Genomic DNA, 72,089 nt, shown 5'->3' on the forward strand with positions numbered 1-72,089 from the left:
TCTGCATAACCGGCACTGATAGCTAGTCAAAACAGAGTCAATAAAATCGAGATTATATCAAAGCTGCAGGATTCATACCGAGCTTTTTATTGTCATTTTTAGGTCAGCTCCATGTTTTAAATTCCATTTACCTGTGTCCCCTGCATTTCTGGCTGATTTAAAAGCAGCAGCATTTAAAACTACAACAAAGTGCTGGGCACCTTCAGAAGTGTGTAATCTTAATTATTTTCATGTATTAATAAGCTCCTGGATTTCCTTTCATATTTATATTTGCTAGTGTTTGCTGACAAAGACATAGAAATTAATATGATTGGAATATTGATGACAGATATTAAAACTAGAAGGCAAACTCACTAGGTTTCATGAAATAATAGAAGGTGCTGGAAGCAGCAAGACAAGCAGCATCTAGCATCTTGATGACAAGTCTATGCCTGAACTACTGAGGGGGATTTTAACCTCTGGAAGTGGGTGGGTTTGGGTCAGCTAGCCTATGAAAATTTTAAACCTCAAATCTAACTTATGCCCACCCACTTCTTGTTTTAACAAGAAGGGCGGGGTGGGAGAGTGCAGGCAGCCAACCCGCTCACAGGAGGTAGGTTGGTCATTTAAACATAAGAAGGCTGCATGCATCATTTTTTTTTTGTTGTCCAGGTTTAACCCTGGCCAGCCAGGTTCCCCTGGCTTCAGGAATCTCGGCAGCTAAAGGGAGACAAAGGCTGCTGCATGGAAGGGGTAAGTGCCTTTCCAGGATTCCTTGTGGGCCAGGAGGAGAAGGAATGTTTCCTCCCAGCCCTCCAAACTTCTGTGCTTTCCCCCCTGCAAGGTTGCTGAACACCCCTCCTCCCAGGGTTGGATCACCTCGCTCAGGATCTGAGCCCCAAACCCAGGATCACTTCCCCAACCTCTCAAGGATTGGAAGCCCTCCAGGATCGTACGCTGCCTCAGGGTCACTGAATACCGTACCCCCAGCCCCCCCACAACTGCTGATCCTCGTGCAGGATTGGACTATACCCCAGGCTAACATATCTATCCCAGTATCAGGTTGTGCCCCCACATCCCCGCCCACCTGCTGCCCCAGGATCATTGAAACTCCCCCCGCAGGATTGGAGACCTTTCCACAGGATTGGACCCGTCCATCATGGACCATACCTCCCCCTAAAATTCAGACACTTACTGCACTACCACTGCAGGCTCCCCTCTGCTCTTGGTTTGCAGCCTCCTCCTGAGTGTCTCCCACCTGACAGTCAGCCAAGCCCATCAATCAGGCTGACTTCCAAATGGGGAGAAAGTGCAGTACGCTCTGGAATCAAAACTCAGCAGCATGTGGGGAATCCCAGACCTCTGAGATTCCCAACCCCATCTCCTCCCCTGGCTCAGAAAGCCTACGCCAGTGAAGCTCAGTGCTATTGCCTCTCGCATTTCTCTCCCAAAGATGCTATCGGCCTGCTGAGTGTTTTCTGGGTGTTTGTTTGTGTTTTGCGTTTCCAGCATTTGCAATGTTTACAATTTTGATCACCAGAAATCATGGTTTGTTTAGAATTGTCTTTAACTCCCGGCATCTTGTGTCATGTTCTTAGCTTGTCAGATTGTAATTTGAATGTGGCTTAACTTTGAAAAAGTTAATTCAATTTCATCTACTGACCAATTTTTCAAATCTGGAGTCTGGTCAGTTCAACCAAAGATATTATAGCATCAGCAGCATTAATTTTGCATTGTGAAATAATTCTCCAAGAATTGTTCACTATTCACGAGATGAAACATAGGGCTGAATTTTAGACTCAGAGAGCGGGGGTGGGGCCCGCTCACCGAGGTGCAAAATGACACATGGTGACATCAGGCACATGTCCCAACGTCACCATGCATCATTTAGATTTTCAGTTCGGCAAGCGCACAGCCGACTCGGCTATGCGCCCGCCGAACTGTCAAAGGTCTTTTAAGGCCATTAATTAACTAATTAAGCCTAATGAAAAAGCTGCCCATCCAACCTTAAGGGTGGGGGGCAGGCGAAGAGCCCAGGCACTCTTTGCATTTTTCATGGAACCTCATCCAAGGGAAGAATGAGGTTTCATGAAGGGTTTATAAATTAAATAAATTTTTCCATTAAAGTTCATTGACATGTCCCAGCCCATGTGATACTGTTACATGGGGGGACATGTCTTAATTTTTTTTTTCTTTATTAAAATTTTTCAAACTTAAAACTTATCTCCCTGAGGCACCACTATGCCTCAGGGAGATTTCAGACCCTTTTGCATGCATGTGCGAAAGAATGCACTTCCAACTCAGGCAACCTCCCCCCACCCGCACAGGGAGCTTAATTGGCCCACCCACGTAAAATGGCAGTGCGGACCTGATCAGGGGCGCCGATCGGGTCTGTGCCCGCCCCGGCATAACCCCTCCGACAGGGGGAAAATTCTCTCCATAATGTATTATCTCCGGACAATGAAAGCAAGTCTATACAGCAAATTATTTTGTGTAGAATTATATCTGAAATATCATCACAATAACAGTGCCAATATACAGTCCAACAGCGTGAATTGTAGTCTTCAAGTGATTGTGCATTCATCTCTCCAATGTGTCTTTAAAGCTTGAATGAGGAAGACAGTGAACTTTTTAGCTTGAAACTGCTATCAGAAAGCTGTTCAGTTGAGCTCCACTTAAACTGGACTGGAACTAACATCCTGGTGAATTGTATTAATAGGTCTGTGAGTAGGGCTTTAAACTACAATAAGGAGGGGTTGGGGTCAATGGAAGGAGAATTTATAAATCTAAAGGGAAAAGCCAAAGCAATAGAGCAGTGTAGCTATTTGGATGACAAGTAGAGTGGGTCAGGAAGGGATAGAAAATTTAATGGTAAAAGTGCATCAGCAAATAAGGTTCTTGTAAAGAATAGTGGTAAAAAATAAAAGTAAAGGCACTTTATCTGAACGTATGAAGCATCCATTACAGAATAGACAAACTTGTGGCATAAATAGAGATAAATGGGTTTGACTGAACCACCATACAAAGAAACTGTTGCAAAGTGACCAAGGTTGGGAAATAAATATTCCAGGGTACTTAACATTTTGAAATGACATGCAAAATGGAAAAGAGAGATGAGTGGCCCTGATAGTAAAGGATAACATAAAGACAGAAATAAGAAAAGATCTAGATGCAGAAGAAAAGGAAGTAGAATCAGTTAAGGATAAGAAGGGCCCCAAAACATTGGAGGATTAGTTTATAGGCCCCCTCACAGTTGTTATATCATTAAACAGAGTATTAAATAAGAAATAGTTGGAGCTAGAAACAGGCAGCACAATAATCGTGGGGAATTTTAATTTTAATTTGGACTGGACAGATCAAATTAGCAAAGGTAGTCTGGAAGATGAGTTTGTAAAATGCTTTTGTGACAATTTTCTAGAAAAATGTGTTGTGGAACTAGTTAGAAATTAAGTTATTTTAGATCAAGCTTTGTATAATGAGGTAGTGTTAATTAGTAACCTCACGGTAAAAGATACTCTGGGAAAAGGTGATCATAATACAACTGAATTCCATGTTAAGTTTGAGAACCACATACTCAAGTCCAAAACAAGAATCTTAAACTTAAACAGAGCCAATTACATGAGCAGAAAACTGGCTAAGGTTGATTGGGTAAACAAACTAAACAATATGTTGGTAAATAAAGAGTAGCAAACATTTGAAGGGATTCAAAATTTTCCACAAAAACATGTTCCATTAAAAAACAAAAACTCACCATGAAATATTCATTTGTGGCTTACTAGGCAGGTTAAGGGTAATATTATTTTAAAAGAAAAGGCTTATAATGTTTTGAAGAATAGTAAGCTTGAGGTTTGGGAGACTTTTAGAAAGCAGCACTGACCAAAAAGTCAATAAAAAGAGAAAAAATGGAACAAGAGTAAATAAATTGCAAATATCAAAATGGATTGTAAGAGTATTCACAAGTAAAGGAAAAGGAAGAGAGCAAATAAAATAAACATTGTTCTCTAAGAGGCAGATACAGGAGAAATTATCATGGGGCAGAGATATGGAACAAATATTTTTTCTCTCTCTTCATTGTAGAAGACTCAAATCACATACCAGGAATAGAGGGTAACCAGGGAGCTAATAAGAATGAAAAACTTAAAGTAATTAATATCATCAGAGAAAAAGTATTGGGGAAACTTAATGGATTAAAAGCCGACAAATCCCTGGGATCTGATAGTATGTATCCTAAAAGTGGATGCACAGGATATGATTTTCTAAAATTCTCTAGACTCTAGAATAATCTCAGTGGATTGGAAGTTAGCAAATGTAACACTGCTTTCAGGAAAGGAGAGAAAAAGAAAACAGAGAACTACAGACCAGATAGCCTGACATCAGTCATCGGGAAAATATTGGAATATATTATTGAGGAAATCTCAGCAATGCACTTCCAAAATCATTGTACAATCTGATGGAGTCAACATGGTTTTACAAAAGAGAGATCATGTTTGACACATTTATTAGAGTTTTCTTTTGACGATATAACTAGAAGGGTAGATAAAGGGAACCCAGTAAATGTAGTATACTTGGATTTTCAAAAGGCACTCAAAAGTTTGATATGCAAGATAAGAGCTTATGGATTTGGGGTATTAATATCATGATGGATGATTACTTAATGGACAGGAATCAGACAGGGAATTTTCAAGTTAGCAGGCTGTAACTAGTGGATTGCAATAAGGATCAGTGCTGGGGCCTCAGCTATCTACAATCTATATTAATGTCTTAGATGAAGAGACCAAGAGTAATGTACCCAAGTTTACTGATGAAATAAGGCTAGGTGGAAATACAAGCTGTGAGGAGGAAACAAGGAGGCTGCAAAGAGACATAGACAGGTTCAATGAGTGAGCAACAAGGTGGAAAGTGGAGTAACATGTGAGGAAGTGTGAAGTTATTCGCTTTGGTAGTAAGAATAGAAAAGTAGAATATTTTTTAAAAGGCATGAAAATTTTAAATGCTGATGTTCAGAGACACTTGGATTAACTTGTACAAAGAACACAGAAAGTCAGCATGCAGGTACAGCAAGCGATGAGGAAGGCAAATGGCCAGTTGGCCGTTACTGCAAGGGGATTGAAATACAAGGATAAGGAAGTCTTGCTACAATTTCATAGAGCTTTGGTGTGCAGTCCTGATCTCCTTATCTGAGAAAGAATATAGTTGTCTCGGAGGTGGTACGATGAAAGTTCAACAATTGGTTTCTGTAATGAGGAGGTTGTCCAATAATTGAGAAGTTGAGTAAATTAGGCCTATACTCCCTGCAGTTTAGAAGAATGAGAGGTGACCTCATTGAACCACACAAGATTCTAAAGGGCCTCAACAGGGTAGATGCTGAGAGGCTGTTTCTCCAGGTTGGAGAATCTAGAACATGGGGGCACAGCCTCAGGATAAGGGGTCGACCATTTATGATGGGGAGAAATTTCTTCAATCAGAGGGTTGTGAATCTTTGGACTTCTCTATCCCAGAGTGTTTTGGATGCTCCATCATTGAATGTTTACAAAGCTGAGATAGATAGGTTTTTAGCCCTCAGGGAATCAAGGGACATGATGAAAGGGCAGGAAAGTGGAGTTGAGACAGAAAATCAGCCATGACTGGACTAAATGGCGGAGCAAGTTCATGGAGCCACATAGTCCACTTCTGCTCCTATTTGTTATGTTTCTTTTATTCTTATGTCATTGCATTACTGGAATTTGTACCTGTTTTAGTGAACCGCGTCTACTTTAAAGATGCAGATTAGAAGTTTGATGTTTTACCCAAGTGTAAAGCAAACTGTGAAAAAGGAAAGGTTCCCACATTACCACACGATTGGCAAACATGAACTCCCACCGGAGTCGCAGTTCTAACAAAGTGCTATGAAATTGCTAGTGAGTATCACTATCTCAATACTGAAAAGAACCACGGAAGCAAGAAGCATGCAGTCAAATCAAACTGCTTTCAGTATTGTGTTGCTTTTCCTGCAATGTTGTATTCAATAATTTACATTTTGACTGCTGTGGAGATATCTGAATTTCTTTCTTGCACTGCACTGAATATTTTTAAAATAAATACAGTCTGCGATGAATTCCAGCTATTATTCATGCTCTTCAGGTATAATGCACTGCCTAGCTAACATATTGACCGATAAATTCAGGCATTTTGGGCACACAGGAGGATCAGGGTATGTTCTCTGTGCCTGGATGGTGACGCTTGACATGCCCCTGATATTTGGCCTTGTTTCTTATTTCAATGATGCAGGTAAGCTACGTGGAACTGTTGGTGAGTCATTGATGGAGATTGGCACACTGCCTCATGTAAGTGCGGGAGCTTCGACTGTCATATTGTGGGGAGAGGCGTCAATGGCCAGAGGGGACAATTGAGCTGGTGAGGAGGGGGTGAGCAACTATGTGGGTGGGTGACTGAGCCGTTTGGTGGGCCATGTGGCCTCATGCTGGGGGTAGGAGGAGATGTACGATTGTTGGCCTGTTATGGATAGTGATCGATTCTTGGCTGGTGTGTGGGGAGGGTAAACGAATGATCATTAGTCAGGGTTAATGATTGGACATCAAGCTATGGTGAAGAAAGCGGCAGTCTTTGAGAATGATTGGTGGCTAAGTCAAGGGGATTGATGGCCAGATCATGAGGTTTGCAGCCAGCTGGAGCGAGTCGGGGGATGGTGGGGAGCAGGTGCATGGACTTTTAGATGGGGGTGGCAAGCGAAACATCTCTGCTCCTTCTGGCTCCTGCTCAAGTAACTCTTGTTGGGGTGGGGAGGTGACCTTCCTGCCAGTTAGTGCCATATTGTACTGTGTAAATTTGGCACATGGCAAATGAAGTGACAGGGCATTTGCAATTTAAAAATGGGTCCTTCAAGATGTGCTCAATTAAATTTAAATAAAACATTAACTAAAACATTTTCCAGTTAAAATTCTGCACGTTTGTCACCAGTGCATCTCCCTTCACCAGTTCCAGAAGACGCAGTTGCGAGTTCACTCTCTGCCCACTATGTTAGAGGAATACTAGGCTGTTTAGCAACTCCAAACATTTGGGTTGTATGTGCGAATTTTTAGGTCAAATTGTGTCAATCACAATTTTCTTCTACTATGTTGCCATAATCAGATTTTCTGTCGTCGGCTTTATGGATTCAAAAATATCAATTTTCATTTCAGTTACAAGATTGTTCATTAAATGGGCTCTTGGCTATTACCTTAGAGATTTTGTTATGTTGTATTGTTGTATCTTGCCCATGTAAAACCCATAGCCAGAGCTGATGAGTTTGGCACAAAGGTGGCACACCTGGAATTTAATGAAGTTAGCACAGATTCACTAAGGAACACAACTTGTGCTTAAAACATATGTGTCTGCTCATGGAGTCAGCTCACATGGGAATGTGAGTGGTTTGCACACTTTGCAGTCAACTCGTATGGGATCATCTTTTCCCAGTTTATTTGTTCCTGCAAACATTTTATACTGCTTGTGTGAAACTGCAATCTTCACCCTGAATTTATACCTGTAGATGCGGCAGTTTGTCATGAAAATCATAAGCAGACATATTGCATTCTAATTCAACTGCAACACCTCCACCAAGACCCATAAAACAGGTGAATCAGCAATGGAATGATATTGTATCCATCCCAGTATAAACTGCTGGAGCTGACAAAATGACCAAGAATCCAAAGTATATCATAAGCTATGAATCTAACCTAAGTTTGCTTACCAGAACAAACCTGACCCCCCACGTCTGATAAACTCACGATGATGTATTGATTCAATACGTGTAGCTGGGTGAAACGAGCTGTATCTATTGGGTGCTGAAAGCTTCTCTGAAACTTAGAATGTGATTCCCAGGCTGCAGGCAGGGACACACAGCAAGCATGTAAATTCTGCAGAGAAAAAACTGAGAATCACTGACTGGGGAGAGTCTATCTTGATCAGAGCAAGTCAGGCAGCATCTGAGGCACTTCAATCAGGTCAGTAAGGTAAGCATAACAAGACAAAGAACTTGCTATGGATTCCCTATAATACTAATGCTGGTGGTTGCCTGGGAATGCTGTGGACAGGAGAATGATGTTGGCTACATCTCACATCACTGTGCTGATTGATTTATCTGTTTAAGAAAAAACTCATAGTTTTGTGTTATTAAGCAGGGCAGCCCCTCTGGGAGAACTGGTAAGCAGAATTTAACCTTTCCATTATTAAATACTCCCTAACTCAAAAACTGCAACAGCCCTCGCCAAGTGATAGGGAAGGATTCGATAAGCTCAGATGAGCTCCCAATGTTCAAGGAGAATGTCAAATCCTGATGGAGTGTGTCTCATGAAAGTAATAACCCATGCCTGTAACACCTGCAGTGAAAACGTGGCTAATCTCTTGACTGCTTCTAGTTTTAATATTGGATCACCTCCTAGCTATCCCTGGTTTGTTTATGATCCACCTTCACTTTCAGGCTGACCTACTTTCTCTTCATTTCTAATTTAAAAGTTTTCATCTGCTGGATGCTTCCAGGTGAAAGGTGAGGCAATTTTGTTCTGAAGCATGAAAGGAATTGGGTCATGCAAGACAGGAATAGGGACCAGAATTTGTTTTTCTCAGCTGTCACTTCAGATACTTGTGAAAATAACCTGTGGCCAATGCCTCTCCCATATCGCAAAAGAACAAAGACTGGTTTCCCTTACAGAATTGCGCATAAGAATATGCTTATGCAAATGTAATACCTCTGTTCAAGAAAGGAGGCAGTCAGAAAGCAGAAAACTAGTTAACTAGTTAACTAGTTAACCTAACATCTGTCACCAGTAAAAAGTTAGAATCCATTACTAAAGAGATAGTAACAGGACATTTAGAAAATCACAATACAATCAGGCAAAGTCAACATAGTTTTGTGAAGGGGAAATCATGTTTGACAAATTTATTGGCATTCTTTGAGGATGTAACAAGCATTGTGGACAAAGGGGAACCAGTGGAGGTAGTGCATTTGGATTTCCGAAAAGCATTTGACAAAGTGCCACATAAACGATTACTACAACAAGGTAAGAGCTTATGGTGTTGGGGTTGATATATTAGCATAGATAGAGGATTGGTGAACTAACAGAAAACAGAGTCAAGATAAATGGGTCATTTTCAGGATGGCAAACTGTAATTAGTGAAGTGTTGTGGTATACCTTTAAGGAGCATATCTAAAGCTACTGTGCATCACTAGACAGATGTGATACACATGCTCATGTGATCATTGGGCAGAAGATAGGAGCAAGTGAGACCAGACGTGTTAAGCAACCTCCTAGATATTGTTGTACATAGTTTCATCTCTTCAAATAAAGAACCCACCTAACTGAGTTATTGATCCTCTTCGTGTGGTTGGTGTGTTTGTATAAGGTAGAAAAATCAACATGGAGTGCAGCAGGGATCAATGCTGGAGCCTCAACTATTTGTGAGCTATATTAATAACTTGGATGAAGGAACTGACTGCATTGTAGCCAAATTTGCTAATGATAGAAATATAGGTCAGAAAGCAAATTCTGAGGAGGATATGGAGGGTTGGATTTTCATCCTAGAGCTGAGTAGCAGGTGTCAGGAAATTTCCCAGATCAGCCCACCAGCCTTGGGAGAAATTGTCTGCAAAAGTGGAATTTTCATTCTGGGAGGAAGTGAGAGATGGTGGGTGTTACCAGGAGTCAGGCCCACCAACCTTGGAAAGAGTTTGGAGGCAGCCACAGGGGCTGCTGGGTACGGAGGTGGGCTGGCTAAAAGGTCTCTCTAGGTGCTCTGGGACTTTGTCCCTGTTGTAACAATGAGAGCAAAATGAAGAACAGCCCTCATCACTCCACCTGCTCAACACCCGCACCATCCTCATGCCCTATCCATGCCAACTCATGCCACCTCATGCATCCCACCCATCTCCCCATGGTCCTTCATACCCTCCATGTTATGCTATGTCCTCCATCCACCCCAATGACCACTCATATCTTCCATGTCAAGCTATGTCCCTCCATCCACCTCCCCCATGGCCCCTCATACCCTCCGTGGCAACCGATAACACTTCCAAGTCCATTCTCGCAATATACACTCTGTACAGAACCAATGAACCCTATAGTAACAATAGCATGTATGAGAACGCTTCACAAAACCATTCATTCATTCGTAACTTTCTACTCTTTTATAAAAATGCTTTTACTACAGCCCTATAAAAGTGTCAATCATCCAAACCATTTAAAATATCAATAGCAGAAATTGCAAGTCCTTGACACTTTTTTTTCTTACGTAAATAAATATTTTGCAATTGAGAAATAGACCACAGAGAAAGCTGTCTATCAACCAATATTTTCCCTGAGGCACAGCTGTTTCAATAGCTTATTGGATACCTGGAGCTTCAGCCAAGAATATTATGAATGAGTGAATGTTTTTTTTAAAGAATTCCCACACATGCTATTGTTACTATAGGGCTCACTGATGCTATACCGAGTGTATACTGGGAGAAAGAGCATGGAAATGTCATAAGTTGGCATGGAGGGAATGAGGGGCCATGGGGGTGGGTGGAGGGGTATAGGTTGGCATGGGGGGCATGGATAAGGTCTTTTGAACATACCTTTCAAAACATTCCCTCATCCAGATTACAGACCATGACATCTCTGATGGGTTTGAACCACAAGTCCTTGTGAAGCTGACCTGACTACAAAAATTTAAGAGGGGGCTGCAAGATGCCAATCCCGCAATGAAGCTGGTCAGCTCCAGCGTGCAAGGGTGCCAGCTTGCAATTCGCAACAGATCACACCCTTATCCCGCGGTGGTGAAAATTGGGAGTGCCGGAAATGGGGCCAGGGATCCCAGAATCGGGTTGCAGCTGCCATTTTGCAAGGTCCATGGGGTCCCCCAACTCTGCAAAAGTCCAACCCAAAGAGTCTGCAACGCGATATAGATAGGTTAAGTGAGTGGGCAAAAATTTGGCAGATGGAGTATAATGAAATGTGAGCTTGTCCACTTTGGAAGAATAGGAGAATAGAGGGAGGAATCATGCCAGATTTGCACTAGGTGTGGTAGCGGGAGGGTAAAACAACATTTTACCTGCCGTCTGCAATGGTGGCTTTTCCTGCCATATCATCCCAAACCCACCACATTAATTATGCATTCCCGGGAAACACACCATTTCCATTGCAGGCAGGCTCTCATTCACCTGCCACGCCATCGCCTCGCTGCTTCATCACACTGGGCACCTTATCTAAAGTCAAGCCACGCGCACACATCTCAGGGCTTGCAGCCCACAACCGCCATGGAAGACAGGATGGCCCCTAAAAGCAAAAAGACTGCAGCCCCCAGTTTCAATGACGCATCTCTTGAACGCCTTTTGGACACAGTGGAGGCTCACTCGCTCTGGCTGCAGGATGGGCTGCGACATCACTAATCCAGCATGGGAGGCTGTGGCAGTGGTGGTCAATGCCAATGCCCTACAAAAGAGGACAGCCACCCAATGCCGCTGCAAGATGAATGGTCTCATCCGTTCCTCCAGGGTAATTCACTCTTCTCATCACTCTCAACTCACACACTCACAAACCTATCACACAACCACAGGGATCTCACACCTCAAGGGACAACAGCGGAATCTAGAACTAGGGGGCACAGCTTAAAAATAAGGGGCTATCCATTTAGAATGGAGATGAGGAGGGATTTCATCCCTCAGAGCATTGTTAGTTTTTTAAATTCTCTTGCACAGAGAGCAGTGGAAGGCTGGGTCATTGAACATATTCAAGGCTGAGTTAAGATAGATTTTTGGTTGACAAGGGGTTTGGGGACAGGCAGGAAAGTGTAATTAAGGCCACAATCAGATCAGCCCTGAACTTATTCAATGGCGAGGTAGGCTAGAGGGGCCTAATGACCTACCCCTGCTCCTGTTTCTTATGTTCTTAGCCATTCTCCACCCTTGGCTATCAAGGATCAGACATCACTAAATCATTAAAGTATCAGACTTAGTCCAGTTTTCAACCCAAGAGACATCCCTCTTCACCCAACCATACTCGCCTTTGTGCAGCCCTTCTGAGTTATCACTATGTATATTAAAGCATTAAAAATGTTTTTGTTTGGGTGACTCACGCTCAGACAGCAGCTGGTAACTTTCCTGCTCCCATAAAAGTGAGAAGCTGTGATGATATATTCAAAATGCTTACATTCACTTTGGGGCACAGTGACTACGTCTCTTTCATTCTGAAGTAAATTAAGAAACGTTTTTTTTTTAAACACATTTTAATCTTCCCAATTTTGTTCCATAATTTAGTTGTTTTAGAAAGGTTAGGGCTGGAGAAAAAAAACCAAGCTCATCGTGGGTCCTGTGTCACCAGTTGCATTCTATAAATTCTTTTAGGGCAAATGGGTTTCAGTTTGGTAACACATATTAGAATGTCCTTGAGGTGTCTTAGGACTGATGCTGTGACAAACATAAACCATGTTTGTTTGTAATGGATTATTTATTGGATTATTTTTTTGCTGGTCACAATTCACTCAGGATTAAATTGAAATTCCCTCACAGACTAGGCCAGTCTGGCTAATAGGAAAGGGAGAGATGGAGCATATTTCAGAAAGGAATTGATAAGTGTGGCGGGATTGTTGGTGTTTCTCTTGGATGAAAATCCATAAAACAGGCCATTCAAAACATTTTGGGACAGTTTCATCTATGCCCTAGGTAAAGGGAGGTCAAATCATTCAATTCATTTTAGGTAGGCCTGGTGCTTCTCCTGCATGTTATCCTACACTCCTCACTGAACCAGGGTTGGTCCCGTGGCTTGATGGTAATGGTGGAGTTAGGGATATGCCAGGCCCTGAGATTATATTGTGGTTGAATATAATTCTGCTGCTGCACAGATGCCCAGTTTTGAGTTGCTATACCTGTTCCAAATCTATGCCATTTAGCATGGTGTACCACAGAACGCAATGGACTGTGTCCTCAGAGTGAAGACGGGATTTTGTCTCCTAAAGGACTGTGTGCTGGTTACTCCTACCAAATTCAGATTCATCTGCAACAGCTAGATTGGTGAGGACAAGGTTGAGTAGATTTTCCCCCCTTGCTAGTTCTTTCATCATCTGCCACTGGCCCAGTCTGGCAGATATGCCCTCCCAGTTTATAGCATGACAGGGAGGTGAAGCAGCACCTGTGGAGAACAAGTTCTGTGCAATGACCTCTACTGACTGGAACTGGTCTCCTCCATGTTCTTTGACAACACAGGAGGCGGTCTGACAGGCAAGCAGATTCATCTCATTGTGCATGCCCATCAGAGTTCTCCTATATCCTGTCCATCAAGGTCCTCATCTGAATCCTTTGCAACAGAACTCATCTGTGACCTTGCAAATGAACCATTGTTTCCCCTTGGCCTGGCTGCAGCCCACTCGTGCTGGTGACTCATGTGTGCTGACTCCAACCCTCTACTAGTTTCTAAGTTACGTGGAGTGCCAGTGTCTGAACTGGTGACTGTGAGCGTCAGATCAAATATTGGGCTTCTTCATCGGTGCTGTGCTGCTGCTCTCTCACTTCCTCCTTGGGCTGCTGTGGCTGGGCAGGCTGGAGTTATTGGTTGTCTGAAAGGAGGAAATCAGAAGGGAAAGGTTGGTGTGAGGGAAGGCGGTGGAGTGGAAAGGAAGAGGTTCATGGTCACACCTTCTGCAGCTTGCTTGTCATTCCAGCTAGCAGGATGGGAGTGAGCTGGGAGCAGGGAAAGGGCATAAGACAGGAACATACCTTCATTCTCAATATTCTCAGTGATGCTGGATGCCATAGACTCTATCGCAGCTGGCCCCATGATGCAGAGAACCATCTCCTCTGTAAGGCTCAGGAGATGAGGTGTCCTTTGTCCCTGCTGTTTCTACTCTGCTCTGTGCTAGTGTGTGCCACCTTGTCCTGCAAAGAAGAGAACAGAATGTCTGCAATTGTGTTGCAATGTGTTTGGGTGATATGCCTACCATAGCTCTAAAGCAGAAGGATGCATATAAAGTGAGGGGTGAGTATGAAGCTTGCAGGGTTGGCAAATGTGTGAGGGTGGAGTGGAATATCTGAATGTTAGGCATAAGTCTTGAGTGCCATGGAGCACTGCTGGGTGAGTGATGGCGGTGTGTTGCATGAGCAGATTGGTGATGTGGTGGGTTTGAGATGACATAGGAAGATGCATTCACTCACCTTGACCACATGCATGAGGTCTTAGACTTCATGTGGCACTACTACCAGGCCCTAAGGTCCAGGTGCTAGGATCCCTGCAGAATCATTTCTCCCCTGGCCCACCTCCACCACTAATGTCTCTAGTGCAGCATACATCACACTGGACCCCTCACTCTTCTTTCATGTTCCATTTTCCATGTTTTAAATTGTATTTTCCATGTTTCATATTGCATCAATATTGCCCAGAGCAGTGTCCCTTTAAGAGGAGCAGTCTTCCTTCAAGAACGGAGTTCTGGTTGCATCACCTGTTATCAGTGCAATGCTGTTTGGCCTTGGCTGAGCACAAGATAGCTGGCAGTGCAAAGAGGCAGCCAGCAGCGCAGGGCCTGCTCGACCCAACGCCACAATCATGTTAATGAGGTGGGAGCATCAAATGTAAATGCTGCCCACCTCCAACAAAACTGGAATGGGCAGGTCATGAATCACGAAACCCATGCCCCAAATATCAGGGTAACTAATTCGAGCCCTAGTGCAAAAACCCATGGATCTACCAGGCACAGCTTGGTGCCTTTCATTTTCAGTTGAGATATGGCAGAAGATCTGAATGTACAAATTGTTCTTTTGTGGAACTAATTGTTCTAATTGTGCTTTTTCAGAATTTTATTTTACAGCTGCTCTTAATAAAGGGAGGGGAAGAATGAGCTCAATAATGACAAGGCGATGTTGTGAATATGTATTCTCTTCCTTCATCCAGGTACGAATGTATGTCAGGAATTTAAATAATCTTTGTAAAATAAAGTTGAGGTATAGTTTGATCATTTGACTAATTATAGTCGAAAAGTATGTATGACTATAGAATACTCGTGAATTCATGTTCATATGATATACCTTCATACTTTGTGGTTCAAAGTACTATATTGGAAAGATGTATGTATATTTAAATGTTTGACATGAGATATAGACATATCTGGAGGCTAGAGAAAATAATAACCAGAATCATACGATGTGCATTCACTGAAATTTCTAGTGTAACTTTGTTCCTTGGATGCTGAAGAAATCAATTTTTTTAAATGTCCTAAACATATGATATGACTGTGAGCATTACTTCCAGAACAAAACTCTGTATCCTAATAATTCATTGGCTGAATTTATTTCTGAACTGCTTTCTTGATGTTGCACCTTGTTTTTCAAGGGTCAATCAAAAAGTGGACAATGAAGCTATGGCAAAAGGTAAGATCATGTTTTGCTACAACCTCATCCATTCCATTCAGGTCAGCTAAGTTGACTTCAAAGGTTAGATTTAACTAACCAGCAAACGTTAACAAAAAATTGGATTATGAGGCAGAGTGATTGCATCCTACCACAGAAGATGGTATCTTTTGCTTACTGAGCTACTCTACTGTATGTCTGCTTAATTGCAATAAATGTAATTCCAGTCAACAAGGTGGCTTTGGATGTGATGAATAATAATCTCCCTCTTGTCTACTTAGATACAAACTAAATTGCTGAGTCCGATATCTAAATTCTTTCAACTGAGGGAATAAATATTTAACACCCACGGATGGTGTCTCTGTGTCTACAGGTTCAGAATGTTTCTGTGGTAGGGAGGGTGCACACATCCTTAAATCTCTGAAGTTGCTGCAGTGGAAGACATCATAAAGCTGAAGAACTGCTGATTTACATGAATTTTATGATGCCTTGTATAGTTATATAATGTGAGGGAGTATCACGACTACGCACTCAAAATCATAAAACCCCCTCAACAATTGTTAGAACATTAGGATTTGATTTGTTTTTAGATGTTAGGATTAACACTGACCATAGCTGATTGCAATTTTTTAAAAAAAGATTAAAACTTCTCAAACGTGGCACGATAATCAAATTGTCCTTTAAGTCACTGGCTGAACATTAGTAAAACAGGTCCAAGTGCCAGGTTCAATCTTAGTAATAGACAACTCAACTTACATTCAGAACTTGTTGACTAGATGAATAAAGTATCAGAATTGCTTCTTGATGCCGTTCAAACTGTCCTAACTGAGTGTTGACATTATAGATAGAGGCAGCATGCTGACCAGTGCGTGCCTTGGTGTTTGCCCAACAGCTATGACAAAAATGCAAAATTTTCTCCCAGTGAATTTGATACTGAAGATAACTATATAACAATTAGACTTGTTTATGTAGCAGCAGGAAAGAAATGTGGGTGTAACAATGAGTCACAATTCTATTTGTGTTATATAACCTGTCAACAAATCCAGCATCAATTAGTAAGACTTTCGATAATCAACTCCATTACAGAAATACTTGACTTTCAGATTCAGATACATTTTAGCAGATACAGGAATTGTTAGTAACCATTTAAATGCTGAACCTCCTTTGTTTTAAACACCCACTTAGGACCTGGAAAACTAGCATTTAAAATTTTGACTAATACAATAAGCACAGAAGTGGTTTTATAAGAGTTTTTTTTTCACTTGAATCAGGATTATGTTTGGATCAGAAGTTCTGTAAGGTGCAGATAAAATAAGCCAATTTGAAAATCTTTGAGTAAATGAACTGTGCTGTATTGACTTAGCATTTCACTCTTGGAAAACAACAGAAGACATCTAACCACCACATACATTTTACATAAAAGGAATAGACTTCAAAAATAATAATTATTAATTTTATTGTGAAAATCGTGTCTTTGAGTGAAATTTGTTAGTTAATCTGATTTAATCTGATGAACAAAAAAGCCATGGATAACTGGCGGCCAACATCTTTAATCTCTACCACATTGTCCAAACTTTTGGTCACCTGTCCTAATATTTCTTTATGTGGATTAATGTCAACTTATTGTTTGAAAACACTCCCGTAATACACATTGGGACACTCTACTACATTAAACATAAGTTGTTGTTGGCATTGTATGCATGAACTCAGATTTTTTTGTCTAAAAATTTTACTTGTATTGCCTATTCTGCACAATAAGGTTGAATGGAAAGAAGCTTATAGATGTCTTTTGGAATAGATATTAAACTGAGCCCACCACCCACCACTGCACTACCCCCCCCCCCCCCAAAACCACCACCGCCCACCAACCCCCCCACCGATCCCTGAAATAGATGTAAAAATCCCATGGCACTATTTTGGAGAAGAGCAGGAGCGTTCTCCCTAGAGTTCTTGCCAATACTTATGCTTCAACATTCATTACAAAACACATTACCTGGTCATTACTATTTGTCTAAAATCACTAAAGAGCTCTGGGAGTTGTACACATCTTGCAGCGGCAGTCAGGGATGAGAAGATGAAAGTTAAGATGTCTTTGCACCAGGGTGTAAAGTTGAGGAATAGTATTCCATTTCCAGCATAGATTTGTAAAGGATAGGTCATACCTGACCAACCTGGAGAGTCAATGGTGTGGTGGTATTGTCACTGGGCTAGTAATCCAGAGATACAGGGTAATGATCTGGGGACCCAGGTTCAAATCCTACCATAGCAGATGGTCAAATCTGAATTTAATAAAAAATCTGGAATTAAAAGCCTGATAACGACTGTTAAATCATTGTCAATTGTTGTAAAAACCCATCTGGTTTACTAATCCCCTTTAGGGAAGGAAACCTGCTATATGTGACTCCAGACCTGCAGCAATGTGGGTTGACTCATAAATGCCATCTGAACAAGGGCAATTTGGGATGGGCAATAAATGCTGGCCTAGCCAGTGACAATCACATCCAATGGATAAAAAAAAAACCTGATTGTATTTTTTGAAAAGGTGACTAAAATAGTGGACAGGGGAATGTCTATGGTTGTTATTTATAAGGACTTTGGACTTCTGGAAGGCATTTGATAAAATTGCTCATAAGAGACTATTGGCTAAAGATGGAGTTCATGAAACTGAAGGCAAATTACTGACCCAGTTAGGAAATTGGCTGAGTGGCAGGAGATAGTGACTGTCAGATGACATGCAGGATGTGGCTAGTGGGGTCCCGCAAGGAACTGTGTTAGGACCTCAACTATTCACAGTATTTATTAATGACTCAGATGGTGGGATGGAAAGCCATGTGTACAAATTTGCCAATAGCACAAAAATAGGTGGCATTCTACTGGATGGAAGCATAATATTGCGAAAAGATAATAAGAGATTAAGTGGATGGACAAAACTCTTGACAAATGTATGTAGGCAAATGCGCGGTCAGCTACTCTGAAACCCCTAAAAGAGATAGACCAGGGCGCTTTCTAAATAGTGAAAAGATGGAATAATGAAGGTCCAAAGAGACTTCGGGAAATGGGATGGTTTCAGATACATAGATCACTACAATGTTATGAGCAGGTACAGAAAATAATCAAAAAGATTAATGAAGTGATGGCCATTCTATATATAAATATATATATTTATATATATATATATATATATATAGGGAGACTTGAATATAAGGTAATAGTAGCCATGCATCAGCTATACAAAGCCCTGGTTAGAACACAGCCTGAGCATCACAGCTTTGAAAGGATATATTGGCCTTGGATTGAGTGCGCTTTAGGCTTACTGGAATGATGCCTGGACTCAAAGACTAAGTTACAAGGAGAGATTACATAAACTAGGATTACATTCCTTGGAATTTAGAGGGATGAATAGTGATTTGATTGAGGTTTACAAGACATTAAAAGGAACAGACAGGGTAGATCAAAATAAACTATTTTCGCTGATCAGAGAGTCTAGGACCTGGATTCATAATCTAAAAATTAAAGCCAAAATTTTAGGAACAAAATTAGGATATACTTGTACACACAAAGGGTGATAGACATTTGAGATTCTCTCCCACAAACTGCATTGATGGGAGATCAAATGTAAATTTTAAGTCTGAGATAGATAGATTTTTGTGAGTCAAAGGCAGTGAGGGATAACGACAACTAGACAGTTAGGTTGATCTGCAGATCAACTATGATCTCACTGAATGGTGGAACAGGCAAGAGTTGCAGAAAGAGGAATAACGTTTAATGGTTTTTTTCTTGGGTTACTGTGTGCATCATTTGCTGTGGTAATGTAGCCTTAAGAAAAATACATAGTTGAGTACACCAATTCATTTTTAATTGCAAGCAAAATAATAATTGGGTAAGTAAACAACTGAGTTGAACATTTTAGCAGACACTTGCAATTTTGGGGAACCTTTGACAGAGGTATGATCTTAAGTGGTAATAGATGCTCACACCGGAGGAAGAGATTCCTTAGAGAGCCAGATTTAGATTTAGCAAAATGCCCTTAGAAATGAAATACTGCATGACTCTCCAGAGAGCATGCTAGATCCATAGAAAATTCAGTCAAAAGAGAGAAAATGAAATAGTAGATAACATTGTCTAACATGAAAGGGGAGCAGCATCCACCAAAAGTGTAAGTGTGGTGGGAAAAAACATATACTGCAAAAAAGAAATGGTCAACAGTTCTGGATTTGCAGAAAGCTGTGCTGAAGCATTGCACAGCAATCCGCAGAAAGACATTTCTTGCTATGTGACGCCTGAGAGGAAAATAAATCTGCAGCAACACTTATATAGATAAATGATATGGGTGCAACGGCACAATTGTTATGTAAGTCGTGTAGTAATCCAGAGGCTTGAACTAATAACGTTGGATCAATCTCTCCATGAGTTTATAAATTAGAATTTGGTTAATTAAACAAATCTGGAACAAAAAGATATTATCAATAGTTGTGACCGTGAAAAATGTCGTAAAAACCTAACTGGTTCACTAACGTCCTATAGGAAAGGAAGCCTCCCATTCTTACCTGGTCTGGCCTGTACAATCCACAGCAATATGGTTGACTCTCAGCTGCCCTCTGAAATGGCCCAGCAAGCCACTCAGTTGTGTCAACTTGTTACAAAAATGTATAAAAGGAATAAAACTGGAAGGACCATACAGCATTGAAGAGTCAGATTTGGGCTCCAAGTCCAGCCAACACTGCAAAGTCCCCTCACTAATATCTGGGGACTTGTGTCAAAATTAGAAGAGATGTCTCATAGTCTAATGGAAAAATCAGCCTGAATTAGCCACATTCACAAAATCATACAATCAGTCAGAGTTCAAGGCCTCTGTCACCATTCCTGGGTATGTCCTGTCCCAACAGCAGGACACACCCACGAGAGGGAGCAGCAGACTGGTATACAGTCAGGACAGTGTGTGCCTGGCAACTGGCAGGCCTCAAAATTGTCTCTAGGTCCACTGTAGTCTTATGGCATCAAATATGGACGAGGAAACTTCCTGTTGGTTACCACCTACTGCCCTTTCTCAGCTGATGAATCAGTACTCCTCCACATTGGAAGAAGCACTGAGAGTAGCAAGGGCACAGAATGTACTCTGGCTGGGGCACTTCAATGTCCATCATCAAGGTGACTCAGTAGCACCACAATTGACTGAGCTGCCTGAGTCCTGAAGGACTTCCCTGCCAGACTGGGCTTGTGGCAGGTGGTGAGAGAGCCAGCACAAAGGAAAAACTTATTTGACCTTGTCCTCGGCAATCTAATTGCTGCATATGCATGTGTCATAGACAATATAAGTAGGACTGACCACCGCATAGTGCATGGGGAGATGAAATCCTGTTTTCCCATTGAGGACATCCCTACCATTGTACTAAATTTGATAGATTCAGAATAGACCTAGCAAACTTGGCATCAATGAGGCACTGTGCACCATCAGTCATAGCAGCAGCAGCAGCACTGTATTTCAGTACAATTATTAATCACACGTCACAGAATATCCTTGAATTTACCATTACCATCAAGCCAGAGGCCGAACCCTGCTTCAATGACGAGTGCAGGAGGGCATGCCGCGTGTACATCTGAAAATGAGGTGTCAATCTGGTGAAGCTACTACACAAGACTGCATACATGCTAAACAGTGGAAGCCTGCTATAGATAGAGCAAATTAATCCCACAACCAATACCAGATCAATATCCTAGTCCTATATGTCTTAGATTGTGGTCGACAAAAAAAAAACTAATGGGAAAAGGACACTCCATGAACACCCCCATCCTCAACAATGGTCCAACGTGCTGAGTGGAATGACTAACACTGTGAATACTACAAAGGCAATGGGTAACAGCATCTCAGCAGCATCGTTGAAGACTTATGCTCCAGAACTGCTGGTCCAATACATTCTCAGCAATGGCATCTACCTCACAAGGTGGAAAGTTGCCCAGGTACACCCTGTCCACGAAAAGCAGGACAAATACAATTTGTCCCATCAGCCTGCTCTCAATCCTTAGCAAAGTGATAGAAGGTGTTGCCAACAGTGGTATCAAGTAGCATTTATTCACCAATATCCTGCTCACTGGTGTTCAGTTTGGGTTCCATCAGGGCCACTCAGCCCCAGAACTCATTACAACCTCGACCGAAGCATGAACAAAATAACTGAGTTCCAGAAGTGGGTTGAGAGCTATTGCCCTTAATGTCAAAGGCAGCATTTGACAGAGTGTGGCAATGGAGCCCTGATAAAATTGAAGTCAGTGGCGATTATGGAAAAACTCTCCATTAGCTGGATTTATACCAAATGTAAAGGAAGATAGTTGTGGCTGTTGGAGGTTAATCTGCAGGTATTCCTCAGGACAGTGTCCTGGGCCCAACCATCTTCAACAGCTTCATCAATAACCTTTCCTCAGTTATAAGGTAAGAAGTGAGGACATTCTCTGATGATTGCGCAATGTCCCACTGTATTCTTAATTCTTCAAATAGTGAAGCAGTCTGTGGAGCTAGACCTCGACCACACCCAGAGTGGGGCTTATAAGTGGCAAGCAACATTTGTGTCAAAGAAATTGTGTCAAACATTGCCAGCCAATGACCATCGACAGCATGAGAGAGTCTAACCAACTTCTTTTGGTAGCCAATGGCATTACCCTTGTTGAATCCCCTACCATCACCCATCTGGGGGTTACATTGACCAGAAGCTTGAGTGGACCAGCCATAAGAATATGTTGGCTACAAGAGCAGATCAGAGGCTGGGAATTCCGCAGCTAGTAATTCACCTTCTGACTTCCCAAAGCCTTTCCACCATCTACAAGTATAAGTCAAGAGTATGATAGATTACACTCTACTTTCCTGGATGAGTGCAGCTTCAACAGCACTCAAAAAACTCAACATCATCCAAGGCTAAACAGCCCGCTTTATTGGCATCCCATTCACCACCTTAAATATTCAATCCCTCCACCACCTTAAACATCATTACTCCGACACCTAGACAGTGATGACAAATCTATGAATGAATAAATAAATAATAAAATGATTGGATAGTTCATTATATTAGCAAGTAGATCAGTAAAGAGACACTGGACAGTAAGCTAACCTGAGAGATGATAAAGTGAGCAACCCTATTGCCAAAAACAGGGTAGATAAATGTTGTTTCTGCTTGCAACTATCCCATTCAGATTTATGCCACTGTCTATTGTGGTGACAGATCAGCTAACCTCCCCTGATGTTCAGATGTAACCTGAAATGTGATAACAGCAAGGCAATTGGAAGATCTGAGCAAGTATCACCTTCAAGTGACATAATGGTCTCTGACAATGTACAATAAAAGCAGAGGATCGTAGTGATTTGATTGGAAGCCATTAGTCTCAGGAACTAACCATCCTTGATTAACTAAGTGCAATACCAGATATCATTTAGGGAACAGACTGCCTCAATATTGTCACGGAAATCCAAACATTCAAGGACTTTGTTACTTTACTGAGCTTTTACAGAATCTTAATAGTGTGTGTTAGGGAGCAGAATGGTGTTGGTTTTCTTATGGTAGATATGTATTTGAACTGCAAAATGATAGGCGCAATTTGTTTAGGAGTAGTTTTCTCTTCGAAGCGAGGATTGTCAATCAAGCTTGATTAATTTGAATATCAAATGTTATATTGACACTTTACAAAGTATATGTATTCTTAATATTTTGCTAAGATTTATATATGTTGCTATAGGAACTAACTGCAATAGACAGCCTAAATGGACTTTTAAAAAATATATAATGGTGCTATCCATTTCCTAATCAGCCTATGGTATAATTTACTGTAGAATGTGTTTGCTGTTTTGGAAATGTTTTACAATTTTCAGTTCCATTTTTATGTCTGTTCCAATCACCCATCAGGTTAAAATAAACTTTTAGTTCACTAATCTTTGATCAAAAGAATCTCCCTGTATTCTCATGGATGACATGGGGTAGGTACACAGCTGCCCATTTTTAGTCCTGAGGAAGAGCAGGTACACCTAGTTCAATATCCAAAAAGGCTTTTCCCACAATCAAATCCATAACAAAATAGTTAAGCTCCAGCATACCCCCATCCAGTGCTAAAATATTCTGTTGCAATCTACAAGAAGGACTCATCTTGTAAGGCAAAGTCTCAGAGAGATAAAATCCATATGAAACCAATAGAAATAGGCATAGGAGTAGGTAAAATCATGCTTGCTCTTCTACCTAAAATCTACTTTCACGCCTTATCCCTGGATCCCTTGATTCCCTTAATGTTCCATTTACAGTCACAGAGATTGGTCATCTGCAGATCAATTTTCACTGGAATGGGTTTTGGGTGGCCAAGGAACAAGGGGGAGTGTAAAGCACATTCACTAACCTAGATTTTAGGTCCATGTTATTTAAACTTCTGGGCCTGATTTAAGATTTATCGGAGGGTTTTTCACCTGATTGTGGGAAGAATGGGAGGCATGCCCACTTATTATGCATAATTTCTGCCAGTCCTCCAGAGGCCTATGTGAAGCAGGAACACACCTTTTAAAGGGAGATGTCAGTCACTTTACTGACATTGCTATCCTGCAAGACAAGTCAGCAATAAGCCCTCGTGTTCTCTGAAGCTGAAGGAAGGGCTGAGGGCGAGGAGGAGAGTTCTCTTGCCCACCAATGAACCCAAATTGGACATTCACCAAGGTTAGGGAGAGGTGCCTGAGGTTGTCTGCACCAGGAGCATCACCCCCAAGACCTGAGGCCAGTGATCTAAAAAGAGCATCACGGATGAGTAGGACTCTTCATTTCTCCATCTCTTTTACTAACTCCTGAAAATAGTTCTTCCTCCACCAGCAGCACTCTGAATAGTTCCCTCCCTGATCACACCCTTTATCATCCATCACATGGACATACTAAACAACCTATTATTCTTTGTCCAAACACACTCACCCCTAGTTTGTTGCCTTCACAAGAGCCATTGGCAGCATTCTCTTCATTAAAGCGCAAGTATTTAGAACAAGAAGCTCCTGTCTTGACTCCTTCCTCACTTCAAGCTCCACTTGCTTTACCACTCAACACCTCCCTATACAGTTTGCATCTTCCTTCTTTTACAGCTAGCTCCTTCCTTCTTCTCCCTCTCAGCACCTGGTCAGTAAGCAGAGGCCACACACAATTGCACTTTTCTCTTCAATGGTCATTCATTATCACTCAGCCTTCCTTTCTAGCTCACGAAAGGAGGAAGATCAAAGAAAGAAACGTTCTGATATGGAACAGTAAAACTTGGCACCATAACCACTCGAAAGCTATCTGCAATTGGGATTTTGAGGCCCAGAGGCTCACCTGTAGAGTCTCTGATTATTACGTGCACCCCTTCATGGAAAATACACATCCAGCCAGCTTGAGAACTTCTTGTCCCTTTTTTTCTTCCTCAAGGTCCTTCTCAGCATAAGACCCAACAAAAGAACAGGCGGAAGACAATCCTTCTGGGAAAGGCAATGTCATGTGCTCCAACTTTCCCAAATACCTGCACAGAGAATGGTATCTTGGATGGGTTAGACAGTGAGATATAGGGGTCTGCAAATGGTGACACACACATAATATGAGTGAGCAGGAGCAGGTAGCATTTGGACAGATAGCTCCAGCTCCAGCTGCTGAGGAGGACAGAAATGCAGGCTTCAGCTGCTCAGCTATAAAAAGAAATTAGCTTGCCACACAAATAGTAATACCAGTTATTGGAAGGCTGCCAAATACTTTCAGCACCATGGTTTGAAGTATGCATGAGTCTGCTTCAAGTTGTGTGGTGTCATGTCACGAGGCATCACCAATGCTAGATCATGGGCAGAATTTTCTGCTCGTTGGGTGGGCGCGCGCCCGACCCCAATGAGCATAAGATGACACATGATGACATCAGGAGAGCATTCTGACATCATCGCGCACTCGTGCTATATTTCGGTCGGCGGGCGCGCCGACAATTAACAGGCCTATTAAGGCCATTAAAGTTTTAATTAAATGAAATTTTTCATTGCCCCTCCAACCTTACGGTTGGTGGGCAGGCGAAAAGGCCAAGCGGCCTTTGGATTTTTTGCAAAACCTCGTCCACGGGTGGGATGAGGTTCCGATCTGTCATAAATAAAAAATAAAACATTTTTCAAGTTAATTTCTAACATGTTCCTGCTCATGTGACAGAGTCACATGAGGGGACTTTTAAAACATTTTTGAAATCTTTCTTTTTTCTTTTCAAAGATCTTCATCTCCCTGAGGCAGCTCTGTGCTTCAGGCAGCTTTTCCTGCGCTCACCCACACGGGCAGCGATGAGCGCTGCAGCGCACAATTCACACTGGGTGGGCCTTAACTGGTCTACCAGCGTGATATCGCGTTGCAGCCCGATTGCAGCTAGCGTTCGCTACCTGACCGCTTCCACTCGCCCTGGCCGAGCTCCCCCGATGAGGGCAAAATTCTGCCCCATGTGACCTGCTCCAGTGGGCCTTCAGCCAGGCCCTCATATTAGATGTCCGCCTGTCAGTCTCTGGACCCAACCATAGTGAGGTTGGGGCACCAATTAAATAGAGGCTTATAAGATGTCGCTCACTTCTTGCGGTCTGCTCCCCTGCAGCTCAATCGCAGTGATGAGCCTCAGTCCCACAACAGGAGTGGCACAATGGGAGCAGAACATTTGCCCGCTCTCAGGATATCAGCACAAGTGCACCCTCAGCAACCCCTCAAATAATAACAGACCAGGCCCAAAATACATGGAGCCCTTAACATTATGTCAATGGTAACTTTGTAGCTGAGTATAATGGAAATGTTTAGCATTATTTGGATGATTTAAATGACTGTCTAATTGAAATGTGGATGCCTTTAAGTGGTTTGGGGGCAGTTAGCTCAGTTGACTAGATGACTAGCATGTGGTTCGGAATAATACCAACAGCACAGGTTTGATTCCCATTTCAGTGGAGGTAGGTTTGGGCCCTGCCTTTCAGGGTGGAGGCAATGGCAAACCATCAGGGAGAAAAACTGCCAAGGAAGCAGCTCAGGATGAAGCATCAGCAGACAATGAGCCAAGGACTTGCCTTCGGGCAGAGCACTCATGAATGAAATGAATGTCTCAAATGGTAAAGGCTGTATTTGGAGTAAAGAGATTCCTTCAATATCATTATGGTAGAGCAGTGTACAAGCAGATTGTAAACCCTTAGACATTATCATGGAGAAAACACTTGGCACTGCTCCAACAAAGCTACAATGGATGTTAATGGGAATTCAGATACTGTATATGAATTGCCTTTCAGACAAAAAAGATACAGATACAATAATTACTTATACATTAATTTGGGCACATTTATTCTTTAGGCCTCAGGAGGAAATAGAAAGGGTTAATATGATAGAAGATTTGTCTTTTGTGGAAAAACTTATGACACAATATATCACAAGGGAAAAAACATACCCGAATAGTTGGTTACAAAACAAGTAGGGAATTCCAGCCACTAGCCCACTGATAAAATGCAAATGAGGCCTGAGCCATTTTCAGCCTGTGGCCTTGGGCAGGCACCTCAGGTACATCACCAACTTCCAGCCCATTTTGGGCCGTGCTGAAAATTCCTTCTGTGATCTCCTGTTGTAAAATGCTCGAGGGGATGTTATTGTCTTTGATATTGTCCATAGTTTTCAGTGGTTTAAATCAATAGATTGAAATTCCCTATGTTCTGGGAAACATGGGCAATTAGATTCTGGGTATCAGCAAAGACAATCAGAGCTGGGACTTGATGGCTGTGGTCTACTTGTCCCTGTTGGCAGCATATTGAATCAGCATATTTAAACTTACAATGCTTGGGAGAGCTGTGGCTGTGGCTGTGTTTGATGTGAAGGATCTCTGAAGCATTGGGATGTTTGAATCCACTGCCTTTCGTGCATCATTGACTTGGTTACCAGAAGTAAACATTTTAATGCATACAGTAAGTTCTGCTGGTGTCGTTTACTCAGGAACTCCTGCTGCATGACAGACTTTGGTAACGTGAAGAGTTAAGAAGTGATCAGGTTGACATGTTAGATATGTTGCTTTCAGAATATTTGTGCTTATAAATAGGCCAGGTTAGCATTTTTTAAAAGTATTTTTTTAATTAGGTAGATAAAGAACATTAGGTAACAGTATTGACATTGAATCCAATTTCTCAAAATAGTTCATTTGAAGCCATTGCTTGATTGTGTGCCAAAATGGTGGATCTCATTGGTTTTGAGAAGCATGCAGTGGTGGTGGCAGTGTGAGGCCCAAGCTAAAAGCATTTCAAAATAGTTTGTTGATGGGGTATTTTGGGGATTGGTCAGGATGGCCGAGCTGCCATGAAGCTCCATAATATCAAAGGAAGAATTTGTCATGTGTGAAAAGGACCATGCTGGAAACACTCAGCTGGTCAGGCAGTGTCTGTGGAGAGAGAAAGAGAGAAAAAAAGAGTTAACAGAGTTTGTGAGTCCTGATAATCTTTTAAATCTTTTAAATTTGTGAGTCCTGATGAAAGGTCATCGACCTGTAACATTAACTCTGTTACTCTCTCCACAGATGCTGCCAGACCCGCTGAGTATTTCTGTTTCTTATTTCAGATTTCCACAATATTTTGCTTTAGTGTTGTGATGTCAAATGGAGTGGCTGGGTCAGCCACTGTCAAACGTTACACAAAGGAACAGTAAGGGAATAGTATTTATTTTTATTTTGTATCCATAGAACGAATCATTTCATTATTCCCGTTCTTCCAAATATCTTGCAATACTTCCACATGGATATTTCAAATGCTGCCTTTACCTCCGTTTGCTTTATTAAAACTGATGCACATTATCAAATGCTGAATTTTGCTTTAATTAAATTCGCATGAAGTGAGTTTGCAGTAAATCATGTTTTAATAGTCACCTCTCCCTTGTACAATGTTCCATAACTCTTGTATGACTTTATACGGAAATAATCACATTTTAGTGAGGTTGAATCTCGGCCAGAAAAGCAGGAAGAGACAGTGCATTAGGAATCAGCCAGGCAGGTGAGGATAGACAAATTATCAGGCAGTGTCAAACCTGGCATGCTGCACAATGCACTTCACTCCTGCTCCCCCAATGTTTTAGACGTCAGTGCTCAAGAGTGAGAAGACGAAGCCTGTTTCAAAACTGATGATAAATCCTGATGAAAAGTAGTTGTGACAAGATATGGAAAGACTGTTAAGAAATGAGCTCACCTGAAAGATTCTGTTACTTAGTGATTTATTATTTGTTTGAAATATGTGTTTGTTGATTCATTTTAAAATGAAAATGCATAAAATATTTCATTAGAGATTAATAGTTTATGCTAGGCCAGGCGATTTGACCCAGCCAAGCTGAACTTATAAATAATAATGATTATTGTAGAATAGATTTTTTAAAAAGCGCACAGGAGAATGGATGTATCAAGGTGTTTTTTTCTGTCTAAGATGTTAACAGTTAACTTCAATATAGATTTCGAGAATATCACCACCTTGTGCACAGCCTGAGCCATTACCTGTGTCTTAATAACTGTAAAGCATTTATTGTCTGAGGTGTATCTAAAAATGAAGCTATTTCTAAAAACATAAAAGGTTTTCGTTTGTAAATGCAAATTTATTTGCCTGACTTTTGGGCGCAGGGGCTGTGATTCATGACCTTTCAGTGCCAATTGCAAACGAGGCAGGTAGCACGTAAAATTCATGTACCAATCCCATTTGCCTGAGTGTAGCCTGGCCCTGGGTGATTCCCGCACTGAGTTGGTGCCCATTGTGCTGCTGGCATCCGTTGCGCAGTGGGGCCAAGTAATATTGTGAAAAAGACACATGCTCCTTCCTCCTTTTAAAAGCACTGTCCCTATAAAAGACAAGTTGCAGCAATGCATTGCAGGCTGCTGGTAATTGTATTGGAGCACTGACGGATGAGGAGGAGAGCACACCATGCAAAGGAAAGGAGGTACCTTCTTTAATAGAGCCACACTGCATGTACTGATCAGAGAGGAAGAGGCTGGGAAGCAAGCCATGCTTCCACCAGGATGCAGGAAACCATCAAAAATGAGATTCCGCATGCAATGGGAACATGTGTCACGAGTGGTTAATGCCCAAAATGTTGCATTGAGGACATAGCAGCAGGACCAAAAAAGTTTAATGACTTCAGTGGGGTAGTCAAGGTGAATACATCTGCACATTATACCTCACACCTACCATACCACCCAACTCTCACACTGCATGCTGCGCCACACCCCCACTCACTCAGCACAGCACGCTGACACTCAATGCTCAACCCTAACATCCTTACACCAAACCTCACCCACATACACCTTCCAATCAGGCAAGCTGGACACATACCTCAACATACCTCCAAAAACCTACATCCATTCAGCTATGGCAGGTACATCACTCAAGCACAGTGGCACACAGTCACTGACATTCTGCCCTCTCTCTTGCAGGTGAAAGTGAAGTTTTCTGAATGAATTTCTTGTCCATGAACTCACCCCAAGCATTGGTCAGAAGGAAGAAAGTAAGCAGTATGTGATGAGCATTTGAAAATACCAGTAAGCTCAGCCACAGGACCGTTAGAACTTCAACAACAGCTCAAAATTGAGGCAAAGGAGTTATTACCTGGGTGGTGGGGGGGGTGGGGGGGGTGGCGTGGAGGAAGGGTTGGGGGGGGTTAGTGGTGGTGGGGGGTGGGGGTGAGGCTGGAAAGTGCACCTACAGTTACACAAAATTTATTTCGACTGGCAGGCATCAGAATATAAAAGCAAGTGGGGTAGAAATTAGCCTGGGGCCCATTTTTTGATGTAGGATTGTTGCTACACAAGACAATGTATTTAACAAGCAGGTCGCCCCAACAAAAAGGCTTGAGGAGCCTGAAATGAGCCTTCATGAACACCTTTTGTGCAAACTGCAGGGGTCTGTTGCATCTCCACAGGTAGCTCAGGCATTTTACCAAGAATTAAACTGTGCCACACTCCTCCCCAACAGGGATATGAAAGTAAGTTCCAAGAGAGGGGATGGGGGAGAATGGAGTTGGGACAGGGTTGGGGGAACTGGGGGAAGGGGCCCTGTCACGAGGGCTATGGAGTCTGGGGAGAACTGTTGTTCCTCCTGGTGCTGTTGCAATGATTTCTGATTTTTTATTAAAAAATCTTATTTCACTGGTGACTGCAGGGGCTACTAAAGAGTCCCACACGGAGCAGCTCGGCTCCTGCTCTGCTCATCACCAACTGCTTTCAGCAAATGGGAAAGCAGTTGTGTGGCTGGTAATAATGACAATGAAACCTGAAAGATTGTCCAAAATACATTCAGATTGAAACGATGTTGGTATCATGCTAATATTCCTTCCTACACTGTGTTAAGTGCATCCTTGAGCTCCCATATAATTGGCACTTTTACATATATATTGTTATGAATTCAATTCATTATGTCTGTGTATGTTAAATTTGCAACCTATGGAAACTGTAACATTTAAAGGCACAGGATGTTCCACTGCTGTTACAGTGCTTCCTGCCTAATAACAAGGGTGAGACCCTCTGGGAGTATTTTGATAGGTTCCCCAGATCAGTTCAAGGCCCAGCGAACAACCCTTCTCAGGCAATCAGTCTGAGGTAGTCTGCTAACAAGAAGTGTCTCTGGTACAGGGGCAGGAATAGGCCCTGTTAAGTAAGTTAAAAGAAGGGATCAAAGAAATAGGCTCTGACTTAAAGAAGGAGCTGCAGTTAGCAGGCTGACTCTGTACTATGGGCCGCTGGGACATGTGGAGCAGTGGTGCTCTGCTTGGCATGGCCATCGGTCTGAAAGTGTGCTTGTGAGCTAGTGTTGAGTCACTCGGGAATCCAGGGAGAAAGAATCTCGGAAGGCGAGATTGAAACTCTGTGACGTCCGCCCTTGTTAAAGCCGTCCGAGTGGGAGAGATATTTGGAGAGGATTCCAAGGTAGGATCTTCAAAATTGGAGATTGGAAACCCTCATGAGAAAGACAAAGTTTCAGTGAGATTCATTGACTCAAAATGGGACCAAAGTCTGGATGATTTCTTGAGAAATCTATGGACTGTCTTCGTTGCATCTGTCATTTACTGTGTGGTGTAGTGTGTTCGACCACACATTGTCTGTTAATTCACATGTACCTCATACTTACCCTGGATGTTAGAGTATAAGATACATATTGTAAATTGTTTTATCCTTCTGGACTTGTATAATAAATTTTGTTTTTGTTTGTTCACTACCCGCGGAATCTTGTGGCTTTATTTCAAACGCAGGTGTTTGAATCTCCACATTTAACTACTTTAAAAAAAACATTACTTGTCCCTGACAGGGACTCATGTCGCAGGGTCTAGCCAAGGATTGTAACTATATAAAAAAATATATATATATATTTATATACAGTACTGCCCCACACTCTTTCCATAATATTCAATCTTCAACTGCTTCAAATATTTATGCAATTTTCCTTTGAAAGTTGGTAAACAATGAGGACAAAGCAGTCCAAAGAGCAACAATGCATTTCATAAAGGAATCTGCTGAATCAACACTGTCTCCCCTAACCAGAGGAACTATTCTTTCATGATTCACTTTACAAATGTGTTTCATGATTTGAAAAGAAATCTGTTAAATGAAGTCCTAATCTCCTCTGTTGGAAATAGAAGTGCTGACTGGGGAACACAGTCCTTGTGACAGGTGCCTCCCACATCCCTGCTACCCACCTCCCCAACGCAACCCCACACCCATACCCCTCCCCCCCCCCACCTCTTCCCGCCCACTCCTGCTTCAGTTAGCACAAAAATGTCCTCATAATTATAGCTTCCCATCCCTGGCATCAGACTGGTGAATCTATGCTGTATACTGACTATGGCTTTAATTCCTTCCATAATAGTGCATCAGACAGCACATTGTACTCTAACTGTGTCTTAACCAATGCTTTGCAAAAATTACCTCTTTATCTCTTGCATTCCACACTCCTATTCATAAAATCCAAATTACTGTTGGCCTTTTTTGTGGTTTTATCTACCTGACCTCACTCTTTCAGGGAATGATGTATTTGAACCCTTAGGTCTCTCTGTTCAAACACAACATTCAGAGTTTTACCATTGAGTATGTACTCTTTGTTTTTCCTGTCAAAATGTATTACCTTGTATATATGCAACTACGACCTTTACAGCCCTTGCCATTTACCAAACCTCTACTAGAACTCTGTACAGTATATCCTGATACATGTGTAATTCCCTCTTTCCCTCTCCATTAGTCGCACAACAACATAAAATGGATCTGCTGGTCAAGAGAAGGTATGCCACCAGCCCTAGCTAATTGTTTAAATCTGACTGGAGGATCCCTTTCTAATAAAATCCTGAATCTGTTCTGTTATGTGTGAGATGAATGGGTTATGTTCCATCAACAGGATTTCAGTTTCTTCCCCATCCCCCTTTTGGGACAACAGGAAGTGAACATAAATACTTCTTCAATCAATCAAAGAGAAGATGCATCTTGTCAGTTCAGGTGCTCCTTCTCAGTGTTTGTTGAGTGTTTGCGACTTGCCTATATGCTAAGCTCCTGATTTTAATGCATGAGAAGCTGTTGGATGGGTCCAGGTACTTCTTCAGGGAGGATGGTGAAAACTATGATGCTACTGTCCAAGGAAATATCTCAGAGCTTGTGGGGCTCTTCTGCTGGCTGCAAAAAGGCTATGAAAACTATTCTTCCGAGTGACATTTGTTCTCCTTTTGCTGGGGAGCAGGAAAAGGGAGTAGAAAGGGAACAGTCCCAAATCACATTTAGTATTTCACAGTGGGTCACAGTTGATGGGAACTGAAGAACCAGTGGACTAGTGAGAAGGCTGTGGGCCACTGGTCAGATGAGACAAGAAAAAAATATCCTTTGGTCATTCTATGAATATCACCACTCTATTAAAACATTTTTCTGAGGCATTGTGCACTCAATCCCGCATTGAAATCTCAAGGGCATTTACATTTGCAGGTACACTAATGCCAATAAGAAAATTGTTTGTGTGTACATCAAGTTTTGTTTGTGTCTGACTTGTGAAAATCAGGGAACTGGCTCCAGCACCAACTAATTATTTAGTGTTTGAGAAACCTCTAGGGAAACATGCACTCTTTCTTTCTGCCAGCATTTGATCCTGTGGAACATTTACTTTAACTGTTTTCCTGTGCTAAACTATTAACAATACAGAGGGTGTCAAGATGATTTATTGTGTGAAGAAACAAATTAAATTCATTCCAGGTGATGGTCAAATTAAATTCTGCAAAATTTTGTTTTATCATCACCCGAAGATCAAAATATTGTAGCTTCTGAATTAATAATATTTTGTTGTAGCGTTTGCTTCCACTGTAATCCAGTGATTATGTTATACATCAGTGACAAAGTGACTCCAACTAAAATTTAAAATATGAATGGTAATTTTAAAATAAACTAAAACGTTAGATTGAAACCAAAATTATGATGAAAACTAATGCCTGCAACTTTATAGTCATAACATGGTATAAATGTTATAAGGCGTTGAATGTATCTGCATGCCATTGTAATGTAAAGGTGTTCAGCAGCACAAGGGTTAACGCGGGGCTGGAGAAAGACACCTCCCACGCTATGATGTATAGGGTCACACATGGGCAGCGTTATCCCCCCGTTAGGGGGGGTTGTGCGGGTGCGGGTGTGGGCAGACGGATTTCTGATAGGTGCCCCCAGTCGGTGGCGCACTGTTATTTTGCATGCAATTGACGCCTGCCCACAGCGCACCCTGTGTGGGCAGGGGTGGGGGGGGAGTTGGCGGGGGGAATTCCATGAGCTGGGAGTGCTCTCTTTCGCACATGCGTGTGGAAGCACGCACAGATCTCCCTCAGGCAAAGTGCTGCTTCAGGGAGCTCGGCTCAAGTTTGAAATCTTTATTAAAAGGAGAAAAAAATATTCCTGACATGTCCCCACATGTGACACTGTCACATGAGCAGGGACATGTCAATTACTTTTATTTAAAAATTTTATTTACATTTTAAATCCCTCATGAAACCACATCCTGCCCACAGATGAGGTTTCATGTTTTTTTCTGAAGACCTTAATGTTGGACGGGCAGGTCCATTAATTGGGTTAACAACTTTTTTAAAGACCTTATGTGGCCATTGACAGTTCGGCGGGTGAAAATCTAAATGGCGCACCGTGACATCAGGACGCACGCCTGACATCACCGCGCATAATTTTACACGTCAGTGAGGGGGCCCCGCCCCCACTCGCCGATGGGAAAATGCTGCCCAACGTGGTTATAGACTGAGAAAACAGTCTAGAGAGAGCACTCTAGAAACAGCATGGCAGCAGCACCACGCATATGAGAGTAACCAGGGATCTGTCAATAGTTAAGGATTAACAATAAATGGTTCATGTTTAAATATATAATTCTCAAGGTCTCGTCAGTGAGAGACACCACAGCTGGCATAATAATACAACACGGCGAGCAGCGGTGATAATACAATATGGTGAGCAGTGGCAGTGATATGAAAGATGGCATTTTAAATGATGAAACCAGAACAGTATCCTAAGCTATGAGAAGCAGCTGAGGCCTGACCAGAGAGACGTGCACCTAAGAAGGAAACTTGAAGAAACAGTTGAAGAAGCTTCGCAACAGACTTGGAAATTGAGGAATTCACCAGAGTGAGTGGAAGTCCATTGCGAGACCCCCAAGTGATGCAGAATGAAGACACCTGCTCAGATCACAAAGATGGGTTAACACAGCTACAAAAATTTCAAGACCCCCAAGTGATGCAGAGCAAAAACAAAACTGCGCAGATCACAAGTAGGGTGAGCAACACTACAGAAAATTGCAAGAGCCTGAGTGACCCAGAGTCAAAGAAGCTGGACAGTTCACGAGATGGTGAGCAAAATACAAACGAAGCTGCAATAACATTTTAGAATATGTGGCAGTCCCAGGGGCTCAGCAAGTTGCAAAAGCTGTAAGATAGCTGCAAAAACAAAAGGTTTAAAAAAACCTGCAGAAAATAAAGGCTGCAGAATAAAGAGAGAAACCTGCTGAGCACATTAAAAAAAGAAACAAGCCTGCAGAGTTTAAGAGAAAAAGAACCCTTCTCAATCGAGTCCCTGGTCTCTGTACAGAGGGACAATTTGTTGCTGTTTTAGAACATTGCTGTTTGCTCTACATTGGAGAGATCAAACGTAGACTGGGTGACTGCTTTGCGGAACACCTTCGGTCTTTCCGCAAGCATGACCCAGACCTCCCTGTCGCTTGCCATTTCAACACACCACCCTGCTCTCATGCCCACATGGCCGTCCTTGGCCTGCTGCATTGTTCCAGTGAAGCTCAACGCAAACTGGAGGAACAGCACCTCATCTTCCGACTAGGCACTTTACAGCCTTCTGGACTGAATATTGAGTTCAACAATTTTAGATCATGAGCTCTCTCCTCCATCCCCACCCTCTTTCCGATCCCCCCTTTTCCCAATAATTTATATAGATTTTTCTTTTCCCACCTATTTCCATTATTTTTAAATGTATTTCCATTCATTGTTTTATCTCTACCTTTTAGCCTATTTCGATCCCTTCCCCCCACCCCACCCCCACTAGAGCTATCTGTACCTTGCTCGTCCTGCTTTCTACTCTTAATGTCACCTATTAGCACATTCCTTAGATAATATCACCACCTTCAACACCTCTTTGTCCTTTTGTCTGTGACATATTTTGGTTATCTCCACCTATCACTGGCCCTCTATCCAGCTCTACCTGTCCCACCCCCCCCTTAAACCAGCTTATATAGTCACCTCTTTTCTATTTTTCCTTAGTTCTGTTGAAGAGTCATATGGACTCAAAACATTAACAGTGTTTCTCTCTGCAGATGCTGTTGGACCTGCTGAGTTTTCCCAGGTATTTTTATTTTTGTTTTGCTGTTTTAGAAGTCCCTGCAGAGTTGACAGCTCACAGCTCAAAAATAAAATGTGTCCACTGAAACTCTCAAAGTGCAGGACATTCAAAAAAAGGACTCTCAGAGGTAAAAGAAAGAAACCAAAATAGACCAGAGAAAAAAATGATGCAGTTTCAAAAGTTTCAAAAAAGAGAAGATTGCCGGAGAGCCTGCCAAAATGAGAAAATGTGGGAAATTCACAGAGTCAGAAGCTGACAGGCTACGGACAATAAAGGGATCCTTTATTGGGAGTTGCCCTCTGGAGTCTCTTGTAATTTTCTGTCCATGGCTGTTCTTTTTGTAGTTACAGGAGACTCCAGAGGGCAACTCCCAATAAAGCACCAAGGGCAACAGAATACCCCAAAGACAGGGCAACAAAAGACTCCAGAGAGAGGGCAACAGAAAACACCAGAAAAAAAGAGACAAAAGACCCCAGAACAAGAGCGGCAGCTTAGTGGGGGGGGTGGGGGAGGGGGGGGGGGGGAGAGAGAGAGGGGGGAGAAAGGATAGCAAGTAAAGATTGTATTGTAAACAGTTATATTACATTGGAAGGGAGGAACATTTTCTTTAGATAAGAAAGGAGAAGTTGAATGATGTTACATGTGCCCCATGCCATTGTAATGTAAAAGTGCTTGGCAGAGCAAAGGTTATCGTGGGACTGGAGAATAGCTCCACCCACTGTATGATGTATAGGATCACATGGTAATAGACTGAGAGAAAAGGCTCGAGAGAACACTCTAGATGCAGCAGCACCACAGTAACCTGGGCAGCATTTTACTTCCCACGGGCAGACACATGCCTGACCTGATCGACCCGGGTGTAAAATCGCGCGGGAAGACGTCGGGCGAGTATCCGGACGACATCCCGTGCTTGCACCATCTTTCGCTCGGCGGGTGCACGCAAAAGTTGGAAGCACACCTGCCAACAATTAAGAGGGCAATTAACAACGCAATTGTCTCCAATGTTTCGTGGTCCATCCTGCCTTTTGCACATCACAGTTGTCAAAATGTGTGTTTTCCCACCGACATGGCCCTCTCGCCATATTGCCTGAATACGCCACCGAACACGCCCGACACCAGTGGGCACGGGAAATCCCAGCCCTCATATTATACAGGGCTACCAGAAAATTATTGCGCTTCATGCTTTGCAACCAGACAGAAATATTTTTTTGTTACCTAAAAGCTTCATATTTATCGTTGGAGCTCCTGTAAATGCCTTCCACACCTCTTAAGGCAAAGACTTCAACCTGGATATTGTGTTAAGGACAATCCAGGGTCATTGGGCAGAATTTTGAGGTCAGCGGGCAGGCGGGGTCGGCGGTCCCAGGAGCAGCCAGGAAATGGCCCGCCATCCGCGATTGGCCCCCAACCATGATGTCACGCTGGCGGGCCAATTAAGGCCCACCCAGCATGAAACGTGGCTCCTCACTGGTCGCCAATGGCAACCCAGTAGGCGGTTTAAAAATGCCACATGCAGCCCTTGGAAGGCTGCCATGGAAGAACATCTCCTCTACATTGGCAATATTCAAGATATAGAGTCGAGGGCAGCTGGGCACAGCAGACGGGAGGGCAGGTCAGGTGGGCACTCAGCCCCTCCCCCGCTTTTCAGATGAGTGCCTCGCAGTTCTCCTAGAGGCGGTGGCTGCCAGGAGGAACAACCTTGTCCCCAGAGATGGGTGGAGCGGGCCACCGCACCTCACAAAGAGGGCAAGGGAGGAGGTGGCAGCACTGGTGAGCAGCCATGACATGCTGCGGCACACATGGGTGCAGTGCCGGGAGAGGTTCAATGACCTGCTATGCTCAGGAAGGGTGAGTATCGTGTTGGCGTGGGTCAGTGTGCTGAAGTGTTAAGGTGTGGCTGTCCCCCTGTGGACCTCAGGGGCATGAGAGTCTGAGTGCCAACTATCAATCATGCTGCAGTTGGCCAAGGGGGTGAGCCCTGGCTGCTTGGAATGAGTGCCTTGTGACTCGAGGGCCACAACTCGAATGTGCCCTACAAGGTGGTCCTCAGCTGGGGTTAGCCTGGGCTGCACTGGCGCGGCAGGTAGAGAGTGGACTAATCAATGCTCCCCTGTCCTTTCAGGGGAAGAGGAGCCATAACCAAGCTGAGAGATCACTTACAAGCAGAGGCTCGTCCAACCTGCTGCTACTCACCAGGTTCATGCACCATGCCCTTGGTCTGGAGAGCTGGCACACACCATATGCAATTGGGCATGGAGAGACTGGGGTGCCAGACAAAGGTAAGAGCGCAGTGCACAGAGGTGAGAGTTTTGTATTGTGCAACCATCCTAGCGTAGCCTCTTCATTGATGAGAACCTCAAATATGGAGTCCTCATTGATCATTGAAAGACAATGGCACCATGATGCTGATCTCCATTGTCTCACCAGGGTGCCTGGCATGCACATTGACAGTGTGATGACTTTAACTTGTGACACGTCTTTGTTCTCCCTTTTAGATTCGCCAGCACACACCTGCCCTCTGGACCCCGAAGGGCCACCCCTGACAAGAGCACCACCGGGCTTCATCTGCACCTGCATCACACCTGCTCACTGAACCAGGCACCAGCACAGATACCAGCACCTTGGTGGCCATTAGATTGGCGGCTAGTATCTCGGTGCACATTGGTGATGTGCACTCGCTTGAGGTGCGGGCGGAGGCACAGAGTGCCTAGGGCGCTGGCAGTCAGAGGTCTGCTGGAGACCAGGATGACGCTTAGTCAAAGGCAGATGAATCTCTGGAGTCATCCATCAGGCAGCAGATGCTAGATGTCCAATCGGATGTGCGGGAGGATCTAGTGGAGATCCATGAGGGTCGGTGTGCCATGTTCTCCATTGTGGAGGAGTCCATATGGAGCATGAGAACTGCGTTGACCCTCATGGCCGAGTGCACAGTCTCCTCCATTGGGAGAGTGCGGCTCTCTTGGAGAGGCAGCTCCAGGGTCAATTTCAGGGGCTCCTGGGTTTGCGCTCAGGCCTGCAAACCCTCACACAGGCACTGACCTCAAGTGGTCAGTGTCAGTGTGGGAGGTGGATGAGGAATCCAGAATCCAATTTAGGTGCCTGTCCATCAATGGTGAGCAGGGAGGTCCAGAGAGACCTCACGTTGGCACATGAGCTGCTTGTCGTCTCTGCGGGCTCCTTTCCGAAAGCTTTGGATGATGGCAGCGGTTCCTCCGCCCCTCTGCCAGTGACCGTGGCATTTGATGAGGCTGCACCGACTGGGGAGATGCCAGCTGTTGCACGGGCCACTCCGTCCCAGGTGGGGAGCACAGGCTCCAATGGCCAGAGGACGACCACCAAGGTCAACAAGACAGCAGAGTCAGCAGGCTGTCTCCAATGCCAGTGCCACCAGGGGGCAGCACTCGCAAACCAAGACGTAGCACTCGCAAACGTGAGTTAAAGGCACTATGAACACAAGAGAGATAGTTCACGGGTGATTTTCTGTTCATTTATGTTTGGTTTATATGTCTACTGGTGTAGACTTCAACACTAATAATGGAAATGTCATTATGCAGTCAATGTGACATTAACATTAATTTGCTTTGGTTCTGTTGACCTGAGTAAGCTTCACCATTTTTCTTTCTGGTGCAGGGTACGCCAGTATGTAATGCTGGATGTGAGTGGCTTGATACGTTTATTGCACAGGCATTGAGTGGACTTTGAGTGAAAATGAAAGGGATAGAGGCGGCAGCCCTGGCATGAGGTGGAAGCAGATCTTGGGCAGCTTAACTGAAGGAGCATTGGATCAAGGCATCCCTGGTGTCCCTGCCCCCCTGCAGGTTACTGATGTCTGGCTCCATGCCCTCAGCATTTTCCTCACTGTGCTCCTCTTCTAACTCAGCACTGGATTCATCACCTGTGGCCTGTGGAGTTGCATCAAGATCCTCTTCCTCCAGTGAGTCCTCCCTTGCCAGTGCCAGATTGTGGAGAATGTAGCATGCAACCACTGTCAGTGACACCCACTCCCTGAACAGTCCAGGCATTGGAAGCGCATTTTGAGAAGATCTATGGCCCTCTCTATCACCGCCCTTGTGGAGGCATGACTCGTGTTGTAACGTTTCTCTGCCTGTGTTCTTAGGTGGAGGAGCAGCATCATGAGCCACCACTTCAATGGATAGCCCTTGTCACCCAGCAGCCATCCATCCAATCGGGCTGGAGCACTGAAGAGCCTCGGCACCTGGGAGCATCTCAGGATATACGTGTCAAGGGAGCTGCCAGGATACCTTGCACAGACTTGCAGAATATGCATCCTATCTGAACGTTCATGGAGTGGAATCCCTTCCTGTTGATGAAGGCACCCGGCTGACCCGCTTGACGGCCACATGTGTACAGTCGGTGGCACCCTGGATGCGGGGGAACACAGCAATGGCTGCAAAGCCTCTGCCTGGCTCAGTTTGACTTGCCTCCTCCATACAGTAAAGAATAAACGTCAGTCCCCTCCAGAAAAGAGCTTCTGTCACCAGCATTACACAACTGTGGACAGCTGATTGGGAGACTCCACACAGATCCCCCAATGAGCCCTGGAAAGAGCCAGAGGCATAGAAGTTGAGGTCCACTGTGACCTTCAGAGCCACTGGCATGGGGTGTCCACCCACACAGTCGGAGCTGATCTCAGGGCTGATTATCTGACAAATGGAGGTCACGGTCACCCTTGAGAGGTGGAGCCTCCTTCGGCATTGTACCTCGGACATATTGAGGAAGCTGCATAGTGGCCTGTAAACCTTCGCAGCAGGATAGTGGCGTCTTCTGTGGCCCCTTCTGCCTTGGACTTCCTGCTGACCCTCCACCCCTTGTGCCTGCGCCTCTCCTCCCACAGGTCCCTCCCCTGGAAGCTGCATAGGGACAGCTCCTCTCCCTTCTGCCCCTCTCTTCCTCGTCAGAGGAGGTGCCACCAGCAGAGAACACAATCCCCATTACCAGGGTAAGGGAAGGCTGTCTGTAACTTGGAAGGGTCCACATGGTCTGAATCCTCTGGGGGTTTTGGAGACACCAATAAGTCCTGAAATGAGGCCTGGAAATGCTAAGAATGAAGCCCTGAACAGAGATGAAGCTGCCAAGTACCAATAAGCAACCAGCTGCAAACTATCTCCAAAACTGCTCACTAGTCACACTGACAATGCTGCTGACAATTTTTATCCCGCCCTTGGATGAGTTTTAGCAAATTGTTGGCTGCTCGCCTGCCCATTTTGCCTATGCGATGAGCATGAACTCGCGGGGGCAACATAAAATCCAGCTTAATAGCCTTTTTAATGGCCTTTATTAAAAGGCCTCATAATTGACAGCTGGCTTGGCTCCGACTCCTGCTCCTGCCCGCCAAGTGAAATACTGCGCGAATGCGTGATGACATCGGGACGCTCAGCTGATGTCATCGCGCCATGTTTTATGCTCAAGTGTGTCAGGCGCATGCCCGCATGCCAAGCTAAAAATCCTGCCCATTGTTTCATTGACTTATTGGGCTGTAACTTCCTCGGAGTGGCAATCAGCGTCGGATTGCCACCCCGTGCCCGTTTACCTACGCCAGATTTCTTCCATGCCTTTCTCGCCCAACCTTCCGACTCAGGCGTGGCGAGGTCCAGGCAGCACAGCTGTCCCTGAAGTCCAGCATCGAAGTCCAGTACTATCGAATTGAAGGAGGACACATTTGGGGAAGGTGAGGGTCTGAAGGGGTCAGACATCAGGAGGGGGTGGGGAAGGGTCAGACATTGTTGGGGGGGATGCCAGACATCGGGAGGGGATGGAGCGGGCTGGACATTCGGGGTGGGGGGGTGGGTGTGGGAGTCTGGGGACTGGGATGTGGGGGTGGTCGTATATCGGTGGGCAGAGACCGGTGGGGGGGGGGGGGGAGGCTGGTGGGTGGTTGCATAATCAGGGCGATGGGATTTTGGGGAGTGTGGGTCAGATATGTGAGGGGCAGAGGGCTCAGGCCAGGGGGTAAGAGTCGGGCCCGCGGGTGGGGAAATCGCATGGGGGATTGGTAGGTGGAGAATACCATGGTGGGGGGAGGGGTGGTTAGTCAGGGGTGGGTGAGTCCCCTGGGGGATTGGTCTGGGCCTTTACAATATTTAGTCAGAAGATAGAAAAGGTTCTAATTCTTCTAACATCTTCTGAGTAACTATTGGTGTAATCCTGGTGGAACCATTTGAAGTTTCTGATTTGAATTGCATTTTTGGATGGTTCCCCACACAGCGCAATTGTCCAGAGGAAACGTGTGCTTCTGGGCAATTGTTGTGCAAACCCTTACCAGGGAACTTCCCAGAGGGATTCCCCAGCGCATCTATGGGTACCCCCCAAATGCGATGCTGGGGAGCTCAGAGGTTACGGCCCATTATGTATTGAAGCTGCATTAAAGCGTATAGGTTGTGGGTGCTGATGGCTTATTTAACAATTTGCTTGTCACCTTTGATGGTATTTCCTCCATCAAGGATCCCCCTGCCCTCCTGTAGGCACTTGCCTGCCTGAATCTGTGGACGCTTTCTGGAGGTACTCAGGTTACTTAACCACTGCCCAAGACTTGGCATTGACTCATGCCAGGCACTACTGCCACTGTCTGCAGTGACCGGACTTCGCTTGGAAGCTTAATGACATTGTATTGACAATCTGAGAAATGAAAGCCACCAGATATTGAATAATAGGTGCACAAATAGCACTACAATACATACAGGGTTAATGATGCTCTGTAATTCAACTGAAGAATGGCAGTTGTGTTAGTGCCTCGAGGCCCAGGTTTCATGGAATGCTTACACTGCTGGATCACAAATGTAACTCATTCTTGTGCTGTGACTCGTACATGAAAAGTTGTAAGTGAGCGATTTTCTCCTTGTAATAGATACAAAATATTGCATCTCTCCCCAGGCCAGCAAAAAGTTATCCTGGGTCAGTGGCTAAGAGTTTTCTAAACCTATAGAATAAATATACACACAAAACAAAGCAAAATCAGTTGCAACATCTGATGGATTTTTTATTTGGACTCTGGCCACAGGAGAGGTTGAAAATAAAACATCCTATCCGAGAATAGCAATTGCTGCAGCCTCCGTAGGATTTTTGAATTTGAGAATGATATTTTAAGGCCGAACATCTATCTAAATTAGAAGTGAACTTGCATCATGGCCCAGTATTTGCAAATCATATCCTTGTATTTAAAGAGTTAACGGCATTCTGGCAGGGCTCTAAAATAAGAGTATGGAAAAGAAATGATTCTCCAATACAAAGGGAGCTGGTGGTATTCAGTCAGTAGAGGAGAAATGCCTACTTTGACAAATTGCACTTACTGGGTGCAAAAATGTGCTTTCTGCTTTTGGAAAGATTGAATGACATTATGCTATTAGATCGAAGAACGTGGGCTTTACTTAGGGGTTTATACCACATCACCTAAGTGGGCAATATTATTGGAGAATTTGTAATATAGAATTGTAGAAAAAAGGAATATTTGTAAATAATGCTGAATGGAAACATGCTCAACATCCACTATTGCACATTAACACCCCAGGCTTAAGGGGATGGCAACAAAATAGGAATATTTTCTAACCATCTGTTTTTTTTAAACTTGGAAATGATTGAGAGAAGAGAAATAGCTTAGCTTCTGAAGCCGTCATCAGAAATTTGCACAGGATAGCTAAGTCCCTGGAGCTTAGAACAGTGATCACATGCTGAGTTTTCACATTCTCACCAGCGTATTTTAATGCAGAGAATGGGCTCACTCAGGGACTCACACTGTCATCTCTATTAGGGAAGCAATGATTTAACTAAACCTGCATTAGGCGTCTTTTCCCACAGGCTTTCATCTTACTGAAAATCAGTATTCTAGTTGCACCAGTGACCTCTTTTTTTAATTAGCACAGCTTTCCTACTCATGACTGGAGGCTGAAAAATACAATGAAGTTTAAAAAAAGATCTGGTTTCATTTAAAGTTACACTACAGACTATGGAGGAATAAAATTTTCTTTTGTCAGTTTCTTTTGGTACATATTAAGTATGCATTGTGACAAAAATTGAAATATTCATGGGAAAAGTTGCTGTTATGATGAATGGAAATATATCATTGACAGTCTTTAGAGGCAAGCGATCCAGTTATGAAAGATTTGCCAACCCTGGAACCCTCTGGAATAGCAGAAGCTGAGGCACGTGAAGCCTTTGCTTTGTTATATGTGCTGCTATGCATTGGGTTTCAGTCCAGACATGTTAGTCAAACAGGCAGTCCTCCACCACCATTTTTCTGAACTTTAATTTTTGGACTACTTTGCAATAGCTACAACACAAGGGAGGAGGAATACAATAGAGGAAAATACATTTAAAAAAAATGGATCTTAACCATTTTTATATTCACTGCTTGAGTGTTAAAATACATTTCCCAATGTTCACTTGGCTGTGATTTTCATGGCAACAACACTGTACTGCGAGTGGTTGTCACCATATATATCACTGCCAATCAGTCACAAAATGTATTGGTAACACACACAGACAGCTTGCATAGTGCGTGTGGAATTATGAGCACTGCTCTCAATATCTGTAGAATCAAGGGTTTTCATTCTGCAAGAAAATCTTGGGAAATATCTTACATAACAAAAGATGCTTGATTTTTTGTTAACGTTCCAGAAGTTCAAATAACATCAGCCTCCCCACTGCCACCAACAACCCCTGACCCCGATTCCCCATTTTGTCACTGGACTTTAGACAGTTCCAACTGACTAAAAATCTGTGTTGTATATATGGCCTCCAATTCAATCACTGAACTTTACAGCGAGCCAGGACCCAGATGTGATGGGCTGAATGGCCTCCTGCTGTTAACAATTCTGTGATTCTGTAAACTGGCCAGATAACCCTTCTGCAGCTTTTTTTAAGTTCCAGGGCTTGTGATATCTTTATCAATGTGACCAAAATAAAATAGTACAGTGCGCTGCACAACACATTAAAATATGCTTACTTTGTCAGCCATACATTTTTAATAATATTTGAAAATAAAATGAAATGACCATGAATTACTGTCACATAGCATGAAGGAAAATACACTTGTGTGATTTATAACTCTTGCATTGATAAATAAATGTTACCACTAAACTAATAACTTCCATTCAGTCACGCCAACATAACAATTAAGCAACATCATCAATTATGTTTTTGAGAACAGTTACAATTCTTCCCATTGAATTTAGCATAGGAGTATGGTTGATTTAAAGTTACTTTTAGTTGTTTTATTATCTGTATCCATTTAGAATGGTAGGATTATAGAAACAAGTGTTGGGCAAAGCTTGCACGATGCAGGAATTTATGAAAATTGAGTGCCTAAGTCAACCAAAGACGCAAGGGTGGTCTACAGCTTGGTAACGGAACTCGAGAAAGAGCCAGAGACCCAACATGCTGTATCTGAGAATAAAGGTTTTCCAGAATGCATATTTTGAGAGGTAGTCACTTCATTGCTAAAGAGGAAAGTGAGGTAGCTTGGGAAATGGGTGAATGTGCTCTGGATAGGAAGGAAAGCTTGGGTAAAGGCAGTGTAAGATATATCTGCACACCTGAAGCTGTCTAATTGGCATACAGTGGTTGATAATATGATGAGAGCGAAGGTTTTCTGATGCAGGGTAATGATAATACACTAACACATGGGCTCATAACAAGCACCATGGAGCAAATGGTTGCCCACAAGCAAATAACAGCAACATTGAAAATAGATAAAGGGAAAGAGATGACAAAGATAAAGCATTACATTAAGAATGATTTGATTTCAGTGGAATGATCATTTTATATATTAATATAAATATATTTTAAAAATTAGGACAGGCTGATGCGTGTTAAATAGATTCTGCCTCAAAGAGTTGTGTCAAATTTGGGGATCCAAATGAACAGAGGTTGAAGCAAAACTGAAGTTTGCAAAGGAGGAATATGATAAACATAGATTGAATGATGCAGAAGAATACTGAGAAAAATTAAACAGCGTAGAAGGGAAACAAATGCGAAAAGGTCCAGAGGTGGTGTGAAAGAAATCTGAGTGGTCAATATCAAAGAAAAATCAAGGGCAGTTGTAAGTAGGTAGAAAATAAAATAATTGACAAAGCAGCATTGGGGATGTTGTGATATTTTTATCTGTGAGAGTATGGGGATAATGCTTAATAAGCATTTTGCAGAGAAAGGTGGAAGGGGGGACATTGGAGTGCCTGTGGGAATGTGAGTCACAACTGGGATAAATAATCAACAACTTCAGCCGATATAACGCTTTTAGTTTAGAGAAACATCCTGAAGTGTTTCAAAGGGATATGAGGAGAGAAAGAAAAACAAATGCCAAGCCTAAGTAACAGAGATTAGGAGGGCTGAATCAAAAGCTTACAGTTCCGGACGCCCATTACAGGAAAGGTATAGAAGCCATTGAAAGGTCACAGCAAGAACTCACTCGAATGTTACTAGGAATGAGAGGTCATACCTCAAAATAGCAAGGCTCTCTTCACCAAAATAAAGAAGGTCATGAAAAGTATAGAGAAGCTAAATAATAACAAATGGTCTCTTTTGGTTACTCATCAAAAATGTAAATCCAAGATTATCACGAGAATGTAGAGGAGTAATTTTTCCACACAGCAAGTTATTAGCATATGAAATGCTTTACCACAAGTGACTGTTAATGTAGAGACTATAGCAGTAGAGAAAAGGAAAACTAGACAAATATTCAGAAAACAAGAATGTAACAGGAAATGGAATGACGGTTTATAGTTCCATTTGAAGAGTTAGCACAAACAGAGGTTGTTATGAGGATGATGGGCCAATCTTTTTAATATCATTTCTATGGTTCTATGAAAGTAGTAGAGGGCAATGAGTGAGGTCACAACAAAAACAGAGTTGTGAGTTTAATGATTTTCTTCAGCACTTGTGCTGCAATAATAGTTTATAACATCAACTTAATCTCTAGATTTCTGTAACTGTGGGCTAATAACATTCCCACCACTTGGAACGTGTTGGGTGCAGCATAGTGGTTGGGGGGTTGGGGGAGCTTGCCAGCGCATCAGAATCCTGAAAGTTTCAGCAACTGTCAGTGACCTAGACACTGATTGGCATCTGATTTTCAGGTTTCTTGACTAAATAGAGCGAACGAATGAGTTGATGACCCACAGCAGTCTGTTTAAGCTGAAGTATTTAAAGGGGCCATGCAAGGATCAGACTTAACACATGATACAGGTTTTCATTCAGAACTAGAAATACTGTGTTCTGCACTGAATAAGACTAACATATGGTCAACTGCAAAACAACCATTATTAAACTAACTTTATTTACATCCCCTGACATAGGGCAGCAGAGAGGGCAATATATCAAAATGATCATATCTTGCAATATACTACACTTCCTCCCCACTTAAAAAAAATCTTGTACATTAAAATGTAAAATAGTACATGTACATAAATTCCCAGAAATATGGCTAAACCAGCACAACAATGCCTGAAAATTTAAGGTTGACAGCATACTTGTTTTTACTGTAATTATAACCAAATCATATCAGGGTAATTTACATGTAAGAATGTTTTTCCTAACACCAGCATGTGTTGAACAAAATTATCATCATTTGACAAGATAAACAATAAAAACAACTTTTTTTTTCTTTTCTTTTCCTACATACTTTCAATTAACCTTTCTGGCTCCTTTCTCTTTCTGTCTGGGTATCTCCCTCCATTAACTTGATTCTGCTCTTTGAACATCTCTGACTGTGTCAAATCTGAACTTTGACTTTGACTACCAACTCCACTTAATGGTTGGCACTATGACATTGATTGATTTGTCTCAATCAAAGACCCTGGTTCACTTCTCTCTACCGGTGAATTCTTTAATACTGGCAAACTTTCAGTGGCTTTGTGACTTTCATTTTCTTTCTGACTTTTACTTAGGACTGTAGGAGGAATTTAGATAATAGGAGGTTTCTCATATTCTTTCTTTGTCAGATTTCCTCTTTCAAGCAAATGATCTACATGACACTGATGGAGTCTCTCTCTAATCTTCACCAGATATGTGAATACACCTAGACTCTTTACAACAAGTCCAATCACAGATTAGCGTGACATATTGCCGAGTGCACTGACCACAGAAGGTCAGTGCATGGCATACATAGCTCAAAGTGATTGGGTATGTGGGGACAGTTTGTGACAAGTGTAACTCAATATGATCTGTACAAAGGGTTTGTGTGTGACACGTACAGCTCAATGTGAACAGATTGTTTCATTTTTTATAGAAGATTACTCATTTTAAGATTCACATTGTGATTGACAATCCAAAAGCAGAAGACTGATCTAATACAGAATTTAGATGACCATTTGAAAAGTTATATCTGCGGTACTATGTCCTTGGTAAGTGGCCAGCGAGAAAATTGTCTCCACTTTAGAAAGCAACTGCTGGCATTTTTATTGCTGTCATCAGAAGACTGTTTGACCAGGCATGTTACTTTCGATCTTCAGTAAGTATGAACAAAATGATACTGCTGCCATTTTACTTTTTGCAGCGAGTTGTTAGAATATTGATTTACACTTTGAGTGAGATAATTTCAAAGAGATTTTTCCTTTTTTTGGTCTTTGAGACAGGGCATAAGTTCACCATCATCCTGCAGCGCCATGTGATTTTCTTGTCTATCAGTGACCTTGAAGTTAAATATCTGTTCAATGCATTTCACGATGTTACAGGAACAAGCTTTAAGCTTTAGTTTCAGACGACCCTGTAAACAATAGATTTTAATATAAATTGGACATAGAGATCTGCCCAATGTGACACTTTAGGATTGCTTCCCAATGTTATTTGTTGTCTATAAATATTCTCTCTCTCTCACTCTCTCAGTTTTGTACTCATCAAGACAAAGTATTACTGTGTTGGAGAAATAGATTAAAAAACCTTGTACTTAATCAAAGTATCAAGTGTTTCCTGGGAAGGTATATCAGAGTTCGGAGCTGTGTTGAATTCCTTTCACAGTGCCTCAATAACTTCTCTGATATGGCAGGAGACTCTTGGGAAAAGTTAATGGGAAAAGTGGTGTGTAATTATCACTCCTGCTTCCTTTTACCTAGAGCTGGGTATAGAGCTCTCTAATGTGCCTTAATCACAATTTCAGGAGAGCTTCCCATGTACGCGCCAATGTGATGTTATTATTTCCTATACTTACGGTCTCTCTCAATGAAATTTTCTAGTTAAAGCTAATTAATCCATGCAACGTGGGTGACTCCAGGGAATTCTGTTTCTCCTGGGCCAGTCATTTTATTAGCTGTGCAATGTTTTTTACTAACACGTTTTCCTCTGGTCTCCGTGTATCACACTTCCAGCTCCTATTTGTATTCTGAAAATCACCACGGACATCACCACCTTTGCTGTGCTGTCCAATTGTCTCTCTGACCTTATGGATTGCCAGACTTTCTCTAGTTTAATTTTGGGAGGACAGAAGGAATCCTTTCGAGCCTTCACCAGAAACCTTTTTATTTTATTCCCTGACTCCATTCCATTTCCTGACTTCTCATTCAGTCTGAACCCAATGCATCTACAAAACCTTTGTGTCCTGGTTCACCCTTCTGGTCTATTGTCAAGACTGCTTCCTTCACCTCTGGAACATTGACTTCATTCATATCTCATCCCACAATGCTGAATTCCTCATCCGTGCCTTTGTATCACTTTCAAGCTTAATTCACTGCTGAATCAGAAACAGCAAAATGCATGGGATTAATAGGAAGGAGGCAATGATTCATTTTCGGTGAGATGCCAAACTGAGGCTCCATTTACCCTCGCAGGTTGACAGAAGAATTTCCATGGCACTATTTTGAGGAAGAGCAGGGGAGTTATGCCCTGTATCTTGGGCAATATTTATCCCTCAATCAATATTAGAAAAACAAATTATCTGTCCATGATCACTTTGCTTTTTGTGGGAGCTTGTTATACACCAGTTGACAGCTGTGTTTCCTGCATTACAACTTCAAAATTTTCATCATTGGCTGTAAAGTACTTTGAGACATTCACAGACAAGGCGCTATATAAAAGCAAGTCTTTCTTTTGTATTTGTCTGAAATTTTATATGACAAATAGTGCATACAGATTCCAAAAACAATGGAAAATAGACAGATTTTGGCACTCTTGGTGCCAGTATATGGATTGTCATGGTGTTTCAGAAGGAGGGGCTCTGTATTAAATGTTTACTCTCCCTGTTGATTCTAGCAGGAGTTCTGACTGAGGGACCCTGGCACATTGACGTGCCAATGCTCTTGGTTACATTGACAATTTGTTGATTTTGCATTATTGCTTCAATGTTTGTCTGTCATAAAGATAAAAAGAGAGAGAAATAGCCCTCGACATTATCTCAATGAAGCATGAACATTAAAACATGTTGCATTAACAAAATTCACAAATGTTAGCAGTTTAGTTACTCCCCTTTATCACATGTAGGGTTAGTAGGATAAGCTTTCCCTTTAGATAACAGTATTCTAATTCCCTTTTCTTTCTCAGTGAGGATGATGAATTAAGCATGACTGTAACTCAACCAAATGACAACTAAACTTATTTTGTTTTTTCCCACCATGCTACGGCAGTGTTTGCTCTTCAAAAATAATTAATTCCTTGGCAATGACACTCTTTGTGATCCTGAAGGTATGAAAGGCGCCATATGAATGTAAGTTCTTTCTTGTCTTTGATGAATTTTCTCAAGATAAACTCACTGAACTATTGGAAGAGCTTGCAAGTAGGCACTGCTAGGCAATCAGCATTGGCATGGGGAGTCATATCTGATGTCTACACACATGCAGTTGTGAGTAGGGGTATCTCATTCCTCAGGGAGGGTGATTAGGAATCAAGGTGATTTAAGGATGGATTCACCTGACCCAAGCTCTGCTCCAGTACTTGTTGCTCTGCCCAAAATGATGTAATCCTTTCCATGCCCCGAAGCCTGAGATTTCCTGACACGTGCTAGCAAATGTGCCTTTGGAGCATCCTGGTACACAGGCTTGCCCTCTGATAAAGCTTCGCCCAACAGAAGAGACTGTAAATGGCAGTGCAGCTGCAGGCTGCCTACAGACCAAGACCTCCTGGCTGGTGAGAGGACTGCATTTGGAATGAGGAGAGGCAGCCTTAATTGAATTCCTGAAATTGTAAATTTATCAGAGTGAAAGCTACCCTTATTCTTTTATTGTTGAATGTTTGTTTGCTGCTGGTTATGGATGACTAGTTTCTATGCCTCCTTATTGCTTCTTGGTTAGCGCTTTGATTTCTGCTTTTCCTCATTTGGTATATTTCTGATGTCTCCAGTTGCGATTTATTTATATATTATGAATGGCATTGAAGTCAATCAAGTGCAAGCATGACTTTTGCTTAGCATAGCTGATTTCTGATTTCTGCTCAATAAGTGTTGAATGCAAGTTCTTGTGTGTGAGTATTAGTTCCCATCCCATGGTGTTGCCCATAAGAGTCAGAAGCAGGGCCATTATTGAAATTGAACTGGGTTAAAGGGTGAGTAGGTAGATAATCAGAGAAAGGGGAAGCGTAGGATGTGGGCAAGTGGAAAGGGCAGAGGAGAAGGAGGAAAGATCACAAAGGAAGAGGAAGAGAAAGGAGTAAATGTGGAGCTTGGAGCAGGAATGATCGAGGAGGAGAATGGGTTAGGAAGACAGAAAGAGCTCAGGTGAAAGAGGAGGGGTGCAGGTGAAGGAGATGGAGTCGTGGAATAATGATAATGGGGGGCAAAGGCCAGGGAACATATCAGTTGTGGGGGAGGTTTGAAAAATTGGAGTGACTGGTAAGCAACACCTCTCTCCAAATGCCAATGATCATGTTCCAGAATATAGCAGAGACTATGGGCAGGATAATCTGTGGTCGCTGGTGTCAGGTGTCATGGCAAGTGTGAGCGAATAATATGGTGGGAAGGCCAAAAATCGGTTTCACGCTGTCATGAAACATGTTTGCAGTCACCCGCTCCACGTGTCAATGGTTGGCTCCATTTCCTGCCGCTGGGTATCGGGAACCTGATTGTAATGCATCTGCATATCATTATAAACCCGGTATGCTGGAATCATTCCCCATATCAAATTTACCTCTCACATTGGCATGAAAGCACTCTGGTGCAGAACACGTCTTGACAAGTGTGACGTGTAGAAGTCAGGACTTACCATCAGGGCCTTGCTCACGTCACAGACTGAGGAGCTGGAGCCCGACAGCAACAGCTCCCTGGAGGAACGTCCATGCCATGCTGGGTGGATTCTCATGGACATGGCTCCGCTGCAAAGCAGCTCATGGAAGATGGAAAATCCCCATTGAGGGTCTGCTTTGGGACTTCTGTGTCTTGGCCATGGTCTGCTTTGGATGATCATTAAGTGGGTGGAGAGGAAGCTCCAGCTGTGAGTGGGAAAGGAAGATGTATCGGGGAATGGGAGAGGAAGAGGGACTGGGAGAGGAAGGTATGTCGGGAGGAGTAAGGTCGAGAGGGGTGAACGAAGGTGTCAGGGACTGAGGTTGGGAGGCGGGGGGGTGGTGAAGTGGGTGGTGGATGCAAGGGGAGGACTCGCGAAGCCTGTAAGTGAAGCTGAAAGACAACTTAAACATTGCTCAATGAAAGTGAGTTTATTTTCAGATTATAAAGTGACAAAATGTGTTCATCCGTGCAACCAACTGTGATCAGAATTTCTTAACTTTTCTAAACCTAACACTTTTAGGTGCTGCCTTGACGTCTGCAGCACAGGGAGGAGACAGCCTGTGAAATGGCTGGCCCTGCTGCCTCTGATGACTTCAGCGTGCGTCCTCTGGAGAGCTGAGGCCTTGAGGGTCCCAGCTTGCTTTGGCTGCCCTCCTGTGGGCCAGCTGCTCCCAGAGGTGACAGAGGATGAGGTTGAGGAGCTCACAGGCAAAGGAGACTTGGACGGAGTGGCCAGCCTCTGAGATTACTGAGTGGATGATCCAGGGGTGTCCAGCTGCCACTCCTCCTCCCTTCATGTGCCAGAGGGCCCTGGCCTGACTACTTGAGGGGAAGGAGAGGGACGTTGAGGCATTGCCACTGCGGGAAGTCACCTGTGGCTACCACGATGGAGTGCAGTTTTGTGGGGAACTCTGCATTCTGCTGGACCAGGGTCTCCATGGCATCTGCCATCCTTCCCAGGGAGACCTCCATACATGAACATGTGGGCACCACTTCATCAAAGAGCAGGCTCCTTCGACTCACATGCCACTCTGTTTAGGGCTTCCAGCAACTCCAATGATGAGTTGTAAAGCTGAATCCAGAGGTTTATCGTCTGACTTGGACCTCACAGGTGCCCAGTATTCCTCCAAGTGCGAGGAAGCTCGGCTGAACCTGTCTCCTCCTGCTGCGGACATGTGTCCGTGCGGTGACCACCAGATTGTGAACCCGAGCCTACCTGAGATTTAGGTCCCACTGAGGCATGTGTCTCTGCGCAGGTGCAGGGTGCGGGTAAGCGCTGTGATGGGTCTTCCAGGCTGCTTATTTCCAGCTCTTCAATGGAGGGTTGTCCTCTTCACTGGAGGTAAGGACCTGGATGGAGCTGAGGGAATGGCTGGATGAGGGTGTCAGTCCCTTGGCAGAGCTCCCTGTTAACCAAACTAGAGATAATTAGTGCATGGCAGCAGAGTCAAAGACAGGAGAGCGAGCACTCACAGTTGTGTTGAGAGATGGCTGAGGTGGTGCAAGATCCTCACATGGGTGTTCGCCGCCAACCTCACCATCGCCGCAGGCAGGGTCCACGCCCTCACCAGTCAGTGCAATGGCACGCTCCTCAAAGTGAGTGAGGGGCTCAATGTGACCCACTCCACCTCACTCCCCCCACCCCACCCAACCGACCCAGTCTGGGACCTTTCCCTGCTGATGTGAGCAGGCTTTCCTGCACGAAAACAGATGGAGGGAGTATGAGCAGGACACATGGCACTGCGTGGAATGTTAGTGTGGTGGGCGGAGACATGGACAGGATGAAGATGCGAGCTCGAGAGGACATGAGCCTGATGGAGATGTGAGGCTGTGTGAGAGAGTTAGTGGTGTTGTCCCTTGCAGTGTGAGATCCCTGTGGATGTGTGATGGGTTTGTGAGTGTGTGAGTTGAGAATGATGGGAAGATTGAGTTACCTTGGCAGAACAGATGAGACCATTCATCCTCTTTCAGCACTGGATGGCTGTCCTCTTGCCACTGCCTCCCATGCTTGATTGCTGGCCTTTGCCCAGAGTGAGGGTAGAGGACATCACAGTGGGCCTCCACATCATCCAAAAGGTGCCCAATGGACATGTCACTGAATTTGGTGGGGGGAGTTGCAGTCTTCCTGCCTTTTGAGGCCATGTCTTCTGTGCAGCAGACCTGGGCTGGAAACACTGAGAGGTGTGCATGGCTGCACTTTAAATATGGTGCCCGCTGTGAGGAAGTGGTGAGGTGACAGCGTGGTGGGAAAATGAGAACCCATCTGCCGTCGAAACAGCATGTTTCCTGGGAATGCATGATTAACGAGGCGGGTTTGGGATGATACGGTATGAAAAGCCAGCATTGTGGCCGGCGGGTGAAGTATTCTTTTTCTCGCCCACTACCGCACAGAGCAAATCTGGGATGATTCTGCCCAATATTCCTGATGCATGCCAGGGTCTGCCATGCCAGGGTCTGCCATGCTTCAGGGTGGGATTTAGATGGAGTGGCAGCCAGATAAGTGCTGAGTTTATTTTTGGTTAAGTTGGATCCAACTTCATTGCAAATTTTGTTAGTGTACAATCGAACTGAAATAAAATGAAGGATTCCACATTGTTACAATTCCTGTGAGGAAACCATAAAGCAAAATAACCAAATTTTACTGAATGACCCCCAAATGAAGAAGTTACCAACAAGACACCACTTTGTGTAGCTATTACTTATACACAACTCGGAACCAATGCAAATTAAACATGAATTAAATTTCTCTTTAAATAGTAGATGCAATAAAGATATGTTTTACATAACCACAGACCATAAGACCATAAGACGTAGAAGCAGAAGTAGGCCATTCGGTCCATCGAGTCTGCTCCGCTATTTAATGAGATCATGACTGATCTGATAATCCTCAACTCCACTTTCCTGCCTTTTCCCCATAACCCTTGATTCTCTTACTGATTAAAAATCTGTCTATATAAGACATTGCCCTTCAGCATGCATGACATTATGTAACTATACATTTCCACAGTATCCTGCTCTTTATTCATGCAGAGTAGATCAGGATCCAACAACAGCTTTCACCTCCGAGTTTCATTAGTATGACTGTCAGCCACCTGGTAGTCAGTGAGCAAGCCTCCTGATCCCCATCTGTCACACAATGGAGGGAGAGGGGCCTCCTTATTACACATGCTGCTGATCTTCCATTCAACTTGGTGGGTGGGTGAGGGCAGTGCATGGATACAGCATTTTCCTCTTTTGCGCAACAATTTGAAATCAGTATATGTGTTACAGGAGAGGTGGATTTCCATTCTCTGGACCATAATCTGCCAGTAAGATGAGTCAGCATTATGTCGAGAGGACCAAACAGGAATGAAAGCAAAGATGCTGAGAAGACTGAGGGTCAGCAGAAAGGACCGTAAGGAAAAGTCACCAAAGGGACTAGGGCAGAAGTTCGGAAAACTGTAAAGAGTCTAGATACCAATGCGGAGTTTCAAATGTATATGTAAACTTTCTTCACTTACCTATACCAACAGGGCTGATGGAAGCTCAAGAGACTTGTGACTGCTTCACAGTGACATTCAATGGACAGGACCTACAGCAGAATGCCATTTCAACCTATTATTTCTACCTTAAACTTTCAGTATACAATATCAGTTATTCTTTTAGTATCTAATGTAACATGGCATTTTTACATTGAAAAGCTCTATCACAATAACACCCACAAATGTAATAAACACTGTCTCAGGCTGTACCAGACTCTTCAAATCCCTATCGATCCTTAGCTGAGTTTCCAATCTCACATCCTCTCCATCATATAGACCACCTACTTCCATTGCCCGTGATGTTGTTCCTACCTCAGGCATTTGTGCTGAAAATCTCATCCATGCCATTGTTAGCTCAAAACACGACTATACCAACCCTCTTATCTTCTGTAAAATTCAGCTCCATGAAAACTCTGTTGACCGAGGCCTATCCTGCACCAAGTTTCACTCACATCACTCCTGTCCATGCTCATTTATATTGGCTCATGATTTGCAAACAAGCTAAATTTATAATTGCCATCTTCACATTTAAATCCCTTCATGACCTCACCCTCCTTGTATCTTGTAACCTCCTTCAGCCCTTCAATTCTACCCCTCCTCAAATTCTCTGTTCATTTACCTCTGACGTATTGTTCATCCCACCTTCCTTTCTCCCCATGATTGTCGTCTGTTCCTTTAGCCTTCTAGGTTGACAATCTGGTCCCTCTACCTTCCCACCAACCTCCTTTCAGGCCCTTCTTGAAATCCATCTTTTTGAGATCAAGCTTTTGGTTATGTTTCCTAATATCTCCTCAATTGGCTCTGCAGCCATTTTGTTTTTGAATATAATTCGATGGGGTGCTTTGGGATGTCTTCCTATGCTGTACAGATGCAAGTTGTTCTTCTTGTGCCTAAGTGTTGATACTTTAAAAATAGGGGTTTCCACTTGACAAAACCCATAAACATATTTTTTTCTGCTACAGCTGGTGAAGTAGTTATAGTTTGATATTGAGGTTAACAATTCATTCAACGGCTTCGGCTGAAGTAGTACGAATGGCTGCAAAACTGCCATTAATAAAATTATTATAACTATCAGCATATAGTTTAAAGCGTGCTTGCCTGGTCAGTCTAGTCCCCCTGTATTGACCCATTACTGGTGCTGTCAACCCACTGAACGGAGTATGGGGAAGGACCTCTGTAGGGGTGGTGATATGGCAACATGATGCCAATAGAAAAAGCTGTAATAGCACATTGGCAATTGGACAAAACAGGGGATCCAGTTTTAATGGGCTACACTTTGCTGTTAAAGTAACAGTGAGACTAACAATGCTTCCTGATACTTCTGCATAAATGTTACAGCAACTTCAGGTGAGGGACAACTATATGATTAAATGTAAATATATAAAATTACACTGCTCCACCATTGTTTTCATGAAAATGGTGTCTCATTGTCTGCCACACCATTTAAATGTATTGAACGATGTAATGCTGCTTTATTTGCATGGGAGAAATGAAATAAGCTCGTTATAGAAAGACAAGTCAAGTCAATTCAAATGTAAGTACCCTTACAATGTTGTGATAAGGATTAATTCCTGCCAATCAATCTCTCTGACACTGACAAAATGTAGAGTCTCACCCCATCAGCTTTAATTGTTGTTGGAGATTTTAAATTGTACATTTTTTTTACTTCTCCTTTCTGCCTCTTTTTTTCCCCTCACTTTTTTAGTCCAATATTTCTTTCTCTCTCTTCATTTCTCTTTCCCTACCTGATTTGGCACTGAATTCCCCCATCTAATTTATACTGCCTTCTCAGTTCATGTGCTGGTAATCCCACATTCCTTCAATCTGATTGGCTAAGGAGATACACAGTTGCTTTCCTTGTTCACTCAGGTCCCAGTTACTTGATTTCCTTCGCTGCGATATTATCAATTCATACTTTTATCAACTTGCCACACAAAATAGTAATTTTACCTTTACCTGCAGGGACAAATTAAACTAACAGCAGATGCCATTAGATGCCCTGCCACAGCATTATGACACTATACTGGATTTCTGGTTCATGAAGTATTTAATGCTTCTAGAGGTTAAATAAAATTAAAATAAGATAGATGCACTTGCAGGGTTATGGGGAAAGATTAGAGGGATGGGACTAATTGGATATCTTAAAGAGCAGGCACAGATACAATTGTTTCTTTCTGTACAATTCTATGTAAATAGTCATTTGGTAGTACAGAACTTGAATACTGCTGAAAAAAGGGACATATTTTGTCAAAAAATTGTCTCTTCACAAAATTTTGTCTCTTCAACAAAAACGGTCTCTTTTTTCAGCAATTCTATATAAATTGATACCCAAATTGCAGAGTGTTGCTGATGAACATAAGCCTGAAATATTAAATGTGATTGAAAAGCCCTTCCTGTCCAACAAACAGTTGTTCACTGACATTACAAAGTGGCTATCAGTGCTGTTGCTCATTAAAACCAGAATAAACATTCCATTAAGAAACATTTTCTGAATAATGCTATGATAAAAACAAACACAAATTGTAATCTTTGGGCTTTGTTAACTTATGACCCTGCTACATGCTCTGTTTCCTGGCCACCAACTCCATCCCTCTCCCTGACAACTGCCTGACACTGAGCCAGACTGTTTACAACCTTGATGTCAAATTTGACTCGGAGTTGAGTTTCTCACCACTCATCTGTAGTGCCACTAAGGCAGCCTATTTCCACCTCTGTAACATTGCCTGATTCTGCCTCTGCCACAGCTCATCTGCTGAAACTCTCATCTGTGCCTTTGTCACCTTTTGACTTGACAATTCCAACACACCTCTGGCCGGCCTCCCACCTTCAATCCTTTGGAAACTTGAAGTAACCCAAAACTCTGCTGCCCACGTCCTAACCTGCATTAAATCCCATTCACCCATCATTCTATCAAGGAATGCCACGATTCTAAAATTCTCATCAATGTTTTCAAATTCCTCCATGGCTTTTCCCTGCCTATCTCTGTAATCTCCTGCAGGTGCATAAACCTCCAAGAATCTATGCTCCTCTAATTCTGGCCCCTTGAGCAATCCTGATTTTACTTGCTCCAACATTGGTGGCTGTGAGTTCTGCTACCTAGACCTTAAGCTCTGGAATTCTCTCCCTAAATCTCTCTGCCTCTCTACCTCTCTTTCCTCTTTTAAGATGCTCCTTAAAATTTAACTCTTTGACAAAGCTTTTGGCCACCTTCTTCAATATCTTTTTATGTCTTAGTGTCAAGTTTTACTTTATAAAAGCTCCTGTGAAGCACATTTGGACATTTTATTACATTAAAGGCACAATATAAAGAGAAATTGTTGTTTTTGTACAATGCTATTGTTATCTTTTTGGGATATAATAGCAACCTCAGATGTGTGATCAAGGCTGGAGGTTCAAACATTTGGTATTGTAGTACATTCTGTGACCTTAAAGACCGTAAACTATATGACATCATCTACAGTGGCAGAATTTTATGCCGGCAGCGTTTTATGGTCCTGCAGAAGTCACCAGGGTTTTAAATGGCTCGCTGCATTTTATGGCCCTGCCCCTGCTGGGTCAGGGCTGTAAAATTCTGCCCCAGGAACTTTGTTTCATGGGATTGAAGCTAAATAGCACAGTGAGGAAAATAAAATGTGATGCCAGCAAAAAAGTTCTGCAACCACCATATCATCATTCCTAATTAGCCCTCAACTTGTCATCAAAGCATAATTAATTTCAGTTCATTTCCCCCCTCTCTGAAATTTCCCCTTGCTTACTTACCAAAAACTGTTTCCAGAGATGCACATATATCAAGCCCACAATATCGACACACTAACGTCCAGTACTGAGATCGCTAATGCAATGTGCTTAACACACTGGACCTGATCTTTGACTGGAAACATGAATAAAATGTCTGTCATTCTGATATTTTTTAAAGGGTCCTGCGTCATTTTTAGGTTCTGCTATGAGGAAAGTATTATTTATGTCACTGCAAAGGTCAGTCTTTCTTTCCTGGGTTGGTATTGAACAAGGGCAGCACTGCACTGACAGCTATACCATACCTAAAGTTCTCTGATGACCAGGGTTATCCATCAAAGGTTGACTCAGTTTATACATGCACTGTTTAATAAAAGCAAGAGCACAAGGAATAGGAACAGGAGTAGACCATTCAGCTCCTCAAGCCTGCTCCATCATTCGATAAGATCATGGCTGATCTTCTTGTGTTTCAATTTCCACATTCCCATCTAACCCCGATAAGCTTTGATTCCCTTACCTAACAAGAATCTATTTACCTCTGCCTTAAAAATATTCAATGACCCCACCTCCAGCGCCTAAGGCTGAGAGTTCCAAAGTCGCACAACGCTCTGAGAGAAAAAATTTCTCCTCATCTCAGTCCTAAAAGGGCAACCCTTAATTTTAAAACAGTGCCCCCTAGTTTTGGACTCAACCAAGATAGCAACTATCTCCCTGTGCATGATCTCCAATGTTTAATTGTTCACCTTCCACTGCACACCTCGTAGCGATAGTGAAGTGATTGGAGCCAAAAAAATGGAGCTTTCTATTTTACTTTTAATTTAAATCTAATCTCGGAGTGAGATGAGACTCAGATGGGGAGCTTCATGAAAATGGTCCCTGAACTCGTGGAGCAATCATAAGGTGTCATTTAACTTAATTGTATCTTCCCCCCCTTTCACCCCATCATATCCCAACTTGTTTTCATAATTCTTAATGATTTCAAAATAAAAACTGATTTTTGCTGGCTTTCTATGTATTTATCTGTATTTCTTTGTGATCCAATTTTATTTCCTCTTGATGTATCCCTTTTTTAAAAATTACCTCAAAACCATTAGGTTTTTTTAAATTAGCAACAAAAAATAACTTCTCTCTTGGGCAATAGCAAAATGCTGCCGATGCTAGAAATATGAAATAAAATCAGAAAATGCTGGAAATACTCAGCAGGTCAGACAGCATCTGTGGAGAGAAACAGAACTAATGGCCTGGATTTTCACTGATTCAGGATGACTCAGGAGCCCTTTAAAAATGGTGAGTAAGGCCAGAATCTAGGATTCCTGACCCTATTCCTGGGCTGTCTGATTTTCAGGAGTTCATTTAAAGGATGCAGGCTGGTTCCTGTCCAAAGATCACACCTGGCACTCCTGACCTGGCTGCCTCTATTGTGGAGATAGGCATGTCCTACTCCTCCACAGTTTTCATGGAGTCAGGCCAAGTTTCTAAAGAGTTGTGGTTCACAGTCCCTCAGAAGAGTTGTGAACCCTAGTCTGCATGAGGGGACCTTTCAAAAGGCCAGTTCAAAAGGCCCTCCTCATACCCACTGTGCCAATCTTTGTCCTTACACCCGCCCCATGCCCCATGCCAAGCTATGGTACTTCCATGTCCATTGACCCACTATACATCATCTAGAATCAATGCAGTGACAGTAGGATGTGCAAAAATACAAGTTTGAAAAAAAATAATTAATTCATAACTCTCTCCTATTGAAAAAAAGTCATTTCACTACAAGCTAATAAAACTGTTAATCATTCAGACCCTTAAAAATATCAATAACAAAAAACACAAGCCCTTGAAAGCACTTAACATTGTGTAAACAAACATTGTGAAATTGACAGCAGAGATCAGAGAGCCTGAGCTGTCAATCAAACAATGTTTTCTCTGGGGCGCACGTGTTTCAACAAGAGTAATAGTTGTCTAGGCTGTTAGCCAAGTATACATAATCAGGCTTCATTTGGCGTGAATGAAAAAAATCAGTTTCCTACCAGCGGAGAAATAGTTTGATATTTTGTTCTCCCATCTTTCAAGGCAGTTGAAAGGCGGAACCCCAATTTGCATTCCTTAGCATATCATTAATGCTCATTAAAAGGTCAACCCACTGGAATCACTTCCCACTACAACTTAAGTTCTCCATCAGCGGCTAATTAGAGCGTTCATTTTTATGATTGTATATAAGTGGCATACACCTGGCAAGCTTCACTTTATCCATGACGTCAGTGGATGATGCTTTCGCCTTCCTTTCACACCGTCACTGAGATATATCAGGTGCCTGTAGCACAAGCTGCGCCAAGGCTGGGAGGTATGACAAGAGATGGAGGCAGGATGACAGGGTTGGCAGGAGGACACGGGAGACAAGGACTGGAGTGGAAGAATGAAAAACTGGGGCTAAAATTTAAAAGATTGCCCAGGGTAAGTTGAAAGGTGTCCAGGGCACATGTTTAAGAGACTGTCCTGGAGATGAGGCCATGCTGTTGGGGGCTTGCTTTAGAGACTGTCCTGGCACTGTACAGGCCATGTTAGAGAGCTCTGTATGGCATGCATGTCTTGGTCCCGGTCTTGGGTAGGGGGAAGCCTCTCTGGGCAGTGGCAGTCATGCACAGAATGGGTCAGTCCGCTAAGGCATTTGGTCATAGTATTGGGATGCAGAGGGCACAGTTACATTCAGAGGAGGCATTGGGGTGGGTATTGGATGGTTTCATGGGGGCGGTCATGGAGAGTAAGGGTGTACGTGGCTTCGAGAAGAGGAGGGCTCAGATCAACAAAGGGCGTGGAGGCATGATCTTTGAAGGGATCACTGGGGGAAATAAGGAATATCAACCTGGACAATGATGGGATCAAGGGTAACTGTGCGAGGCTACAAGTAACAGGAAGGATGAGAATTCGGAGGTGGTGACTATGGAGGAGGCTGGGAGGAACTTGGTGGGTGACAGGTGGAGGTTGGAAGCTGGTCACACTCACTTATGTAAAGAGCACCATGCTCACCTTCAGTAACCAATGACACAGCTGGAAGAAGAAGCTTAAACAGAAACGATATGGGAGGGGTCTCAGGCACGTGGGATGAGTTCAGCATTACTATTTTTGGCTGGTTGAATTCCCATTCCCTACTAATTACTTGCTCAAGCCATGGAGAACAAGGCTCAGCCGAGTATTGGTTTCAAGAGTCAAATGCCCAATGATTGAGCTTTGCTCCTTTACTATGTGTGCGCATTCAGGAGAGAATCCATTAAATTGTGGGGCTGCAGTGAACATTGGCTATCTGTTCCTGATGGGTATGTAAAAAGGGAAGGAGTATCAAACAATCAAGGGCCACAGTTGATGGACAGAAGCTACGTGCACATTACAAGCCTCAATATTCCCATTGTACTGGTCATGCTTACAAGGCACCATATTTACAGTCATGACATAAGTACAAGGCTAGGGATCGATGATTAATGGCTAGGCTACTGGAGGTGAGCTGACAATAGCCTGACTGAAAGTTTTAGCACATGGGTGTATTCACCCTAGTCAAGACCCTCATTGTGAATGCGCAGTCATTACTGAGAGGAATGCTCATCTACCTGTGCGCTTCCAGGATGTTATTCATCTGCAAGGGGTGGCCTGGGGATGCCACACCTAGACTGAGGGCAGGCCAAGGGCTTGACACTGGACTCCTGGCTTGGAGATGAGGGAGAGGCAATTTTTTTAACGGCGTTTCAAATCTATTTGTTCAGATACAAGGAGGAATGGAGAATGCAGGTTGCTTGCAATGCTGCCTTGTTGCTAGCTGTGATTTGAGTGAGGAGAAGAAAGGCTCATCACCAATTGGTATAGGTCGGGGAAGAGCATCAGCCTGGCCAGCAAGAGACAGCGCCAGGTTTACAGGCCATCCCAAATGCTCCGGTGGAGAGGCAAAATGTACAAAGGCATGTGGCATGACCAAAGATATATCAAAGATGTGGCTTATACATGGAGATGAGCGAAAGACAGTGCCACAGGCATCTTCCCTTGTCTAGGGATGCAGGGACTCATGTTTGCCACCTTCTCTGTGAGGAACTCATGCAGCAAGGACTTGGAGCACATTCCATGCTGGTGGTTTTGAAGGTGACTGCTGCACTGAACTTTTTTGCGAGCAGGCCAATCCAGGGCTCCACTGGGTCCTTTGTAGAATATCACAATTGGCGATACATAAATGTACAAAGGAGGTGACAGATGCCCTTTTCAATAAAGCTGACCATATGTCCAGTTCTGCATGGATGACACAAGCCAGGCTGCCAGAGCTGTTGGATTGCCTGCGATTGCAGGTTTCCCACAAGTGCAGAGAGCCATCGACTGCACATGTGTGGCCTTGAGAGCTCTCTACCAGCAGCCAGTGGGATTCATAAACTTAAAAGGGTTTCACTCTCTGAAGGTCCAGCTAATTTGTGAGGACAGAAAGCAGATCCTGCATGTTTGTGCTAGGTACCCAGGGAGACCCACAACTCTTATACCTTGAAGTACTCGCATGTGCCACGGGTCCTTGAGGGACCTTGGCACTTACAAGGCTGGGTCCTCGGGAACAAATGGTAATACCAGAAGACCTGGCTAATGATGCCTGTTTGCTATCTACATAGTGCAACTGAAGAGAGATTCAATGTAGCACATTCCACCACAAGGTCCTTTAAAGAGCAAACCATTGGCCTCCTGAAGATGCGTTTCCAATGTTGGGATCGGTCAGGTGGGGCTCTCCAATACTCACCACAGAGAGTGTCGCGCATCATCATTGTTTGCTGTGCCCTGCACAACCTTGCTCCCCAGGGGGCACTGTGTTGCCTGAGGGAGGAATTGAGGTGAGATATGTCTCCTTGGATGAGGAGGACATTGAAGGGATAGCTCTGAAGAGGGAAAGGATTTAGATGAGCCACATGAAGATGCCACTGCGCCGGCACAATGTGACAGATGTACCCACGACAAACTGATAGCTACAAGATTCCAGGAAGAGTAAGGTGATGACAAATTCTCACAACTGAGGCTTCCTTCAGCCTTTGCAGCATGGGACGCATCAACACCTTCATTCTCAGTTAGAAAATCTCACATAAGTTCAAAATCTGCACAATGATTACAGAACTATCAGTACTCACCATCTCCCCTAATGATGGGATCCTCCTTGGAAGGAAGAGCAGACTTGGCAACATGTGGCTGCAGTTGAATCTGATCAGCACTCCATTAGTGCACATCCTTAAGCAGCTCCAGATCGTGTAGTCCTCTCACCCATGGCTTCATCAAGTCAGTGTGCATGGCAGCTTTTAAGCAGCTGCAATTCCAAATTACACCGAGGCGCACTCATGTCAGTACGACACCAGCTCAGTAAAGTGGCACATGCACACATGTCAGTCTTTAATGCTTTGTACTGGGATGGCTCAACAGGAGCCGCTTTATCCTGAATGGTATCAAGCTGAGCGCTAAAGCACACATTTCACGTTGAGCGGGGCTTAATTGGCCTGCCAGTGTGAAATTGCAGTCCGACCCCGATTGTGGGCTGTGGCCGGCTTCCCAAACGCTCCCTCCCATCCCAGCTGGGCCCGCCCGATTAGGGAAAAATCCTGACCTAGGAGTTCCAAAATGTGTCACAATGGGCGGGATTTTCCGGTCCTGCCCGTGGCAGGAAACGTTGTGGGCGGTACAGAAAATTTTGATGACAGCCAAGAGTCCATTAACTTGTGGCAGGAATTTCTCAGCCACAATGTTCTTCAGTCATAAATTTCTCAAATGAAATATACAAAAAAATCCTATCCTTCCCGCGTCATTATCTTTCTGTTGTATATTGCACGAAGAAAAGATTATCTTGTGAACTCACAGCAGGCAGCCATTGTTGAACTATCTTTATTTACACCTCCCCAGCCAACAGAGAAGGCAACAGAGAGGGCAACTCTACAATATACCACAAATAGAAATAACATAAAACTAGAGATTGTAGAAAGAAGAGAGAATGAGAAGAATTACAAGACCAGGAGAGCAGAAGTATTCATTTTATAACATTCAAGATTTTTGAGAGAATTCATATATATTGGTAATAAAGCCAGTACTGACATTTGATGAGGAAGAACGTTTTTGTGCAGCAAGTGGTATTGACCTGGAACTCACGGCCCATGACAATGGTGGATGCAAAAACAATAAAGGATTTCCAAAGGAAATTGGATGGGCACTTGAAGGAAATAAGCTTTCAAGGTTATGTGGACTGAGCAGGGGAGTGAGACTGAGTGGATTTCTCTGTAGAAGCCAGGATGGATATGATGGGCTGAAAGGCCTCCTTCCATGCTGTAAATGACTCTATTTGATTGGATTATTATATTTTTCAGTGATTTCTCAGCAGCCTTGTTTCGGAGTTGGATCTTTTACAAAATCATAGGCCAGTTGGTCAGATAAAGTTGGCAGACGTTTTAGCTGTGAGGGATATGATGGGTGAGTCTGGTCCTGTTCTAGCCTGTGATATCCACACAAATGGCATATTACAGCAGAGTAAGCTTTACAGGGATTAATGGCTAGTTTGCTTCTTCTCCCGTCCAATCTTATAAGTGCTGTGACCTATTGTAAAGTACCCACAATCATCACAACTGACAATAATTAAGGTGAAATTTAAGACCAGTTTGAATGGTATGGCTCAATTTCACACTTGGCATTGCATTCATCAAGCTGAGCTACCAGGGAATCCATGATGGTGTCAAAACAATCTACAATGTGACATCAAATCACCTACTATGGATACTTTGAATCTGAACTGAAGATCTGAATATACCTTGCCTCTGTGCCATACATAACTAAAACCACGTACACCAATATATGGCACTGAAAACTGCTCCCAGATAAATGCAAGCATAATCGCACACTAAAACAAACACAGCTTCACACAAACACAAACATAATCTCACACAAACACAGCTTCACACAATCACATATTAACACAGGTTTTCATTGATTATTCAACCAACGTGTTTCAGAAATATGGTTCATCAAAAATGGTCATGTCCAATTGACGGTCAGATTCCTGTATGCTTTGGACGGGTCCACAGCATGTTCATTTGGTATTTTCTAGTCTCGCAGTCTTCTAGTCTTGCCTTTTATGCAAACACAAGCCCTGTTGAACACATTCCAGTTTTTAAAATAACAGATGCTTCCAATGTTAAACAGGCATCTGGTCGTGCATCCTGCTCGCCCTTGCACTTCTCTAGTTTCCTGTCAATAGAGGCACCTGCCACAGGGAAATTTCTGTAAAGCACCAGGCTACTGCACAAATAATCTCTTCGAATTAAAATAATCAACTTTAAATACCATAGTGTTCAACAACAACAAAAAGTTAAAGAAAGAGTTAATTGAACAACCATAAAAATAAACAGGACTGTATGCTGCTGAAGAGCGTCAGCTATACTGTGTTGTGTGTTACAAACTCACTGTGCATGGTGGATTTCATGAAGTACTTCTATGGAAATGTTACAATCAAACAAACTGACTTAATGGGCAAAGAAAAGTCAGCTTACATCTGGAAATGAATTTTAGATGTTGTGCATTAGCAGACCGTTGTGTGGTTTTCTCTTGTGCTGTAACTGAGTTTTTTTGGTTCAAATTATGTTGTTGCTATTGCAATAAAGGTTGGAATATTGCTTTCTATAATGTGTCCCAGCTTGTCATCATTTGCTAAAGAGTTATCCTGATGAGTGCGTTTACTGTGATGTCTGGGTGTATCAGATTCACTTTGACACATAGAGAATGTGTGCCAGTCACACAGGCATACACTTAGACACACATACACGTGCACACAAACATACACAGGTCTGAGGAATGAACATACTGTGTGTGGTCTTTCACCTTCACGCTGCTGACTACATAAGTGCGCCTGTCACTTTCATGCATAATGACTATGTGCGTAGCTCCATCAACTTGGTCAGTCAATCTGATGGCCAGCCAGTTTCCTACAGTGAATGAGGTAAAATTAGGGGTGGGGCTGCGAGGAACAGCATCACCGTGCTGCTCTTTTTGTGTTCCTAAGTGGATAGGTCAAGAGAAGCACTGGACTAATCCAGGGAGGATTACTAATTACCTACCTGAGTCTGGAATAGGGAAAAGCACAAAAAACCTAAAAGAGTGGGGGGAAATTAGCCATAACAATGAGGAGAAAAAAGCTCTAAGAAGATGGCTGCCACTATTCAGGCAGCAGTGTTATCAGAGTCCATTACCATTTGAAGATCTCTTTCTAAACACATAGCCTTTCCCATACCTTTTGAAGATCAATGCTGCTCTCTCCCTCCCTTACATTCTTTTAAGATTATTATCTTCATTCTATCAATTGTCTCTGTCTGTCTGTCTGTCTGTGTGCCTGCCTGTCTGTCTATCTGTCTATCCATCTACCTGTCTATTTCCTTTTTCAAATCTTGCATTCTGCAATCCTGGTATGTTTCTGTTTCTGGCATTTCATCCTCTGTTGTTGGAGTCTCCTAATGTGTCTCTGTCATAGCTCATTCTCTCTATTCCAATATGCTATGCAGGGCATAATACCTTTGCTTACACAAAGCCTGTTGCCATATCTCTAAATACAGAATCTGAAGTAATACTAACATGCAAAACCCTAAAGACAACCTGTTCTAACAGTCTCTGATGGTTTGCTTACATTTCCCAATTAGCAATATCTATGTTTTCCAAAGAAACTGGATGAAAGCCATTGTTGCTTCCACAGCTTTGACCTGCCACCTACTTACAGCACCATAGTAATGGCATCAATCAGTGACTTCCTGTTAAAACAGTTTATTTCTGCTGAAGTGCGACATGGGAACCTGATTGCTGCACTATAAATTTCACATCCTCCCAGCCTAAAAGCAGTGATAACACTCAGGATTGGAATTTTATAATTAAAATTGAAATGTTCCTACTAGCAGAATCCCTCAGCCAATCCTAAGATTGGAAATGCCGGCAAGCCACAGATGCTGTGGTTTTAGAATTTGATGAATCTTGGCATGATGCAACAAACTGTTATAAAATGCATTCAAATACAGAACTACAAAGACTAAGATTAAAAATTAAGTGGAATGTTTCCTTAATTTGGTTTTATTAGTGAAACTGTGTGTTCGCAGAGCACATATATAATTTTACTACAAATAGCATACAGGGTGAAATCTTCAGCCAGAGTGTTTAATTGCTCTCAAACTGTTTACTCCTGGGACTGTTTTATTTAGTTGTTAGAACACAGACAACAAACAGTTTGGGAGACAGTTGTGTGCAAACAAATTAAATGTTTAACACATCATTACCCTCCCCCACCTCAATCATGATAATGCAGCAATGCAAAACTTGATATCAGTTTTCAACATTTATCTACTTTATTACTGCAGCTGGGGAGCACCATAAGGTAGATTTAGATCCACTCAAAATAAAAGTTAAGACAATTGTTTGGTAGTACAGAACTTGAGTATTGCTGAAAAAAGAGACATGCTGTCAAAGCTTTTCATCTTGCACTCACCAGGACAGGCTATACATCCCAATGACTGGTAGATCATATCAAACAACATGTCTCTTTGACTGTCCACAAAAGGTAAAGTACAAACCATACTCAATCAGCCCATGCCTACAAAACTCAAAAACGTAGCATCTAACATTAGATCTGATTCTACACTTGGACAACACTTGCTAAACAATCCAGATTGTGCTAAGAATTACACTGAAAATCAATTTAAGATTATCAGTCAGGACAGTGTGGCTCACTTATGCATACTAAAAGCTACATATATTCACACACAGGGCCTTGTCCTTTGCAGACTGAAGGACCATGTCCATACATTGCACCTTTTTCAATGAAATGAAAGCTTGGGGGACAGCCATTCTCTGGTTCACTCCCCATGCCAATGTCTTAATCAATCAGAGTTGACCTGCCTGATTTGAATTTGAACAAAAGCTTGGCAGTTAACTGTTCCCTGATGCATTTTCCATGACAACATTTTGACAAACCTGAGCCCACTTGCCAACCAATCAGCAGTCTCTTCTCATGCAGTATAAATTGTTTTTCTCTTTACATTTGGTATTCTTGTGAACTGTCCTGATGAGTGCAAGGTGAAAAGCTTCAAAAAGCATGTCTTTTTTCAGTAATACTAAAAGTTAAAATGTTAATGCTTTTGTGATTTCAAAGTTTTGTTCATCTTTCAGGGAACTATTAGGCATTAGTAATAGAAAAGGTAAATCATGGATATCAGTTTATACACTATGCCTTGCATTCTATTATATCTGAGTTTTCTCATATCTTTTAAATCAATAAAGGTGTGCAGGGATGTTTATAGTTAACAGTTTGTTCAACTGAAACAATTGTGTATAACAGACCTACAGTATAAATCAATGTTTCAAATCAACAAAAGTGTCTATACAGATTTTATAGATTACAAGAAGGACAGAAACAAAATATTGTTTGTTCTATTTACTTCAGAAATATGTAAGTGGGAGAAAATGTTATGGCAAATATTGTACAGTAGATTCACTCTGATGCTATGACCCACCTCAGCATCTCAATCCATGTAATTGTTGCCTTTGTGATGCAACATTCGTTTCAATTGCTATCCTATGATTTTCTGGGGTATACCATGACCTTTGATATAATAGCTGAACATGTTCCTTCTTTCACACTATAGCCAGTGCTCCTCTGAACTCAACTCATCTGTTCCTTCCAAGTCCGAATAAACCATTCAACAGCTGCTCATCTTCACTGTTGAAATCAAGACTCATCAAACTGTCTTACTTAAGCTCTTTCTTTCCCAAGAGCTCAAACTGTGCAAATCCATAACTCCCTTTAGTTTTACACTCCTCTGCAAAATACAAGCTTTTAAAACCCAAGCTTGACATTGCCTAATCACCTAATCATCACTTCCTAATTTACCTCATCTCCTACCCTTTTGAAACTTGCTGATATCTTGCACCATTCCATTCACTTTGATTTCCCCATACAGAATGCAGTGAAAGCAAATAATGTATTCTTTGTATAACACACTTCCCATCATAAAATACATTTTATAGCTACTGACGATAGAGTTGTACAGATGGTTCAAAGTAAATCAACAGATTCTGTTAAAACATTTTGATTTAATAAAATAAACAAGAACTCACAATGACATTAATTGAACATACACAGAATGAATTTGCTTTGATGATTACAGCTCATCAGTTGGTTTCATGGATCAGTCTTACTTTCCAAAACCTTTTCTCAAAGATACCAACCTGATCAATGAGATGCCAGTGAGACGGATACATTTATTAAAGCAGCATGGAATTTCACAGTTCATGAAAATTCCCATTAGAGGTGCACCCTTATGGTGGCAATAACATGCCCCATCATATTGTGTGGTGCTGAATGACCAGCTACTTCTACCAAAGACAATAGGAAGGCTTGATTTCATATCGACACAAACCTAGGTAATTAACCAGGAGGCACAAAATGACACTCTGTTCAGGAGAATCCAAGACGAAGATGTCTGATTCCAAGTGTCTGATTTTTGTATGGGGTTTGTTGTCACAATTTGATAAATAGAATATTGCACTTACCATGAATCTGGGCTCTTTTGGAGAGTTATGAGAAGTTACTAAAATTCAAAGACATTCATGTTATGGGTGGAAAAAGTAAGCACCAAAGTTACAGACTGTTTGATACTTAAGACACATTTTAATGTTTATTTGTTGGTTTAGTATTATACTATTGCTTTATTAAGATCAGATTGCTTCGACTGTGTCGTTAATGGGACACATATAACCTCAGGAATTTAATGATGAATCAGATGGAATGCTACCCAAATCAATAGTGATAACCAATTTTTAGTGTATCAAGGCATAGGAATGAGCAACAAATGGTTTGATTTTGCATTGTATTAATTAAACTAGATTATAAATTTAACTGATATAAATTTGAGTGGAGTTTACTGCACAAGAACGGCTGCTAAGTCCCCCCACAGACTTGTGAATTCTTTTCTTCAACAGCTCTCTGAGACGTTAATTGTTCAGTTTTTCATTTAAAATAAACAATTCCGACATCTCCAAGTTTTCTTAAACAGTGTTTTGCTTTTGGGCAGATTGTACCGCTGAATACTTGATGTGAAACTGCCATCTTAGATCTCAGTGGTTGCAATGTTTTACTTCCCTCTCTGGCATGTTGTCTTGATGCAAAAGCTCTCCTTATTGCCCCTTGATCTGGCATTGAGAGATACTTGAATTACATTTGACAATGTTATACTGATAATCGTGCGATGTGCCATGTTCACAGACTTACTGATGTATCTCTGATTTGGATTATAGTCTTAACAGAATGGCACAAATAGACTGGTCTGCATTCAAGACAGATGGCTCAATTTTCAAAAAAAAGGTAATTGTTATTTTTCTCTGAGATTGCAGTTAGTATTCATAAAACTTGTTGAATTTTTCAAATGAAGGTTTTTTCCAATGTTGTCCCTTCTCATCTAAGGAACTTTCAATATCCCTCTCAATTCTTACTGTGCAAGACCTCACA

This window comes from Carcharodon carcharias, chromosome 22 (genome assembly GCF_017639515.1).
Source record: "Carcharodon carcharias isolate sCarCar2 chromosome 22, sCarCar2.pri, whole genome shotgun sequence".
Classification (NCBI taxonomy): Eukaryota; Metazoa; Chordata; class Chondrichthyes; order Lamniformes; family Lamnidae; genus Carcharodon; species Carcharodon carcharias.